The sequence below is a fragment of the Triturus cristatus genome, chromosome 2_2 (genome assembly GCF_964204655.1).
Source record: "Triturus cristatus chromosome 2_2, aTriCri1.1, whole genome shotgun sequence".
Lineage (NCBI taxonomy): Eukaryota > Metazoa > Chordata > Amphibia > Caudata > Salamandridae > Triturus > Triturus cristatus.
The window spans coordinates 389,957,763-390,029,851 of NC_140582.1; positions in this window are offsets into that span (position 1 = coordinate 389,957,763).

Sequence of the window (72,089 nt, forward strand, 5' to 3'; positions counted from 1 at the left end):
TGTACCTAGTCCAAACCAGTTCTGTGCAGTCCTGAAGCACTTTGTTTGCAGGACTCCTTCTTTCCTTTGACAGTGTGGGCCAGGGACATCAGACGCACCACAGGAGGTGGAGCCAGCATTGTGGAAGGCAGGCACAGCCCTATTCAGACCCAGGTGCAACTCCTCCCACCACTCTACATGCAGATAGGTCTATTCAGCCCTGTGCTGACTCACCCTGTCTCCTGGAATCCCCCAGCCCCTGTCACTCACAAACCAGACATGGAATACACAACCTAGCAGAGGCAGGCTTGGACAGTTAGGCAAGAAAATACCTACTTTCTAAAAGTGGTATTTTCAAAACACAGAATGTTAAAACCAACTTCACTAAAAGATGCATTTGATCATTCTGAGTTCAGACATACTAAATTCGAATTTCTACCATGTTCCCTGGGTCAGTTAGGATGATAAGATGTTATATCAAACTGCCCATGCTGGCCTATGGGGACTGGTAGCCTTGCAATAGTGAAAAATGAAAATGGCTTTAATTCACTATTAGAGCATCATGCCACACACACCAGGGCATGTCCTACCTTACACTTACAATGCACCCTGGCCTTGGACCTATCTTAGGGGTGTCTGATATGAAGAAAAGGGGAGGTTTAGGGACTGGCAAGTGGGTGCACTTGCAAGGTGGACATGACAGCCACAGACTGCACAGAGGCTCTGCAATGGCAGGCCTGAGACACACTTTACAAGCTTCTTCTGTGGGTGGCGCAACCAGTGCTGCAAGCCCACCAGCAGCATTTGATTTACATGCCCTGGGCACACATGGTGCACTGTACTAGGGTCTGGCAAGTAAATCAAATAAACCAATCATGGAGTCACTAATTCAATACAACACTTTACAATAGCGAGCACTTGCACTGTGGCACTGAATAGCAGTGGCACAGTGCCCAAAGCATCTAAAGCAGCTAAACACATAGCAAAAACACAGGAGGCAACGGCAAAAAAATGGAAGGGAGTCCCATACCAATGGTGCCAGGTCTAACACGTGTTCCCTCCAGCTGAAATGTGGGGAAAACTACCAACCCCTTGTGAGTTCTCTTCACTAAGGCGAAAACATCTGGAGAAACCATCAGCATTGCCGTGTTCTTTACCATGGCGGTGTTCCACCATGAAGTACATCCCCTGTAGGGAAATGGACCACCTCAACAGCTTTGGATTCTCACCCCTCATCTGCATCAACCATCTCAGGGGCCTGTGGTCTGTCTGATCCTGGAAGTGAGTCCCAAACAAATATGGTCTCAACTTCTTCAGTGCCCAGACCACAGCAAATGCCTCACGCTCAATTGCACTCCACCTTTGTTCTCGTGGAAGTAACCTCCTACTGATGAAGGCTATAGGTTGGTCTAGGCCCTCCTCATTTATCTGTGAAAGAACAGCCCCCACATCATGCTCTGAAGCGTCTGTCTGTACGATAAACTCTTTTGAGAAGTTGGGTGCCAGGAGCATGGGAGCATGGGCGCCGTGCACATGGCAGTCTTCAGGGCGTCAAAAGCTTTGTGACAGGTGTCAGTCCAGTTCACTTTCTTTCACTGCTTCCTGGAAGTCAGCTCTTTCAAGGGTGCAACAATGCTGCCATACCCCTTGACAAACCTCCTGTAATACCCAGTGAGTCCTAAAAAGGCTCTCACCTCTGTCTGGGTTTTAGTGGGTTCCCAAGCCAGGATGGTCTCAATCTTGTGCTGTAGGGGCGCCACCTGGCCGCTCCCAAACTGGTGTCCCAAGTACACCACAGAACCCTGCCCAATCTGGCACTTACTCGCCTTGATCGTGAGGCCTGCTCTCCGCAGCGCCATCAACACTTCCCAGAGGTGGTGCAGATGTTCTTCCCAACTGGCGCTGAACACTGCAATTTCACCCAAGTAGACGACACTGAAATCTTACATTCCAGCCAACACCTGACTGACCAACCTCTGAAAGGTGGCAGGGGCATTCTTCATCCCAAAGGGCATAACCGGGAGCTGGTAGTGCAAATCGGGTGTGGAGAATGCTGACCTCTCTCTTGCCCCATCAGTTAAGGCAATCTGCCAGTACCTAGATGTTAGATCAAACGTGCTGAGGTACCGGGGAGCCCCTAACCGATCAATGAGCTCATCAGCTCTGGGGATGGGGTGCGCATCAGTCCTGGTGACTAAATTGAGACCTCGGTTGTCCACACAGAACCGGAGTTCTGGCGTGGCACCTGGGGCGGCAGTCTTTTGGACAAAGACCACTGGGCTGGCCTAAGGACTGTTAAAGGACTCAATCACCCCCAATGCAAGCATCTTGGAGACATCCTCCTTGATGCAAGCTCTCACCCTGTCAGTCACTCTGTAAGTTTTGTGCTTAACAGGAGGAGTATCTCCAGTGTCTCTGTCTTGGACACACCAATCAGTGACACTTGGAATCATGGAGAACAAATCAGAAAACTGTCCCAACAACTGGCAACAGTCATTTTGCTGCTCAGGGGTCAGGGTGGAAGAGAGGTTCAAACCAACCACTGACGCATCTTGCTCTGTTGCAGACAGGAGGTCAGGAAGAGGCTCAGTCTTATCCTCTATTCCAGCATCTGTTGCTGGGAGCATGCCCAATTCAAACCTCTCTAAGTGGGGCTTCAGGTGGTTGACATGTAGGACCCACAAAGGGTTCCTTGGAGACTGCAAGTCCACCAAGTAAGTGACAGGTATTTTGCGCTCCACCACCTCAAATGGTCCGGTCCACTTATCCTGGAGCACACAGGGCTCCACTGGGGCCATGACCCACACTTTCTAACCAGGCTGAAGCTCAACCAGAGCGGCATTCTGGTTGTACCACCGTTTCATCTCCTTCTGGCTGGCTTCCAGATTCGCCTCAGCGAGTTGTCTGAATCGCCTAGACTGGTTCCTGAAGACCAGCATGTAGCTATATAGATCCTGGGGAGGTTTCCTAGGAGATTGCTCCCAGCCTTCCTTGACCAAACTCAGAGGTCCTCTTACAGGGTGACCATAGAGCAGTTCAAAGGGGCTGAACCCTAACGACTTCTGTGGCACCTCTCTGTAAACAAAGAGAAGGCATGGCAAGAGGATGTCCAACTTACGCCTCATGGGTTCCTCAAGACCTAAAATCATGCCTTTGAGGGTCCGGTTGAATCTCTCAACCAACCCATTACCTTGGGGGTGGTAAGGAGTGGTGAACTTATAAATTACCCCACACTCCTACCACAGGGACTTCATATACTGAGAAATCAATCAATATGAACTTTATTCGGATAAAAACAACATATCCATAAAAGTACAATTAAAAATATAATACAAAAAGGAAGTACAAATATTTCCAACACTTCGAATAATAAAAATTAATCTGGGTACATAGTATTGCGAATACGAACCGCCATTTCTAAGAGGGATCCAACTCGAAAACATAATTCATCATTGTTAATAGCTAGCACCATCCCATAGGCTACCTTATAATCCGTAACACATCGTTTTTTAAAATACGGGATCAGAAATTTTTTAGTGGGGGATAGGTAATAGGAGCAAAAGAATAGGAAGTGTAACATTGATTGTTTTTGAATATTATTACATGGACAGAAGGAAAGATCGAGGTTGGCAGAAAAACTAGTAGGGAATGACAACAGATATTTCATTGTGTCTGTCCTTAACCTGAAAAGTAAACCCCTTTCCCAGCAACCAACTGGTTTTAAAAGGTATTTGGGCATGGCTGGGGTTGCATGCTCAATTTGCATATATCTAGCGACCGAGGATTTATTACGCTCAGTGGCTAATCTTGTTTCTTTATAAGAAGCGTAAAGTGATTTTTCCAGGGTTTTAATACTGGTAGAGCTATGATCTAGAGGGTTTAAAAATAAATGTTCCAGATTCAAGCTATTTAAACTTTTACGAACTTCTGCCAACCACGGTATGTCCATCCCTCTGTCACATTTTAAACAATACAAAATTATCTCCCTAGTCAATTGTGCGGCCGAATTCTTCCAGATTCTTAGCCAGAACAATGTCGGGCGAGCCTTAATAAAATCCTCTCTGTAAGATAGATGAAGTACGCTTTGACTGGCATACGTAGAGGAAAAGAATGGAGCACCCAAAATATTACAACAAAACCTATTCTCTTCACACTGGATAGGTGTGCTGATGGTATTCCCCCATACCTCTGCCCCATATGTGGCGGTTGGTATACATTGCAGTCTGTAAATTTTAATAATGGAAGACACTACCTCTATGTTTTTTGGCTTAGGTAGCCTAAGAATTGTATTAATAGAGTTGATAAACTTCCTTTTACAGTGAACTACATGGTCATTCCATAATCCATTGGATGCGAATACCAGCCCAAGATACGGGAAGGTGCAAGTACTTAACAATTGATTAGAATTTATAACAATTGAGAGATTGGAGTATTTCTTGGACCCACACGACATTAAAAACGATTTATTAAAATTAGTACATAAGTCCAAAGTTGGCATAAACTCCACAAAACCGTGGACCAGAGCGCGTAAAGCTTTAGGGGTGCGCCCCATTAACACTGCGTCATCAGCGCATAACAATGCAGGAATCTTATTTCCACTGATGTTTGGGACATCTTCAGTTGAGATCAGAAGAGATTTGGTCAGATCATTAATATATAAAATAAATAGGAGGGGGGCCAGAACGCAGCCCTGTCTGACCTCCCTTCCAATTTCAATAGCCTTAGATGTCTCACCATTCCTACCGATGCGCACCCTAGCTTTTAGGTCTCTGCAAATATGCCAGGAAGGAGACTAGTGGATCTTCCAAACCAAGATTTAAAAGAGTTTGCCACAGCCGTGATCTATTTACAAAGTGAAAGGCTGACGTAAGATCCATGAATGCCAGGTACACTGGTGTTTTCTTAGCTATATTATATTTGCTAATAATCAGATGGAGATTAAGGCACTGTTCCACAGTGCCGACCTTACTCCTAAACCCCAGCTGAGATGGGTGCAAAACCTGACTTTCCTCAACCCATGAATTAATCCTGTTGAATATCACCCTGCCCAGAATTTTCAGAGTGTTGTCGATCAGTGAGATTGGCCTGTAGCAACTCGGGTTTGACCGGTCCCCCTTCTTGAAAATTGGGACTATGGTACTATAGGACCATGTGTCAGGAATGGATGAATTATTAAGATTGTTAAAAACATTTGTGAGGAGTGGTGCCCAAAAATCGGGTTTGCTTTTAATGAGATCGATCGGAAGACCATCCGGTCCGGGGGCTTTACCCCCCAGACTTTGAGTTATAGCTTCTTTGACCTCTGATAATTCAATCTGAATCCCAGTGGTGTATGTATATTCTTTTTTGGGTTCGTTAGAGACCGGGACAGCGTAAATCTTGCTAAAATGAGCCGCCCAAGATTCGCTAGAGATATTACAACTAATCGGTGAGGAAATATTTCCCACGGATTTCATGTCTTTAACAGCCCTCCAAAAATTCTTACCGTTTTTCAAAGCATTTGCCTGCACAAGGTTAGCCCAATGATCATTAATAAGCTCCTCCTTCCTACGTGTAATGGCTTTTTTGTAACTACTTCTGAGTAACGACACAAGAGAGCTGGCTCTTTGTTTACCTACAAGAGCCTTTCTTAATGCTCTCTTAACCGCAGAACAGTCAGCGTTAAACCAGCCAGGATCTGAATTTGTATTCCTAATCGGTTTAGATAGTATATTTTTGATGCAAGAGCATAACCCTGAAAAGGCGACAACTACCTCTGTGTTATATGTACTAAATGTCAGACAAGTGTTGACCAAATTCAAATGAGATTTTATCATTGTTTCAAATAATACTTTATTATCAATATTATGCCAAACAAGTCTGAGTTTATCGGTTGATGTCATTAGATCACATGCCCCATACGTACGATCATACACTGGGCGGCATGAGAAGCTTAAGATGGTGCTAATAGGGTTATGATCTCCTTGTATTGTTGGAATTACCTCAGCCCTTAGCACATGACTTTCTAAGGAAGCAGTTACAAAAATATAGTCTATAGTGGAGGTGGAACCTCGGCTTCTATAAGTTGGTATTATACGCCCATCAGTAAGAGGGACAGCTGCAATCTCCATAACATTTAGGAAGTTATGCGAACTTAAAAGATTCACTAACTGTTCCCCTCTTTTACTCAGTGGTGCATTGGTAACAGGCCGAATGGCAGAGTAAATATCCCTAGGGATTTTGACATTGAAGTCACCACCTAAACATATGCCCTTAATTTGGGAACCACAATTAGCTAATTGCAGTTTTAAAATGAAATTAAACAACAAAGGAAAGTTCATATTAGGGACATTTTTAAAATCATCGTTATAAAAATTAATCAAATAAATTGAATCCCCCCGAGTATAGAGGGTTACTTGGAATTTGTCACTGTTTGTAGACAGAGTTCTAGAACGGCCGCCTGCCTTAATTTTTATCCAGGTTGAGAGGCCGCCTGCATGTCTACCTAATGTAGGAATGGGGGACAAGATGTTAAAACATTCAAAACCCTCCATATACAACTCCTGAGTCGCCCAAGTCTCTTGAAGCATCACGATATCCTGACGACTAATTAGCTCTTTCCAGTCTGGTAAATTCAGCTTAGACGCCAGACCGGCAACATTCCAACTCAATATTTTAAGTGTCTGTTCATCATTCCTTATAATTAATATGTCAGGTTTAATGGCCTGAGAACTTTTTAGGATTGGGGCTGAAGCTGGTGCATCATTTCATGGTTCACTCATTGCCAGCGTAGGCAGTCAATCTTGACAGTCCAGACCAGATAGTGATATGATTTGGGAAAAAGGGGGTGGTGATGGACAGAGTTTCTGAATGATGCAGAATACTCTTACCAAGTCAAGAGATCATGGTTTTAATCCATCACCGTTTTTTAGCTCACTGCACCATCCCAGCTCAGAACCTGGCTACATGCAAATTAGTCTGTACCTGTCCCAGTGCATGATGGGAACAGGGCAAACCAAACTACCAAGCCAATTCTTATACTGGGAAGGAAACAAGCTTCAGGGGACTGGTTTCTGGCATCACAGCCTTCGTCGGCCCGGCTTGCCTGAATCCTGATGGTGCAATGAGCAAGGGACTCACGTCTGAGCATACCCTCCCACACTGAGTGTGGATAAAATCGATTTGGGAAAAAGGGGGTGGTGATGGACAGAGTTTCTGAATGATGCAGAATACTCTTACCAAGTCAAGAGATCATGGTTTTAATCCATCACCGTTTTTTAGCTCACTGCACCATCCCAGCTCAGAACCTGGCTACATGCAAATTAGTCTGTACCTGTCCCAGTGCATGATGGGAACAGGGCAAACCAAACTACCAAGCCAATTCTTACACTGGGAAGGAAACAAGCTTCAGGGGACCGGTTTCTGGCATCACAGCCTTCGTCGGCCCGGCTTGCCTGAATCCTGATGGTGCAATGAGCAAGGGACTCACGTCTGAGCATACCCTCCCACACTGAGTGTGGATAAAATCGATTTGGGAAAAAGGGGGTGGTGATGGACAGAGTTTCTGAATGATGCAGAATACTCTTACCAAGTCAAGAGATCATGGTTTTAATCCATCACCGTTTTTTAGCTCACTGCACCATCCCAGCTCAGAACCTGGCTACATGCAAATTAGTCTGTACCTGTCCCAGTGCATGATGGGAACAGGGCAAACCAAACTACCAAGCCAATTCTTATACTGGGAAGGAAACAAGCTTCAGGGGACCGGTTTCTGGCATCACAGCCTTCGTCGGCCCGGCTTGCCTGAATCCTGATGGTGCAATGAGCAAGGGACTCACGTCTGAGCATACCCTCCCACACTGAGTGTGGATAAAATCGATTTGGGAAAAAGGGGGTGGTGATGGACAGAGTTTCTGAATGATGCAGAATACTCTTACCAAGTCAAGAGATCATGGTTTTAATCCATCACCGTTTTTTAGCTCACTGCACCATCCCAGCTCAGAACCTGGCTACATGCAAATTAGTCTGTACCTGTCCCAGTGCATGATGGGAACAGGGCAAACCAAACTACCAAGCCAATTCTTATACTGGGAAGGAAACAAGCTTCAGGGGACCGGTTTCTGGCATCACAGCCTTCGTCGGCCCGGCTTGCCTGAATCCTGATGGTGCAATGAGCAAGGGACTCACGTCTGAGCATACCCTCCCACACTGAGTGTGGATAAAATCGATTTGGGAAAAAGGGGGTGGTGATGGACAGAGTTTCTGAATGATGCAGAATACTCTTACCAAGTCAAGAGATCATGGTTTTAATCCATCACCGTTTTTTAGCTCACTGCACCATCCCAGCTCAGAACCTGGCTACATGCAAATTAGTCTGTACCTGTCCCAGTGCATGATGGGAACAGGGCAAACCAAACTACCAAGCCAATTCTTATACTGGGAAGGAAACAAGCTTCAGGGGACCGGTTTCTGGCATCACAGCCTTCGTCGGCCCGGCTTGCCTGAATCCTGATGGTGCAATGAGCAAGGGACTCACGTCTGAGCATACCCTCCCACACTGAGTGTGGATAAAATCGATTTGGGAAAAAGGGGGTGGTGATGGACAGAGTTTCTGAATGATGCAGAATACTCTTGCCATAATTAATATGTCAGGTTTAATGGCCTGAGAACTTTTTAGGATTGGGGCTGAAGCTGGTGCATCATTTCATGGTTCACTCATTGCCAGCGTAGGCAGTCAATCTTGACAGTCCAGACCAGATAGTGATATGAATCTATTAGATGTTGAGATGTGATTATGCGAGTTACAGGGGAATGTCTCAAATATAGGTTTATAAAAATAACCTAAAGGTAGTGCCCATATATTAGTGTTATGGCCTGTCTGCTCCATCTGTAGTGATAAAATAGTTTTTACCACTGATTGCCTCCGAAAGTTAATGATTATACAGTCCCCCTTGATGGTTTTGGGGGATGTTCCTAACCAACCCACTCGTCGTACCATAATGATGTTCTCAATTAGCGATGGTCTAAATCTTCTATGTTTAGAGAGCCAATCAACGCACTTACAGCGTAGTTGCTCCCAAGACTCTATCTGGTCTTTCCTTAAGGAAGGGACACCTGCTAAGATCACAACATATGGGCACGCCTCAGGGGGGGGAAGGTTTAATACCACATTGTTGCCCTCAATGTGGTTTGTAGGGATTAGATCAATGTCAGCTTCTTTATGTATCTTATCCGTGCTGTCACAATGATATGTACTGGTAGGTACATTGGTAGCGAGTATCATATTATTTGTCACGTTACCTTCATTAGTTTTAGTAATAAGATACAGAGGCCTTTTTGCCCTCCTAATGCCCCTCATATCAAGGCATGTACGAATTCTATTACAAGTCACACAGTCATTAACTCCCTGAGATTATGTGGTGCATGAATATTTTGGTGAGAAGTGAACGTACTATTGGTAGATGCATTTTGAGTTTGCTTACTAGCGCTAATAGGATCTAGTACCTTAGCGTCAGCTTGGGGGACAACATTCGTAGTTTGCGGTACAGGGTGTGCTTGCTGGACAAACTGAGAATTAATAATACGATCTTTTAATGAGGAGAGGAAGTTGTCAAGAACAGGCTTAATGGAGTCAGTGATAGCAGTAATTAACTAGCTAATATCAACTGCCCTACCCTGATATACTTAGAAATGAAGTTTGTATCACGGCCAGACACCACCTCTCTGGGGAACCCCACGCGGGAGAAAATCCCCATCAGTGCACGTCCCACCACGGGGGCCATCACAGTCCGGAGAGGGATGGCTTCCGGGTACCCGATGGCATGGTCCACCAAGACCAGGATGAACCTGTTGCCCATGGCTGTCTTGGGATCCAGAGGCCCCACAATGTCAATGCCCACCCTTTCAAAGGGGGTGCTGACCACAGGGAACGGATGGAGAGGAGCCTTTTGCTTCCTCCCACTCTTTCCACTTGCCTGGCAAGTCTGACAGGTCCTGCAATGAGTATCTGAACTCTTGCACATTTGAGGCCAATAAAAGTGGGTGACAAGCCTTTCATAGGTCTTGTCCTGCCCCAAATGTCCTGCTAAAGGCACATCATTAGCCAGCTCTAGTAGGAAGGCTCTGAAGTGCTGGGGAACCACAAGCACACGGGCTGACCCAGGCTCAGGAACCTTGGGCTCACTATACAGGAGACCATTCTCCCAGTAGATCCAATGTGATCCAGACTGATCACCTGCTGCCTGGTTTGCAGCCTACTGCCACAAACCCACAAGAGAAGGGCACTTATTATGCTCCTCGCAGAACTCCTCCCTGAAGGGTCCTCCTTCCTGCTTCCAATGGGTCAGCTCAGGCAGGTCCCCCAGTTTAGCTGTCTGTTCCCCTGTAGGATTCAGGGCATCCAACTCAAGCTCTGCCTCCTCCTGGACCGTGGGAACTGTGGCGGCGGATTTCCCACGCCCCGGCCTCTTGTCTTTAAGGCAGTCACCTGGGCCACTCTTTCAGGCTCCAGGTCCTCTTGAACACCCTTACTGGCTGCCATGGACCGTATGGTCACACATGCCTACTCAGGTAGACCCAACGTCTCCAAATGAGCACTTCGCTCCACCTTAGCCCAAGGGGAGCTCTCCAAATCGTTACCCAACAGACAGTCATAAGGCATGGCTGGCCGCACAGCTACTTGAAGAGTACCAGAGATCCCCCCTCACTCGAAGGGAACCTGGGCCACCTTGCAGTGGCTCTCTGTGTTGTTTGCGGCAACAACTGGGTTAAATGCATTGGGGACCACCTGCTCTTCAGACACCAGGTGACACCTGACAGCTGGCACACTGGCTCTGGTGTCTCTAAGAGCCTCCACTCTATGGCCATTGATAGTCACCCACTGCCTGTACTTCTTAGTGTTATCAGGCAGCTGGGTCCTGGGGACCACCTCACAGTCTCCTAAAGAGACAAGGGACATCTCTGCGGGACCCCACTCACCTTGGACACCCATCTCCTCCCCAGGGCTATGCTCACCATCTGCCGGGGTGGTGCACCAGTAGGTGCTGTCTTGTCCCTCTGTGGGCACTGGGGATCATAAAACCTATGGCCCACTTCACCACACTTGAAGCACTTCAGAGGTCCCCTATGCACAGGTTTACCAGTTGGGGCCCCTTTGCTGCTTCTCAGGGGGAGGCTGGGAACCTCTCCCTTGGTTCCCTTGGGGATTACTTTGGGGCCCTTTCTGGAACCCCCTCTGTTTGCCCTTGTACCCCCCACTCTTCTTCTGGGGACCCTGCCTCCCTTTGGCGGAGTCTCCCTTATGACCCTTCTGGACCCCAGTGTTCACCCAGCGGTCCGCCTCCTCAGCAAGTTTATTAGGGTTAGTCAGCTTGCTATCAATAAGGTGCTGGCGTAGCTCTGGAAAACAATTATTTGACAAGTGCTCCCATGAAATCAAATTATAGAGTGCTTCAAAATCATTCACTTTGCTACCCTTCACCCAACCATCCAATGCTCTGCCAAAGAAAGAAACATATTCTACCCAAGTGCTAGACTCCAGTTTCTTACAATTCCTAAATCTTTGTCTATACAACTCAGGGGTCAACCCATACCTGGAAATTAAGGCCTCTTTCATGTGTTCATAAGAATTCTGCTCTTCAGAAGGCAAATCTAATAAAGTGTCCCGCCCATCACTGAGGAACCGCCCCCACAACCCTGCTCCCCAATCCTTCTCAGGGAGACAGTGGGAGGACATAGCTACCTCATAGGCCTTGAACCATTGCCCAATATCTTCATTCTTATTAAGCTCCGTAATAACATCCTTGGGAATAAACACTCTTGTTTCTACAGGTATGGATGGTGTGCTGCCACCAGAGGGAGTAATCTCTAAACTCTTGGCTTTCAATTCCAACTCCCTCAACATCCTTTCATGCTCTAAATGCATCCTCTTTTCCTCCAAGGCTAACTTCTTATTCTCCAACTCCATCTGTCCACCCATCTTGAGCTTGGCTAGCTCCAAACTATGCATCCTATCTCTCTCTCTGTCCTCCAGCACCCCTGGGGACAGGCACTTTGAAGAAACACTGCTGCCTCCCCGATAAGGCCCAATGGCCCATCCAGCTGCCCATCTGTATTCTCTGGCTCATCACTAGGCTCTTCAGGAGGCTCAATAGCATTTCTAGATTCCAACCAGGCCCTCAGCGCCTCTTGCAACTCTTCCTTCTTGGAAATGCCTTTCACAGGGATTTTACATTTCTTACTGAAGGCTTTAAGCTGTGGCACAGTCTAGGTATCAACCCTATCTTCTTCGAACTGTAGATCCATAGATGAGTTGGATGCTGCTTTGCTCATGGTGAAAAACAGTTGGTAGTTCTCAAAAAGCAAAAAGAAGTTCCAAGGAAAATTCTACCAAAAAGTATTTGCTCGCCTTATGGTCTGCACTCTCTAGTAGTGTACACAAATCACTGTATATGAGTCACAAATGCAAGTCCAAATCCTCACCGCTGACCACCAATGTTAGAACTGGGGGTCTCTAGTTGGCAGAGGTAGGTACCTTTGACCAAATATGGACCCTTGCTTCTAGTCAGGGTAAGGGGGTACACTTCTAAAATAACCCCTGCTCAACCCCTTGATAGCTTGGCAAGAGCAGACAGGCTTATCTCAGAGGCAGTGTGTAAAGCATTTGTGAACACATACAGTAATACAGTGAAAACACTACAAATGGACACCACACCAGTTTAGAAAAGTAAGTAATCTTTACTAGACTTAACACAAGACCAAAACAAAAAAAATCCACAATACTGTAATCAAAAATAGTCTCTAAAATGGTAGAAAATAGCTTAGTTCAATGTAGATGGTAAATGCGACACTTTACTCTCAAAGTACCTTGGATGCTTCACGCAATACAAACAAAAGGGTCGCAGGGAAGGTGATGAGTCGGTTCCTTGCTTCGGGGGAGGTGATGCGTCGGTTCCTTACTGCAGCGCAAGGGAGGTGATGCGTTGGTTCCTTACCGGAGACGAGGTGATGCATCAGTTTATTACTGTGATCCAGTGCGATGCGACAAGATGGCGCCTCGATGCGATGCAACGATTCTGTGCGATGCAAGAAAATGGCATCTTGATGCGATTCGACAATGTTGGATGCGATGCGTAACTTCTGAGCCGCGACAAGCCCTGCAACACGCTTCTGGTGCCGGTGACTTCTGCGGCGGTGACATGCTTCTCCAGTGATGCGACGCGCTTCGTCGATGATGCGACAACGAACAGCTGCAGCGGCGGCACGCTTCTTCGGCGATGCAACTGCTGCTGCCTCCCCGATCAGGCCCAATGGCCCATCCAGCTGCCCATCTGTATTCTCTGGCTCATCACTAGGCTCTTCAGGAGGCTCAATAGCATTTCTAGATTCCAACCAGGCCCTCAGAGCCTCTTGCAACTCTTCCTTCTTGGCAATGCCTTTCACAGGGATTTTACATTTCTTACTGAAGGCTTTACTTCTTCGAACTGTAGATCAATAGATGAGTTGGATGCTGCTTTGCTTATGGTGAAAAACAGTTGGTAGTTCTCAAAAAGCAAAAAGAAGTTCCAAGGAAAATTCTACCAAAAAGTATTTGGTCGCCTTATGGTCTGCACTCTCTAGTAGTGTACACCAATCACTGTATATGAGTCACAAATGCAAGTCCAAATCCTCACCGCTGACCACCAATGTTAGAACTGGGGGTCTCTAGTTGGCAGAGGTAGGTACCTTTGACCAAATATGGACCCTTGCTTCTAGTCAGGGTAAGGGGGTACACTTTTAAAATAACCCCTGCTACACCCCTTGATAGCTTGGCAAGAGCAGACAGGCTTATCTCAGAGGCAGTGTGTAAAGCATTTGTGAACACATACAGTAATACAGTGAAAACACTACAAATGGACACCACACCAGTTTAGAAAAGTAAGTAATCTTTATTAGACTTAAAACAAGACCAAAACAAAACAAATCCACAATACTGTAATCAAAAATAGTCTCTAAAATGGTAGGAAATAGCTTAGTTCAATGTAGATGGTAAATGCGACACTTTACTCTCAAAGTACCTTGGATGCGTCACGCAATACAAACAAAAGGGTCGCAGGGAAGGTGATGAGTCAGTTCCTTGCGTTCCTTACTGCAGCGCAAGGGAGGTGATGCGTTGGTTCCTTACCAGAGACGAGGTGATGCGTCAGTTTCTTACTGTGATCCAGTGCGATGCGACAAGATGGCGCCTCGATGCGATGCAACGATCCCGTGCGATGCAAGAAAATGGCATCCTGATGCGATTCGACAACGTTGTATGCGATGCGTAACTTCTGAGCTGCGACAAGCCCTGCAACACGCTTCTGGTGCTGGTGACTTCTGCGGCGGTGACACGCTTCTCCGGTGATGCGACGCGCTTCGTCGATGATGCGACAACAAACAGCTGCAGCGGCGGCACGCTTCTTCGGCGATGCAACTGCTGCGGTGACGACACGCTTCTTCACGTTGCATCACGCTTCCAGATCCCAGTGACTCGCAGTCTTATGAAGTCTTGTATCCCTAAAACTTCAGGCAGGAGGCAAGCTCAGTTCAAGCCCTTGGAGATTCTTCTTCAAGATTGCAAAAGTACACAAAAAGTTCCTTTTCTCCTTTCCTTGGCAATAAAGTAACCACTGCAGGCCAACCCCACCAGCACAGGGGCAGTCTCCTCCTTCAGCTTCCTTGGTTCTTCTCCTTGGCGAAGGGTCGTCTTGATTCCCAGAAGTGATCTAAAGTCTTGGGGTCTGGACCCCAGTATTTATACACCAAAATCCTTTGTCTCTGAAGGCAGAGAGTGTCTTTACCTAGTCCAAACCAGTTCTGTGCAGTCCTGGAGTACTTTGTTTACAGGACTCCTTCTTTCCTTTGACAGTGTGGGCCAGGGACATCAGACGCACCGAAGGAGGAGGAGCCAGCATTGTGGAAGGCAGGCACAGCCCTATTAAGACCCAGGTGCAACTCCTGCCACCACTCTACATGCAGATAGGTCTATTCAGCCCTGTGCTGACTCACCCTGTCTCCTGGACTCCCCCAGCCCCTGTCACTCACAAACCAGACACGGAATACACAACCTAGCAGAGGCAGGCTTGGAGAGTTAGGCAAGAAAATACCTACTTTCTAAAAGTGGTATTTTCAAACACTGAATGTTAAAACCGACTTAACTAAAAGATGCATTTTATAATTTTGAGTTCAGGCATACTGAACTCGAATTTCTACCATGTTCCCTTGGTCAGTTAGTATTATAAGATGTTATAATCAAACTGCCCATTCTGGCCTATGGGGACTGGTAGCCTTGCAATAGTGAAAAACTAAAATGGCTGTAATTCGCTATTAGAACATGCCACACACACCAGGGCATGTCTTACCTTATACTTACAATGCACCCTGCCCTTGGGTCTACATTAGGGGTGTCTGATATGAAGAAAAGGGGAGGTTTATTGACTGGCAAGTGGGTGCACTTGCCAAGCCGACATGGCAGGCACAGACTGCACACAGGCTCTGCAATGGCAGGCCTGAGACACACTTTACAAGCTGCTTCTGTGGGTCACACAAGTGCTGCAACCCACCAGCAGCATTTGATTTACATGCCCTGGGCACACATGCTGCACTGTACTAGCGTCTAACAAGTAAATCAAATAAACCACTCATGGAGTCACTAATTCAATACAACACCTTACAATAGGGAGCACTTGCACTTTGCCACTGAATAGCAGTGGCACAGTGCCCAAAGCATCTAAACCCGCAAAACACATAGCAAAAACACAGGAGACAACAGCAAAATATGGAAGGGAGACCCACGCCAATGGTGCCAGGTCTAACAGCACAGGACTCCTGAATGAAACTGGCAAATAAATAACATTATACATCGGTGTAATTTGTGCATGAGGAAATATGTGCACACAAGAAAATGCAGATTCTGTGTATCACTATCTATCTATCTATCTATCTATCTATCTATCTATCTATCTATCTATCTATCTATCTATCTATCTATCTATCTATCTATCTATCTATCTATCTATCTATCTATCTATCTATCTATCTATCTATCTATCTATCTATCTATCTATCTGTCTATCTGTCTGTCTGTCTGTCTGTCCATCTATCTATCTGTCTATCTGTCTATCTATCTGTCTAATTATCTATCTATCTATCTATCTATCTATCTATCTATCTATCTATCTATCTATCTATCTATCTATCTATCTATCTATCTATCTATCTAGCTTACTCACACTATCATATATATTTGCCAGCACCATTTCAAATCTAAAATATTAATTATAAAAACGATGATTAGAAGAAAAATCTCAATTGTAGCTGTGTTAATGGGCCGATATTCAGACTGCTAGCCTTCATTGAAACGTTGCAGTATCTGAGGAGTACACTGTGACAAGAGACAATGAGATTGCGTAAAGGTGTTAACGAATGGGATGAATGAGAAAGTGTTCAGATCTCACAGTTAGTCTGTTATTTTGCAAGCACATTTCCACGGTGGTGTTTGTAACACAGTAAATGAACATATTAATTAGGAGAGAGGTAATAGACAGTATCGAGTGTAGCCATATCATATTTTAAACTTCCAACACTGTCTTCAATAATGACAACAGATGGTCAAATGATCCCACGCCCCAAACTCTCAACACAGTAAGGCACTAAAGTGCTCATTATTTTACTGCATATGGTTTCCATCAGAAGGATCCGGAGTGCATTGTTTGCTAATTTCCTGATGGTGCCCATCAATAAAAATTAGCATTATGGTTCATGGAGGCTGATGCTGCTTGGCTAGGGAATCGCTGTAAAGGGAGCCAGGGAATTTCTAACACAAATTGATGATGCTTTTACTGTGCAACTCATTAAACCCATAAAGAGACTTAGAAAATATGTCAAGGGTAAATAACACTTTGGGATCTGGACAGCTCATTAAAACCCAGTGAAGGGCAGTGTAGAAAAAAAACAAACACGTAGGTGGAGAAACAGCTCTCTATAGAATCTCCTGTAACGTAAATGTAAATACAGTCTATTCTTACCGCAGTGAGCTCTCAATGCACTCATCAGCATGCTGAATGAGACACTTGAAACAATACGAACCATTATTGTGGCTGAATATGGCTTAGGAGAGTGCCTTTACTGAGTGATCTAAGACATATAATGCACGCTACATTCTGCAAAAGGCAGCCAAAAGCATAAACTGCGATGGAAAAATAACATTTTTGTATTCTGTTTGGCCCATATATCCATCACCATTTTTAGTTGCTCTAAATACTTCTCATCAGAGTAGGCATTATGTGAAGCCTCGCCCCTGGGTCAGTTTACAATAACACTGACAGGAGGGACAGAAACAAGAATATGACACTGCCCATCCTATTGAGGGCAGGTTGTGTCATTCCCTTCCTCCAACTGCCCCTATTCCCAGAGATGGTCAAAGGAGCCAAGTTGACTGAAAGCAGAATGTCTGACCGGTCCTAGAGAATGTAGGTCGACCATCAGTTTGGCAGACAGCCTACTGCAGCACAGTTGCAACTGTACTCTGCCTCCCAAAATATATAAGAGCCCGTAGTTTTGATTACTTTTTTAATCCACTTTATAATTATTTTAACACATTCGGGTCACTCCCATGGCACCTACTCACCTGTGAGTGACTTCAGATCAATCAAAACCTGTGTCGATAGTGAGTAGTTTTGATAGAAACAATTGGCATGAATTATAGTTTGGTGGATGGGTTATTTGTCACAAACATGTTGGATATCCCATCACCTTATTAAAAGTGCCATATGATATTATACATTTATTACAGGGTATACAAGACATTGAGTAAATAATTCACCATTTGAATCATTTACTTTGGAAAACAAAATGGAAACGAATGAATTTACATTTGAAATAAGGAAATAAACTAAAATATAGAGGCGTTTGCCCGATGTTTGTTTGGGAAAGATGTTTTTTAATTTGTTTGCTGGTTAGGAAAAAACAAGAAAGGAAATGCATGTTTTGATTTGCAACTATGTTTTTGATGGCTCTATTCTTTAACCTTTGTAAACAATTACTATTGCTAGAGTCAACTTTTGAACTTGAGCACACGTTTAGTCGACTTAGAATTTGCCCTTTTTACTTGCATATATCCAAAGTCTGTGGCGTAAGAAAGCCCCCCCCCCCAACCCGCAGCCCTCGCAGTGCAGGGAGGAGGCCCCGAGAACCATGTGGCCTCCTCAGTGCAGTACCCTGGTCTGAGAGATCCAGAGTAAGTCTGGAAGGGGGCCCTCCTTGTACTTTGCAGGGGGGGGGGGGGGGGGGGGCTCGAGTTTTGTTACGCCACTGTCCAAAGAAAGCAAACATCAGTGAACCAATTTAGCTCTGGGTTTCACCTGGGCATGTACAACTCGATGGCTTTCATGTATTTAAGGTCGGGCGGGACTGGAGAATGAAAAGCAGCCCTGACAAAAATGCTTAAACCATCCCAGCTTCCTTCCTTTGCTCGCTCTATCTCTCTCTTTCCACTATCCAATCTATATCTGCTTCCGTCCTCTGCCTCTCTTTTTCTCTCTTTTTCTTACTCTGATCTCTTTCTCTTCTGCCCCCCCCCCCTCTTTCTCACTCTCATGGAGCCCCTGTGTTTGCAGGAAGTAGCTTTGGAGAGATAGCTTTAACAGAGGCAGGGCCCTTGGCTTTCAAAACTGGCCTCCTATTGCTATAGCTCACCAGAGAAATGGCCAAAGGACTGAAAGAACGGCCGATCCTGCCCGGTATAAGATTGTGTTGGAAATGCATTAAGCGGTTTACAGCACATTAGATATGATATTTGCAGGTAAATTATTTTATCGTTTAACAAGTTCGCCAATGCCACTACACATAATGGGAAAAACTGTAAATTAGCACCAATAAAAAGCTGGTGCTAAATAAGGGTGGGCGACAATTTCCGTTCTGCTCGCGGAAATTGCGAAAATTCGACATTTTCGCGAGGGAACGGAAATTGTCGCCTAGGCAGGTGTGCTGCTGTCTCCCCATATCTACCGTCAACAATTTGCTGTCATCCTTGATGGAGCTCTGTGCATCCATGAGTTTTTCGAGCACAATCCCTGTGTAGTTCCTGACACCAGGAGGTTCTGTCTCCTCATCTGCTGCTCTGGTCCGTCTCTGGCCCTTTATAAACAAGAGGCATGTGAACTGCATGGAAGCCTTGCCCGTTTGGCCCCGCCCCACACACCAGTGGTGTGCAACGTCTTCCCGCCCTTTCCCCCACTATGATGGACAACTCACTCGAGGGACCCCGGCGCCCGTCGGCGCGGTGGCAATGTTACAGACACACATGGTCGCTGGAGACAACTCTTCTGGCCCTTTATGCAGCTGTAGTGTAGGAAAAGCACATACATTTACTCAACGAGGTAGCACTTACTGATTAGCCAGTAGAAAGTACTCCAGTTGAGTAGAGGTATTGCACAAAATGGTGGCATCTTCTTGGGCGCCCGTTGGCTCGGTGGCAACGTTACAGACACACATGGTCGCTGTAGACAACTCTTCTGGCCCTTTACGCAGATGTAGTGTAGGAAAAGCACATACATTTAGTCAACGAGGTAGCACTTACTGATTAGCCAGTAGAAAGTACTCCAGTTGAGTAGAGGTATTGCACAAAACGGTGGCATCTTCTTGGGTAAATATGCAGGGCAGGATTCATTCTGGCACGATGCTCCTGTCACAAAAATTAAACCCCAACAGGAAGCACTTTTATTTGACCTTCAACTCGGGCACCTGCTTTATTTATTTCTGTAAGTCTTACAGATATAATTATAAATAAAGCAGGTGCTCGAGTTGAACGTCAAATTCAGTAACGCATTAATCAGCACACCAAAATCTCAGCGATCACGCAAACTTTCACGTGATCGCGGCGATTTTTTGCCATTTCGCGATATTTTGCGAAAGGCACTTTCGCTAATTCCGCCCACCCTTAGTGCTAAATGCCAAAAAACACAAAGAAAACTTTTTTCACCAGCATTCCCCATGTAAAGCTACATTTGTAGTAAGAGCACGAAAACATGGTGCTGTAATTCAATTCCCTTGTATTATTGAAAATGTATTGACCTTATCTAAGTGAATGTTTACCTGCTAATAACAAATTTGCAGTACTAATAGTACTGGCAACATTTTCAACTGTACACAAGTAAGGCATGCTCTCTTTACAAAATTTCTTTATTAAAAATGTGATGCCTCCGAGCAAGCACATTATTAGTTTTGTTTTTCAAATAAAATATGTCGAAAGATCTAACTTAAATAGTGTGGGTCTTCCAAAGCACAGAGGGCCTCATTTACAAGAAAGTGCTGCAGCACGGTACCGTAAGCCCTTAGGCTGTGCCCCTCTGCGGCACTTTCAAAGCACAGGGATGCAACATATTTACAATAAGATGTTGCATCCCTGTGCGTTCCCCTGCGTTGGCTGCCGCTGATGCAGACACCCTTGCACCCGTGCAAGGATGCCTGCGTCATGGGGATGATTGCTTTTGTGCAGGAAGGGAGCCCTTCCTGGGCATAAACAATCATAAGTGGTGACTTCTTCTTTCTATATGTGCTGCAGAATGCAGCATGTATAGAAAGAGAAAACCAAGCATTTGCAATGCAATAGGTCTCGCATTTGCAAGAGTTTGCAGTATTGGCATTGCAAATGACAATGCCTTTTATGTATCTGTTTTAAAAACCTGAAAGTGGTGCTTAAACACACACCTTGTACTTAAAGTCCTTGCTCACGAAAAGCAGGGCTGGCAGTAACTGCGCCACTTTTACTGGCAGCCTTGCTTTCCTTAAGCAAATACCATAAGTACAAAGTGCGTGATTACGCACCATTTGCATGTTTTCAAAACACATAAATAAAATGCATTGTCATTTACAATGCCAATAGTTCAAACTCTTGCAAATGTGAGACCTTTTGCATTGCAAATGCTAGTTACCTGTCAGGTCTCTGTGTTAGCGCACACTAACAAGCCGATTCTTGTCAGGTGGTGGGTGGGAAGGGCTTTTGGTGGAAGGCCGTTTTTGGAACCAAACTTGATCAGGGTGGTAATAATGTGGTGAAGTTACTTGGTGAATGCACCCACAAACCATTGTGAGCGAATTGTGCACTCAGTACTGGGATCTGTTGGTATTATGCACTCTACAGTGGGGTGTGTGTGTGTTATGCACTATGCAGCAGGCTTTGTGTGTATTATACATGAGGTACTGGGCTGTGTGTGTATTCTGCTGTATGTGCAGTAGTCGGCATTCTGTACTGGGCCGTGGGCTCAGCCTGCACTTTGAGGCAGGCTAGACAAGAGCGGCTCAGGAGTAACTCGCACCCCAGAAGGTGTGGTAAGGTATTCTTAGAAAGAACAGCCAGTTTGTGACCCATGGAGTGAAGTGTAAACGGAAGGGGTCCTGGGTGCCTTTGTCTGTGCTGCTGAGGGGGGGACCTCCTAATGGGCTGGAGACAGGGAAGTTTATAATCCCTGGAAACAAGTAGCGCATTTGAGGGAAGGGACGCTTCCATAACAATTTACTTCAGTGTGCTACTAAGGGCGCATCTTTGCAAACAGTGACTAGGGTTTGTATGGTGGTCTTCTATGGTATCGACAGCCTTCAGTGTTTTTACCAGAGGTGCACGATGTGTGGTGTGGGTATGTTTGTCAGTTTGTAGCTGACGAACGCCACAAAACACTGTTTGTAAAATAATCTGAGGGAATTCAGCGGCCTAAAATGCCTAATATTCGTTATTTCCAGGATGTGACATTTTTCGTACGTGCGCGGGATCCCCTCACGCCAAGTGGTTTAATATTCAGGTTGAACATCGTTCCATGCATCCTTTTGTTTTGTTAAAGCTACGACCCTTCCTGCACTCAGTGCCCTGGGGCCGGTGCTCTGTTTGCCGCACAGTGGCCTGTGCCTGCTGCCAGGATACCAGCCCCCAGATCTTAAGAGATTGGCACTGAGATGTGAGGTGATAATTTAGCAACCTACGCTTGGGGCTCAGCGGCAGGGGGCCGTGGGAGTACGGGGCTGTTCTACACTAAAGGAAAAAAATCTCTGGGACTTGTTATATAGAAGATAATGCATTTGTGATGTAGGAAGACACCGGAACGCTCTAATCAGTGGATGGCTGAAGTGTGGTGTGACGTATAAAAAAAACCAAAAACATTGTTTAAAGTTAAAGCGCGACATCGCGGCATGCGCTATTTCTGTAAATATGAAGCGGGCGCACAATTCATAAACAATAACAATATTGAAAGTTAAAGCGCGATGGCACGGCATGCAGCGAGTGCTTTGTGTTCAAACAGTGGGCAGCAAGAGCACAATCTGCTTACTTCGCCGGAGCCTGCAACCGTTTACAGCCACTTTCCGTAGCCGAGCCTCTGCTAAATGCTTAGGGGCAGATTTACAACTTCTGGCGCATCTCTGCAAATCAGCAGGGATGCGCCAGAACAGACGCTTCACGTAATCCCCCCCTTGCACCACCAAGGATGCGTCGCATTTACAATGCGGCGCTCCATGGTGCAAGGAGGGGAAGAGGGGTGGCGCATTGCTGGAGTCGCGTCGCAAGCGCAACGTAACTCCTGCAATGCACAGGGGCTGCCCATACTTAACGTGGTGCATCACTCCTCACGCCTGCTTCAAGCAGGCATAAGGATTTGATGCAGCAGCGTCGTAAAACTGACTCAGTGAAATCTTGTAGATTTCACTGCGTCAGTTTTACAGGACTTTCCTGCGAGGAAACGCCCACCCTGCGACAGAACGCCCACATGAAACCTGACGCAGGTTTCATGTGGTGCAGGGCTTTACAACGTGACGCATCAGCCTAGATGCGTCACGTTGTAAATAAGTCGCCACGTGGCGCATGGTTTACGCCGCAGCTGCGTCACAAAAGTGATGCAACCGCGGTGTAAAAGTGTCGCAAGTGGCTTGTAAATCTGCCCCTTAATATGTCCGTGGTGCTGCTACCTATACGGCATGGAAAGTGTCCGGCCTCATGCACATGTCACCCAGCGAGAAGCTCAGCCTGGAGACCAGCAACTAAAACAAGCATTTGAGGCGGCTGTCCGGGAGTAGCACGGGGTCTGGAAAAGCGGTGGTCTCGGGTACAGAGCAGTGGAGCAAGGCGTCGGGTGAGGACAGGAAGTTGGCAGATGTGCAAACTTCAGGAGCAGCGAAGAAAACAAGTAGTCCCTAAATGAATAGATAACAGCCAGCAGCGGAACTAAACTGTAGTTGGTCGGTGCTGCTTCCAGCAAAACGGAAGCAAAACGGAAATGATGTATGGGATCAAAAGCCAACCCTCAGCCAGATAAGAAGACCAATGGCAGAATCAACCAATGGCAAATGACAGGAGAAATTACCCTCCATATTTGTGTTTACTATAAGTCTTGCGACAGCGCATGCGCTGTCTAGGCAAGACCTAAAAACGAGGAGGAATGAATACATTTCTCCGCATTGCGCCTCCCTACGCCTCCCTTTGGGAGGCACAGCATTCAGAAGCATTTCCAGGCTGACAATTTCACTTAAATCTGGAAATGTGTCAGGTTCCATAGGTGTTGCGTGGAAACACCCACAGAAGTGCTGCATGTAAAAGGGCTGTATTTACAAGGACAGATAAAGCCACGCAGGATGGCTTTTCTTCTCCTTGTAAATTTGGGGCAGAAAAATGCACCGCTTTGCGTCACAAAGAGTGACTCACCAGTGGCGCAGGGGCTTGTAAATAATCCCCATAAGATAGTGACCTCGTGGCAGGAGCAAAGCCAGCTTAGGCTTCACTTTTGAAAACAAAGTGATTCCCCTTCTCTAAATGACAGGGACACCATGGGTGTAACATATGTGCTAGTTTACAGTGGCTATTCCACTACTGCAAAATTGTAAAAGATCCCTATATTTTCGTATTACAATGGAATAGTACAGACATCGAAAGCTTTGTACAATGTTTGTTTCGGCACCAGACGATACAGGGGTTTAGTGCACTATTTATTCAATGTAGATCTATCTATGGGCATTAAATGCCTACAACAGTTTTGCTTAATTGTTATAATCATGAGTATATTAAATTACAACACACTCTTTGAGAAGATTAGTTCTTACTATCTGATGCTTTTTGGGGCCTTATTATACAAAGTTCCCCTTCGTGCGTGACCCCTTTTTGCCCCCCCCCCCCGGGACACCATGGTATTGAAATAAAGGGCCACATATACTTGTGCAGCCCCTTCCGTAATATAGATAGTATTGGCACAAATATAGCGCCAGCGCTAGCTTGAGAGAAAATTCCCACCCCCCTGGAGCATGGCCACATGCAAATAATGGAATCACTCTGCCTGTGGCCCTTTCCCTATTACAGACTCGGCAGCAGAGGCAAACAGGTTCTCGGGAAGCACACTGACAGTACACTACAAAGAGGTGGAAACCTGTCAGTGCTTCCCCTGAGGGCAGTCTACTGAAGGGAGACAGGGAAGTCCAAAATGTACCTCTCATGACCGGTGCAGTCACTCACTGGTTCCCTCAGTAAAGAGGACCCTGTTCCCTTATTAATGAGTGGGCAGCTACTGCCTGCACTTTGGAACACAGAGCACCTTGTATGTAGCCACTCCACCTTTCACTGAATTCGCTGACCCCAGAGCGGGCATGAATTTGCAGCTGACCTTGGGGCAGCACATTTATGATAATAGGCTGAAATATCTGGCTTACACCATGTGCACCTTTTTAAATGTGCACTGTGGTGCAAACTGGCACAATGTACCCAGAACCTTTTTGCTTCTTTTCATATGTGATATACATTTGGGTATGTGTGCATATGTGTGTGTATGGCAGTCTGTGAGTGTGTGTTTATGTCAGAGAGTTGTATTGACTGATAATTGAGAATCGGCATGTTGTTATGTTTGTAGCATGTATGTGATGTGAAAGTAGTGAAAATGTAAGTGACATGTAATTTTGTGTTTTCATGAAAGAGTCTGTATTTAACCATACCTTTGACAGTATGACTCTGTGTGGGGGGTAGAATGTGCTTAGCGGATTAAAACAGAATAACTGTCTGTAACTTACAAATACGATCTAATTGCAAAAGGGCAGTAATTCCCCACCGTTATAAGCCTCACTAGTGGTCCTGTTACAGTCCCTGTTAGAGTTGACAACCTTAGGGTGATCTTCCCACAAACTGTTGGAGTTCATCCTCATATTTTGCTGAACTTGTAATTTTTGGCCTTAGGACTCCATGCACTTAACCACTGTTAAACAGTGCTACATTGCTTGTGCTCATTCCCTAAAACATGGTCAAAATGGATTACACCTGATTTCCCTATTTAATTTGCTTACAGCCCCTAATAATGTGGTATACCATTTACGCAGGGCCTGTAAATTAAATGCTACTAGTGGGCCTGCAACTCCTATTGTGCCACCCACTTAAGTAGCCCTTTAAAACAAGTCCCAGGCCTGCTATTGCAGCCTGAATGAATTTCTAAACTGTCAATTTGACTTATCAATATAACCCCATTGCCTACTCAAACTTCCTTTTTATTGCGTATAAGTCAACCCTTTGGAAGGCACTATGTAGCCCATATGGCAAGGTGCACTGTAATTAACAGGCTGGGCAGGTAATTTTATGTTTCACATGTGCTGGTAGTGAAGAACATCTAATATCATTTTTCATTACTATGATGCCTACCTCTCCCACACGATAACAGCGGATTGCCTTATTACATTTAATCAGTGATAACTTTTCATTAGGAGCAGGTAAAGATTTCATATTTGGTGTCTATGACATTGTTACTTAAAATGCTCTTAAATGACAACGTTGGACTTTAAGTTACAATTTTGAGAATCACACTTCCTGAAACTTAATTTTCCTGTCCTATTTCATTCCTGCAGCTTGTGCCTGGGTCACACATGTGAGTGTAGTTGGCAGTTGAACTTTGTATAGTCCTTTCAGCCAGACACACAAATGGATGGGACATCACTGGTAGGATGGGGGTAGGGGTGTAGAGCTGGGCACAATCCCACTTGCAACACAAAGGACTTGACATCAATGCATTGCTGGGTAGGCAGGAATCTACAAGCACATCATAAGGAATTCTCTAGAAACTGTGTGTACTTAAAACAAGGTGCCAGTTGTACAAATAGGACACTCAGATCCACTCTTCAGTTCCCTTTCTGGACCTGTGGAAGGACTGTGTACTTCAGAAGACTGCTTTGCTACACCTGGAAGTACTACTCTGCTACCTGAAGCCTGCCTTGAACCCTAGGAGGTCTGGCCGCCTGCTTGAGTTATGTTCCATCTCTTTAACTCAGGACTACCAAAGTGACTTCAAAGGCTATTTGGCTGGCTTATTGATCTGGGACAAAAAAAGGTTCTAATCATGTTGAACCTCCAGTCCTGAAGCCTCGGAAGTTGTGCTAAGTGTGCAAAGAAAACCAAAATCCAAACTATAACTTTTTGGCTAAAATCTGAATTGAGAGAAGAGTGGGTCCAACCTGCTCGCATATATGCACAAGGTGCATCGCTATTCAGCCAGACTTCACAGGAGCTCCTTCTACATTCTTCTCCACAGCAGCAAATCCTGGTTGCAGACCTTAACAGAAGGGGTAACCAGGCTTACGGAGCCCTCTTTGGCAACAACCTTCAGCCTTGTCCCGCTGGAGTTTTTTTTACTTCAAATAAAGAGAATAACACTGCACCTTTGTCCATTAGCTCCCTGATGACAACGTCTCCTTCTCAGACACTGCCTGCATCGATGAACTTTACTTTCTCAGAATATGTTTGCTGAAATTTCTTCTAAGTCTGAAGGTAAGAGTCAAGCGAGCACAATCCACTTCTTATATCTGACTCATGCTCCATCATGGTTAACCATATTTTGCTACATCGATCTTGTTTTGTGGGACTAGATGGCTGTCTTTGTCTCTTTATGTCATTTTGATGTCAAATCACTTATTAAAATATACTCTAAATTGGTGTAGGATTATTCTTGTGTTGTGTGTTTGTGCAGCATGAAAAATGTACACGCTGCCTCTAAATTTAACCTGACTGCTTTTGTGCCAAGCTACCAAGCTTTAAATACATGTTAATATTGTAACTTTTTGTTGTTCACACTGACAGGAATTGCAGCTGTTGCTTTAGAAGGGTTAACACCCCACTCAACTAACAACACAATTTCTCACGGCCATCATTAAGAATTATAAGTAGGGCTCACAGTTTTATGGTATTTATTTTCTTGACATTTCTGTCTGTATTTATCCATATTTATTTTTTACGAACAATATCTGTATTTATCCATTTTCATTTTGGGTTTTGTAATACAAATAAAGCAAAAATAGTAAATGTCCACATTTATTTAAACTATAAATGTAAACTTTTATGTGATTGTATGCCTGATTTCAATAATATGAAGTCCTACAGATAATATATCAATGCACATATATGAAAATATGAACATTTTAGTATCAAACATTGCATATATACTGGAGTTAAAGCCTCATAACAATCATTTCTTTATTTTTTAACAGCTTACCTGTAAATCTACACAGTTTATGGCCTGACAGACATGATTGACAGGTTTTAGAATCACTCCAAAAAAGAGACTAATTTCAGTTTTTATCCACATTTAGATATAAATACATACAGGAAAAAAATGCTTTTCTGTCTGTATTTATTTGTAAAAATCAGTAAAAACGGAAAATAGGGAGCCTTGATTATAAGTTCTGTGAAGTTAACACATAAAGCTCATGGTTTCCTCGTTATTCAACCTACTAAAATCAACTGAAATCTCCAGTGGGTACTGTGGGGAGAATTTGTAGGTACTGGGGGGAATTAGCCCTAGAATTACTGATTCTCAAAACAGTTCCACATTCACCATTAGATTTAAAGTATTAAGCCCAAAATCCACATTAAATCTGTACTCCAGAAGTGCATAAAACTGTATGGGACTCAATACTGTTAACCCTGTGGGTGAGGAATCAATAGTTTGTCATGAAGGAACCTCATAATGATGAGGTCCTTAGTGATGCAGTAATCAAACTTCAAGGTATGTAACATCAAACTATTATTGTGTCCCTTGTTTTCTTTTAGATATCGTCACTGGTTCCACCCATCAAATCTCAATAAAATCTCTTTTGTGTCATTCTAGAATGTGCTTATCCGTATCATACTGTTTAATATTAAATTGATGAATTGAATGTTATATCACGCTAAGGATTATACCATGTACCCACGTGAAGTGCAGACATGAGATTTTGAAATTCATAATACACAACACATTTATAGGTAGAGAATACGAAAAAGTTGAAATTGTACATTACACACGATAGATAGAGATACATGAAATAGAGACAAGTTTAGTAGAAGCGCCATAAAAGTGAGAATTAAAATTGTGAGATGAAGAAAACATATGTAGAATAAAAGTAATACATATAAATGAAGTTGCACTAATGAAACTTATGCTTATTAATGAAGAGGCCTAGGAACAGGAGGCCTGAATCACAAAGGTAAACTGAGACAAAGTCTAACTTTACGACTTTCAGTATTCACCAAGGGCATTTACTAGTAGTAAAAATAGACTTTTGGCTCAGTTAGACTTAAGACCACAACTTAAGTTAAACTGAGACAAAGTCTAACTTTACGACTTTTGGAAGTCCCAAAGTGCATTTGCTAATAGTAAAGTTAGACTTTTGTCGCAGATTTACTTTATTTTTTGTCTCATTTAGTCTTAAGACCAAAACCTAAGTTAAACTGAGACAAAAGGCTTACTTTGCGACTTTCGGTAATCACAAAGTGCACTTACTAGTAGTAAAATTAGACTTTGTCTCAGATTTACTTAAGTTTAGTCTCAATTAGACTTAAGACAAAAACTTAAGTTAAACTGAGACAAAAGTCTAACTTTACTACTCAAAAATGTGCTTTGTGAATACCGAAAGTCATAAAGTTAGACTTTAGTCTCAGTTTACCTTTGTTTATCTGGCCCATGGTGCCTACAGCTAATATGCATCATTTGGACAAATCGGTGCACAAATATGTAAACAATGAAATATAAACTTGATATTGGACAGAATATTAGAGCTGTTATAGAATATGAAAACTTTCAAACGAGATCAGTAACATTTATGAGGTTAATGCAACGTTAGACATTTTCTGTAATAATACTTGTGAAAGTTTATTCAATGTGAATTTATTTAAATTCATTACGATCAAGGAAAAGTTAAAACTTATTTCATTTAACTATGCAATGCTAACTTAATGACCTTCTTTTCAAGATGCTTTTTCATTGGTATTGACCTTTCCCCTGAATGAATGAAAAGGATCATTCTTTAAGATGTAATGTAACTTATTCTGTACACTATAGTCCCTTGACAAATTTTATTTCTTTTTCAAATGTTCACAGCAAAATTTCCTGTGGGGACAGAATTTTAGCTATGTCAGTTAACTGCAACTTCCTTTTCATTAACATTAGGCCTATGTGGACTCGTAAAGTTTTGTTTCTCATAAGAAGCGTGGGAGAATAGCTCGATGTTTCAATCATTTCAGGTAAACACAAGGAGATGATGGAAGAAGTGCTAAACATTTTCAGACATTTATCCCCAGTCACAGATCTGGGTTGAATCAATCATCGTTCTTTAGCAACCAACTTACCTCCCTTCCCATCCAGTGTCTCTTTTAACTTCCATTCTCATGCCCCGCAGACATCCAATTAGAATGCCACTTCTGCGCACCCAACAGAATAAAGAAATAAATATAACACTCACCAAATCCCAGCACTAGGCTCAGGGTACCCAGTGAGGCGCGAGCTCACAACGCCAACCGACATGTTAGAACTCGGAAGGCAATCAAGCCATAGGCTCTGTTGGTTCCAGAGTGATAGCCAGCTGCACATGCCACTAGGGAAGCCATGTTGTGCAGGCCCCAGACCAACTTACAGCTCCCACTGCAGCAGCGAGAACAGTAAATAATGGGAATTCCCTTGCCCGGCCCAAACCCTTCAAGTCCTTCAAGCTATCTGCTGCCTTTCCCCATCCCTCTCTCCCTTCTTCACCTCCCTTCCCATCCAGTGTCTCTTTTACCTTCCATTGTCACGCCCCACAGATGTCCATGTAGAATGCAACTCCTGCGCACCCAGGAGAATAAAGAAATAAATCTAACAGTCACCAAACCCCAGCGCAAGGCACACGGTACCCAGCGAAGCACAAGCTCACAAAGCCAACCGCATCATCACCAAGCCAATCCCTACTAGCTGCAAAACCACAGAGTCCCACCCTCCATCTCCTCACATTGATGGACATTGAAAAAAGCGAACAACATTGGCTTTGCACAGGGATTGGAAAGACCCGCATGTATGTCTTCAATGTCTATTGTTCCTCCCTCATTGGTTGGGAAGGTTGCTCTATGCTCTCTCCATATCCAGCACCACCCGTCGGAACTATCTAGGAAGCCCAATTATTAAATAATGTGTATCTTTTGGGCGAGTTCGTCAGCAAACTCAGCTCCACTGGCAGTTGCAAATGTTTGCTGAACTCCGTGCTCCGCTCGGCGCACAGAGTTGTGAAAATCAAGCACCGTTGGCAGAGCAGAGCCTGCCTTCCACCCATATCTGCGAATTATCCTTCTGCCTATTCAGCAGTCGGACTCTGTAATTTCTGTAGCTAAATTTTGATTTGAAACACCTGCTTAAATGCTTAGCATTGTTATTAAAGCTGTTATATTTCTAACTTAGCTTCTTAAGCAATTGCTGATTATAGTGAACTTTGCATTGCTAATGCAATAATCAATTGTTGCCAAATTTGTCTGAGTCTATGATTAAGTCTTGTTGATTCATAATTTGATTGTATTTATGGTTTACATGCATTGTTGAAAGAATCAGCAAGTGCTGACAGAACATCAGGTGTTGCTTTTCTTATTTTGTGCAGCGACAGCAGAGTTACTAGTAAGTATAATACTTACTTATCTTAACTTCTTCAGGAGGTTGGGACTTCTAGTTGCTATGTTTCATATTTACAGTATGCTTTTGAGGGTGGTGTATCCAAATTTGATTTGATTTCTAATCGGTGAGTTAGCTGTCAATGAATAGTCCTCATTGAACAGCTAATAGTGAGTTTATACATCCTAATTTTCACTCATCCTGTTGGTGAAGAAATATTCACCAGAGGATCATTGCCTCTGTGGTAAATGAAATTGACTTGATTATCTAATTGCAAGTTGCCCAGCACTGTTGGAGGAATAGAATAAATGAGTGTAGAATAATTAGCAAAAATAATCAAAATTGTATAAGTAATGCTTCAGCTGGATCACATGTAATATATGTAGTTTTTTAATTATCCCTACAGCATCCATTAGGGTTGTGGTAGTTTTGATAATATATGTTTTCAGCATATTGTCTGTTAGGCAAATTTCAATCTGGTTCCATGATCTTGGGCTCAGTATTTCACATCACCACCTACCCAACCCCCCCCCCCCGATTACAAACACACACGTTTTAGTAGGTTTTGTAACCTGAGTTGTATGTCCTTCAGGAAAATAAATGGCGCTCCAGGCAAACATGATGGTATCATAGATTTCTTCTGTGACCTCCTTTGTCCTTCTTTGTTAGGTCTGGCTTTATAGTGCAGCTTTCTGCAGATCTGTCAGACCTATCATTCTTAGGGTGGTCTTCCCCCAAATGTTTTGCTTGCTAACCTCCTCTTTTTGCTGTATCTTGTTGTAGGCCTTATGACTATGATCACTTTAGCACTGCTAACCAGTGCTAAAGTGCATGTGCTTCTCCCCTAAACATGGTGAGATTGGTGTCTGCATGACTGGCACATCTAGTTTACTCATAAGACCTTTGTTAAGTGATATACTATATTCCCAGGGCCTGTAATCTAAAAGCTACTAGTGGGTCTGCAGCACTGTTTGTGACACCCATACAAGTAGCTTTTCAAACCTGTCTTAGGCCTGCCATTGCAAAACCCGTGTCTGCAGTTTACTGCCACTTCGATTTGGCATTTAAAACCGCTTGCCAAGCCTTCAAATCACCTTTTATTAAACATAAGCCAAGCCTAAGGTAGACCCTAAGTAGCCCTAAGGGCAGAGTGCTGTGTAAGTAAAATGTAGGACATGTACTTTTTATTTTTGCTTATCCAAGTACTGACAAACAGCCAAATTAGTTTTTCACTATTTCGAGACCTACTCCTCCCATAGGTTAACATTGGGCATTCCTTAATATACTTTTAAGCTATAATTCCTGATTAGAAAGGAGTCGCTGTTCATGTTCGATATCTTTGGAATAGTAATGGGAAATCCTCTTTAGTGGGAAAGATGGCTTTAATATTACTATTTTAGAAACTGCACTTTTAGAAAGTGGAAACTTCTCTGCTCTTAACTTTGCTTTGTATGCCTGCAACATGTCTCCAATACACATCTGTGGTGGATGACAGCTATATTTTGTGCATTTCCTCTAGACAGCTAAAGCACAAAAATGATGGTTGCGACAAAGAACTAATCTGCATTCTGATAGCTCTTCCCAGGCAGGAAGTGAGATGGGCAGCTGACACTTGCATGGGCACAGGCAGTGTCCTGTTTCGTTTCTGACACAAAGGATTGACTCCGCTTTCCCCAGAGGTAGCCTGGCAGACAGGGCTGGGATAAAAGATGAGACTTGTGCACCTTAAGGACCTGCTTTGAAGTCACCGCCACTTTAAAGGCACGTTTTGGTATAAGTACTGGGGCTCTGATCCTACCAAGATAGTAAACTACTGGACTTGTGAAGAACTCTGACAGGAGCAAAGACTGCTGTGCTTCAAAGATTGCCACACTGCTTGACTGCTGCTCTGGAAGAACTACTTTTCTGCTTTGCTATGCTGCCCGGCTGCCTGCTGATCTCTGCCCTGTCACAGACAAAGACTGGACCCATCACACTTGAACCAAGAGTGACTTCAAAGGCTTGCTGGCTTGCCCCCTATTCTGAGTCTCAGGGACACCAAAGACTTCCTTCAACTCTGCAACAGCACCTGGACTCTGCAGTGGTGCTCATTCAGTCCTGGACCCTTGAAAGGTGATTTCTCCTGTCCAGAACCATCAAATTGACACAGCGATGTCTTTGGCCGATCAGAACTGATGCATTGCCCCTCCCAAACAGGAGCCGATCGACGGTATCATTTCGATGGACTGCACGGCTTGATGACAACAGACAGCATGGCTTGATGATGACGTAGCGCCTGCATTGTAAAAAGGTTTGCCGATGAGTGAGTTCACTGCGTGGCTTGACACTGACGCATCTACCCAACTGCGTGAATCAGAACTTCGCTGCCATTCAAGGTACTTTTTCTCTTGAGTAGAAAAGGCTGGCCTCGAAGAAAGAAAAGTGGTTCAGAGTCTTCATCAGAAGAAGGAGGGGGGAGATAAAAAGATAGAGTTCTCTATAGGCCCCCAAAACATCTCACAGGGGCAAGGGTCTGGTTCTCTTTTCCAATCTGGCCAACAGTAGAAAAACTACCCTGACAAAGGTCAGTAGCCTACGGTCCCGGATGCTATAGGTGCTTTGAGTATGGACACTACAAAGGGGATCCCAAATGTCCAAAAAGAGCACCACCTTCCACTAGAGGAAAGATTCCAGGGCTCGCTAGTATACTGCTGGGGGAGGAGTTTGTCCCAGTTAATGTAGGAGTTTGGTGGGGTAACGCTAAGGTCCCTGGGTGATGATGAGATGGTTCCTCAGATCCATGAGCCCTCAAATACAACAAACTATAGGCAATAGGTCACCATCAATGGGCATGGTGATGAGGCTCTGAGGGATACAGGTGCCAGCATGAATATCGTATGGAGTCAGCTGGTGTTCAGAGAGCAGTTGATTCATAAGCATTCCATCAAGTTGTGGTGGCTGCTAACATAGAGGGTCACTTTCCAGTAGCCCTTGTTCCTTTTGAGTGGGGGGGTTCAAGTCTTCTGAAGGTTGCGGTGAGCCCTGTCATGCCTGTGAATTGTTTGTTGGCTAATGACCTTCAGCACACTACCTGAAAGGAAGTGAAGCTCAAGGCTCATGTGGAGATGTTGGGTGTACCTGTCTGGATCTGTGCAACCACATGGCCCATGGCTGCCCAGGATAGGAGTCAAAATGGGCTGAAGCCTGAGACAATGGCCCAGCCAGCTGCTAAGAAGGGGAAATGTGGTGGGTGTGGAAAACCAGCCCCATAATTTACTCCTCATGAGATAGTTAGCGCACCTGTGGGGGCTGCCACAAAGTCCACTGTAGAAGAGGGACTTAACAAGGAGGAGTTCTGTAGGGCATACAGGGAGTGGCCAACCCTTGTGGTACTGAGGTTACATGCTGAAGCCCGAGCAGCAGGTGATGACTCTGGTAGTCATCACATTTACTTGGAAGATAACCTCCTATACATTGAGCCTAAGGCATGGGACCCTGGGACAACATGCATGCTCCAGTGATTTCTTACTGGAGCTAGCTGCTGAAATTCCCCTGGCAGGACACCTGGGCCAAGATAATGACTATACAAGTCTTGTCCCTCACCTTTAGTGGATCAGGATCAAGAATTCTTCAGATGCATTCTGTAGGAATTGTGTAACATGTGAGACCAATGATAAGACAGGGTGGTATAAGAACAGTGGTCGTGCTACCTCAACACTTATTTCTTTTGTTTAGTACTGTCACAATCTATCACCTCTGTATATTATTAATGTAGATTATCACCTATATTTGTTGTGTATGTCGGATATTTGTTTCGTTTAATAGAGTGTTCAAACATATGATTTTTTCAATATACCAATATATTTTGCAAAACAATTGCCTTCTTGTTTCAGTGGGTCCCATCTCAAGGGGACTAAACAAAAGAAATAAGTGTTGAGGTAGCAGAACCACCGTTCTTATACCGTACTAGTCCCCAGATTATGTGCATTACTGGGTTACCCCATTGAGATTATTTGTTTTCAATGATATGACAGGGCAGAGGCTGAAAGCCTCCTTTAATCCCTTGTGAAACGTTGACACACGCTTTGAGCGGGCGGAAATCAACATTGTTGGGCCTATGGATCCCCAGACTGCATTAGCCAACATGTTTATCCTGGTTCTGGTAGATCATGCAATAATGGGCTTCTCCAAAGAAGTTGTGTCCGACAGGGTCACAAACGTCATGTGGAAGGAGTATGGGATAACCCACAAGTTCTCCACTCCTTACCACCCACAAAGAATTGGGCTTGTTGAGAGATTAAACAATACCCTGAATGGCATGATTAGAGGCCTTCCTGAGGCCCTGAGTAATAAGAAGAACATTCTCTTGCCATGCCTGTTGTTTGCATACAGAGAGGTGCCACAGATGGGAGTGGGATTCAGCCACTTCGAGCTTCTGTTTGGACACCCAGTCAGAGGACTTTTGAATGTGATCAAGGAAGACTGGGAGCAAGCTCCCAGGACAATTCACCAGGATGTAGTGAGCTATAAGCTGGCCTCCAGCAGCCAAATGGCTAAGCTGTGGAAGAAAGCTTCCGACAACTTAGAAGCCAGTCAGGCTGTGATGAAAGAGTGGCTTGACCAAAATTCTACCACTGTGGATTTGTAGCCGGGCAGAACATGTGGGCTATGGAACCTGTGGAACCAAGGGACCTCCAGGACCATTAGACTAGACCCTATGAGGTGATTGAGAGGAAGGTTCAGGCCACCTACCTGATGGACCTCAAGACCCTCAGGCAACCCAATATCCATCTCCTCAAGACCCACTTTGAGAGGTCTGAGCTCACCATGCTGTTGGTGACATATGTAGAAGAGGAGAGCGGATTCCTCCCTGACCTCTTAGACTCCAATGAGAAAGATGAGTCTGTGGAGGGAGGAATACTTTCCCCTAGTATAACTCGTGACCAGCTGAGAGACTGCCTCCAAGTGTTGGGACAGTACTCATCTCTCGTCTCCCTTATTCCTGGGACTAGCCACCTGTGTACCCATTCTGTGGACACAGGGGTCAATTTCCCTGTTAAGAATAGATCTTACAGGTTGTAGAATATGGTTTTGGGCCTACATTCATTAAGAGTGAAGTCTCTGCTGAAATTGGGGTGATAGAACCCTCCAGTAGCTCCCAGTCCAGTCCCATGGTCTTGCACCAAAAGCTGCCCCACCGGGATTCACACCTGAATTGAGGTTGTGTTGGGATTATAGAGGGCTAAACTCAGTGACAAAGACAGATGCTCATCCAATCCCCCGGGCTGATGAGCTTATTGGCAGGTTAGGGGCTGCCCTGTACTTAAGTACCTTTGATCTTACATGAGGGTACTGGCGGATCGCCCTAACAACAGGTGCTAAGGAGAGGTCAGCCATCTCTAGTTCAGAGAGCTACAACCAATATTGTGTAATGCCCTTTAGACTAAAAAATGTCCCTGCCACCTTCCAGAGGCTGGTTAACCAGGTCCTTTCTGGTATGGAGGCCTTCTCAGCTACCTATCTGGTTGAAATGGCTGTCTTCATTAGCAGCTGGAAGGACCACCTTTTTCACCTCCAGAAAGTGCTTCAGGCTCTGCAACAAGCAGGCCTGACTATCAACGCCAGTAAATGAGTATCAGATAGGGCAGGGGTCTGTGGTATACTTAGGACACCTCATGGTCAGGGGTAAGGTGCAGCCCCTCCAAGCCAAGATAGAGACTATCATGGCCTGGAAACCCCCCAAAACCCAGACTGAGTTCACATCATCCATTAGCCTTAGGTCAAAGTGGCCTGAAGTTGGATTTGTAAATAGTGTCACCTCTGCTTCGGTCATTCAATTCCTACACAAAAGATGTTTGAGGGAGGGTTACCCAGCTGAAATCATGACAGACACTGGCATGCAATTACTGTCAGCAGAAATAAAGTTATTTTTAGATTCGTAGGGCATCAAGCATGTGAAGACCTCCTTGTACCATCCCAGAAGCAATGGTCTGGTCGAACCCTTCAACCACATGTTGACGGACCAGTCCACAATTTAAATAGGTAATCAATTATGGATTAATTTTTGTGGGCTTACAGGACAACCATCAATTGCTCTACGGGGTCTCTCTTTTTGTCCTATTGTGGGGTATTGCTTCCATTTCTAAACTCAAGCGGGAGTACATGGTTCATAATCATAATCATGAGGCAAGTTTGGCTGAGGGGGTGGATGTGAGGAAAAAAGCACTAAAGAGGCATGGAGATGTTGGTGTGAAACCTGGTTGCAGTGATGTGAGAGTGGGATACTAGGTAAGAATCAAGAAGCTAGGACATGTTCTCAAATATGATTTCAGGTTTTCTTCTCTTAAACAAGTGGTAAATGTGTCTCAAAGTGTAGGCCACACTAGTGATGGCAAGGTGTGGAGCAGAGACTGGATATCTTTCATTCTTGGGAGCAAGGTGATGTGGTGCGTACTCACTTGGGAGTGTCATCAGTGCAGGAGTGTTTAAGGGAATGGTGTATAATCAGGGCAAGTAGTGAAAGGCATAAACTGTTTTGGCACAAGGATGACATTGTTGGATGTCTCTCAACCAAACATGTGTTGTGAACTTTTCATTTCTTCACGTATCTCTCCACAACCTTGGACCCAGACACCTCAATGAAAGAGTTTTTTTTCCACGTACCTAAAAGAAAATTCTGCTCAGCCGACCCCACCCTAGCAGAAACTCTTCGCATCAGCAGGACCAGAGCAGGTGGAAGAGCTTTCGCCTACATCACTGCCAAGGCCTGGAATGAGCTCCCAGACAACATCAGAAGCACCCCTACTCTTCACACTTTCAGGAGGAGCCTCAAGACCTGGCTTTTCGGATAACCTGGAGCTGCACCCCTTCACCTTCAGCGCCTTGAGACCCTCACAGGTGAGTAGAGTGCTTTAAAATTCCCTAATTGATTGATTTATTGATTGATTGATATTTAAATGTAGTGGATCAAGTGTCTTATCCATTATTGTACTGTGTAGGGGGTATTACTGTGTGTGTTGTTTTATCATCCATTATGTGAACATATGTTTATTTTTAAGTTCCATTCATTTTCTTGTATATTATTTTATCCTCTTTAAAGGGGAAGGATGTGTTGGGTTGGCATGGTACCTGGGCATACCCAGATCATTTTGTTGAATGTTGGGATTGAGGCGGTTCGGGGCAGGGCGGTTGGGAGAGAGTGTGAAGATAGCTTGGCGGTGTGATGTGATGGTGGCATTAATGAAGAAACAAACTTCAACTCACATTTTATGCATTCACCCTCTCTATTCACCCTCAAAATCATGAAAGGTAATAACTTACTGTATCAGAAATAGTGGAGTGAGTTAATCAATGAAGAAAAAATTGTCAGCCAAAAAACTGAGACAATTGTTCTGCTGTGTGTAACTTTGAAAAACGTGTCTACTGTAACTATTATTACACCATGTCATTTGAAGGTGGAATATCTGTTATAAGTTCTGTAAAGGTTCAGGAGCCACTTGTAATGGCTGTAAATTTATAAAAGGCTTACAAAGTGAGGCTGATTTATGTTGGAAATAAATCAAGTGAGGAAGAATATTTTCTTGGTTATATGAATAAACAGATGGGCATTGTTGGACTGGGCCCTCTCTGCATGGTCACCCAGATTTTTCTCCCTATGCTTTTCTTTACTGAACCCACTGTTGTTGCCTTTTGGGACTCTGTGCACTTTTCCCCGCTATCAGTAGTATTGTGCACATGCTCTTACTCCCTTGAAAACACTGTCAAATTGGCCCACACCAGATTGGTAACAATAATTTACTTGTACATCTCAAGTGTATGGTACTGCATGTACCCAGGGACTGTCAATTCAATGCAACTATGGGCTGCAGCATGCATTTTGCCACCTTCTAAGGTGGAACTTTAAGCATGTATGACGTCTGCCACTTCAGCTTTTAGTGAAGTTTTAAACTTCCATTTCACCCAGGCAAAATAAATCTAGGGACTGGCCTAAATCTTCCTTTATAATACTTATAATTCACCCCCGAGGTAGGCCCTGACCTCTCACAGGGTAGGGTGTATGTTATTTAAAAGGTAGGCCATGTGCACTTAAGATATACATGCCCTGACTGTGAAAAACTCCTAAAGTCATTATTCACTGTTGTAAGGCTACCTCTTCTATTGACTAACACTGGTTTACCAGATTAAACCTAGCAAGGGATAACTTCAACTAGGAAGCAGAGAGACAAATTCATCTTACACTCAAATGATTTATAATTTAAAATCCTGTTTAATGGCAAAGTTGGATTTTAAGTTACTATCCTCAAATGCTACTATTAGAAAGTTGCAATTTTTCTGCTTAAACCAAATGTGGATTTCTTCCAATGTCCAGGCTCACATGACTGTGAATGGCTCTCCTGTGGTGTTTTGTGTAATCTTTCCAGGCATGGAGACAAAAGGGCCTTGGGTGTGGGTGAAGGTGTTGCTCTCCTGGGCAGGATGTCCTGAGGGGTGGTACTCAGTCCTTCCTGAGCTTCAAAGGGTATGCTCAGGGCTTGACCATCCCATTCCTGACTTCTAAGGGCTGCCTTTCCTGCACAAACAAATCTAGCGCACACCTAAGCCTCTCTCCCCCTTTTTTCCCTAGAAAGTTTGGATCCAAACCAGGAAAGGGGATGGTTAGACAAAGGGGGCAGCACCACTGGGTATTAAAATGGCCCCTTAAGAACCTCTCAAAATAACACTTCTAAACCTGTGGAAGATTCAGAAAAACATTGTCCTGTTGTTTGTAGAAGGAAAAGCAGACCTGACTGCTTTAAACCCAGGCTCCCTAGAAATGAATCCTGTTCGACTACAGGGACACAACAACCTTCCAGAGGCCTACCTGCAATGGTCCAGCTGACCAACACCAACTGGACCTTTCTGGACGTGCCTGATCCCTGGTGCTGCTGCTGCAATAGGTCTCCATCCCTTAGAGGTACCCCTTAGCCATTGACTTCCATCAAAGTCTACTCCTCAGAGCTTCAAGGTGAAGATAAGGACATTTTGGGCACCTTGTACCTGCAAAGTGATCTCTTCATGCTGAGAAATGGCTGCTCATAATGATGGCAACCTTATGCTTTAGTGAGATATGCACTTCACGCCGACAGTGACAGCAGTGACATCCACCACTGTGAAGCTCCAATGATGGCTGGCTCTTCAGGCTACAACAGCTGCTGTCCACAACACCCTACCTGCTCCACGTGCAACAACGCTGTCCATATGCCTCCTGCCAATGTGAACAGCAGCTCCTCATGTGGACTAGAGAAGACAACCCTTCAGCGGGACGAACCTGGTTCCCGTATTCGACCCAAGGTCCATACGGTAGGTCTAAACTTGGGACTTTACCCCAGTCTAGCTTGACTTGATAACCACATGTGGCGCTTTGTGGTGCTAACCTCTCAACTGACCTTCTGATTCATTCTTTAATCTGCATCCCTGTCTCCCTTTATTTTTACCTCTATTCTTGCCTTCTTGCTACCTCAACTCTCTGACTACCTTTCTCCGTTCATGCTACTTTTTTCTCTACCTTTCCCTTCTTATTCATACTTCTCTGTATCTTGCATTCTGGCTCTATCATATCCTAACCTTATTAATGTACCTACCTCACCAATCTATCTCATTTCTTTCTGTATCTCATTTCCCCCTCTTCATCACCTCTCTTGCTATACTGATCTCTTTCCTTCTCTGTTTTTATTTAGTCTCCTGGTTATTCCAATATCCCCTACTCATTTGAGCTAGAGGACACTGGCTTGCCAGAGAAGAGTACATGTATAAAGAGAAGAGGAGAGGCAAGGCTGCGGTAGAACATTAAGGAGAAAATGAATAGATTTCACTCAATTCACAGGTGAAAATCCTCAGAGATCTGTTACAGAGGGAATGCCAATTGAGAAACGGAGGGGGGATTTACAAGCCCCTTGCGCTGCCAGTGCGGCACCAGCAGCACATTTGTTTGCCCCACATTTACAAGGACAGGAAAAGACACCCTGCGTAAATGTAGCCCCTTTACATGCAGGACTTTGCATGAAAGAGGCATTCCATGGGTGTTGCTGTGGGTGTTCTCACACAACACCCATGGAACCAGACACATTTCCAGATTTACAAGAAATTGTAAATCTAGAAATGCTACTGAATGTATTCATTTCTCCTAGTTTCTTTCCTCTTTATATGCATTCTGCATTTCTGCAGCAAACATAGAACGATTGTTTATGCACAGGAAGGTGTCCCTTCCTGTACATAAACAATCGTTTAAATCAATGACCATTTACAAGTTCTATGTGTGCCAATGCAGCACACATAGAAGTTGTAAAACGCCATTTCTGATTGTTTATGTGCAGGAAGGGAACACTTCCTGCACACAAACAATCATCCCCGTGACGCAGGCATCCTTGCACCATGGTGCAAGTGTGCCTGCTTCGGCACATGGAAGCAGTTTGTGCGCCAGTGCAGGGGGAAGCACAGAGATATGACAGATTGTTGCAAATATGTTGCATCACTGTGCTTCAAAACTAATGCATCGCAGAAAAATTACTTGCTGCACCGCGCTGCATTAGTTTATTGTAAATCTGCCCTGGGATTTATTTGTACCTAAGATTATCTGGCCATTAAAACACTATCTAAGAGAATCTGCCTTACTTTAAATATATGCAGTAGTCCACTAAATATCGACCTCATCACTCTTACAGTGTATTTACTATATTGGGACGAACATGGTGGTTAAACACTGATTTCAATGTAAAACTTCCCTGTAAAAATAAATTACAAACCTAGATGCTAGTTTTTCAAAGAAATGGCTTCATCAATGCTTGTTGTCCTTTGGTGGTATTTGCCTGTCTACTGAATGCTTGCCTGCCTACTGCATAATTTCGTACATGCGCCTCAAAATGTGTTGTACTAAAAGCCCCCAAAAAACCTCAATATGGCACTTTGTCAAAAGTGATGATAGATGCATCGAAATGTATCTCAATGGAAGTGGTTTGAAAACATTGCTAAGCACGAGGACAGCATGTGGGGACAGATTTACCAGCTTTGAAACCATTTTAAGGGAATGTTGGTAAAAGCTCACCTAGAAGCGGGCATTCATTGTCACAAAGTATGTTGCTGAATTATGCTCACGGTCAATGGTGGAAAACTCGGTTTGGAGTAAAAGCTTTAATGAGGTGCTTTGTGGTGTTTTATTTCAAGAATTCGGTCGGAAAACACGGAATGACCTGAAACAAATGCAGCCTAAAATGTACTGGTTAGAAATGCAATTGTCACTTAATGCATACATGATAGAGAAAACATTTGAAAAGCACACAAAGCAGGCGAGCAGCCCATATTTTCTCTAACTACAATCAATTAAGAGCGCATTAATTGATCGCCCATTAAGTGACATATTTGGAAAACTTATTGGGGTAGAATGAAGCGTTAGGGATAAAAAACAGGAAGATAAAACAAATACAATACAACGCGAGTGATGAAACAGCCAACATCTGCTTTACGGGTGATTTAGCAAAATCTATCTTGCAAGCAATATGTCCGTGAGCATCAGGGCCGGACTGGGAACCAAAACCGGCCCTGGCAAAGTGCTCGGCCAGCCCCCCGGGGCTTGGGGGTACCGCCCAGCTCTTTGCGAGGGCCGGTTTTCGGCCGATTTTGTTACAGGGTCGATTTTGCAGCTATGCTGCAAAAACGGCCCTGTAACAAAATCGGGGATTACCCGTCCGCTACGGCCAGTCCGGCCCTGGTGAGCATTAATCTATATTCAAGTGATAATTCTACAGCCAGAACATAATGTACCAAAATGGAGTCGTATCAGATCAGTGGCTATAGATGAACTATGCCTTTATTTATCTGGTGGTGGACACTGTGCAGTTTAATATGTACATAACGGAAGTTCAAATTACGTTTTAATACTATATTGATTGTTTTTTTCTTAATTATTTTCCATAATTAATATCAAAATAGGAATTCGGCACTCATACTTGTGCGAGTTTTATACATATAACCAGTGGCTGCTGCTCCCGATGCGACTAGGTAGGGCGGCAAGGGGCGGGGAGAATATAAATACATTAAACAAAATATAACTTTTTTTTTAATTTACTTACCTGACGCTGCGTCCGCTCTGTCTTCCTCCTCGACTGGCGCACACTGCGCAGGCTCCCAGATGCCAATCCCAGTGGTGCTCCCATGGTAGCAATGCAACTCCCCGCATGAGACAAAGGATTAGTTGAAGCAGCCTGCTTTGCTGCTCAGACAGTGCCTGGGAGCCTGTGGCTTTTCTGCACCCTGCTGTACAGCACAGCCGGGTGGAGAAATGGTAAGTGTGCATGCCGATTTGGCCGGCTTAAGAAAGCCGGCCAAACAGTCACGCACACTTTGTAGTGCCCACAACTCCTCCTCTGGAAGCTCAGGAGGATGGCCCGGCCTGCTCTGCGACTTGGCTCCACAGCAGAGACAATAGTGAAAAAGAAAATGATAATTACATTATTTTATTATCATTTTGTTTTTCATCGTTTCCACTGCTGTGTAGCAGCAGTGGTGCGGCGCTGTTTCGCAATGGCGGAGGAGCCGCCCCTGCATATAAATCATAATTTCTCCCAATTAATACTTGAAATACAGAAAGCACAAGTCAGAAACAATGAATAGGGATTGCCTCTCTGCTTCCGACTTGTGCTGTCTAACAACCATACATTAGCTTGGAGAAATGCACAGAAATGGTTGGAGAAATTGCAGAATGCAGCACACATAGAAAGAGGATGAAATGAGAAGAAATAAAAATATATCTCCTCGTTATGCCTCCCCTGGAAAGGAGTAGCGTTTTGGCACATTCCCGGGTCTACCTGTAATGGTCAATCTAGGAATGCGTCAAAATCCAGACTGTTGCATGGGAGCACCCACACAACATCATTGGAACACATCCCTGGGGCAGAATAACACAGCACATCGATTTGCCCTGCATTGCATTACTCTGGATTCATCAAGCCACACAAAGTGACCTTGCGTAGCTTGATAAATCCCATTTTAGGGTTGCATCGTGCATGCACCACGTTGTATGGTGCAAAAGCAGTGCAAACCCTCTATAAATATGACCCTCATTTTCTACTTAATTTTGTAAATCAGATTTAAAAAACATTTTTGTTATTGTTTCGCAACAACAAGTGAAGCCTGGTAAGTAGTGTACATCAAATGACCATAGGAGTATTGTACATACTCATCACAATGACCCCAATTATAGTGCATACATCACCATAGCAGCATTTCACATAATATTTCTGTTACAGTGGTTCTTCTGGGGGAGGGGAGGGATGGAGTCGCCATTGGACAACACAGGAGGCCCAAGATATAGTAAACAGAAAAAAACCAGGAGCACAGAGGTAAGCATCAATGTTCGTGAGTTGCAAGGTCTGGTGCTTGTAAATCAGATTTAAAGGTAACATCAGATTTTCAACCACCTAAATGAAAAATAACTTTAGAAAAGCATACTTTAGGCTGCCCTAGTCAAATCTGGATTAAAACTCATTCTGTCACTCGTCACATCTCCAGAGCTGGAAAAAGCATTATTGTCTGGGTCAGGTAACAACCCTGTCTCTGGAGACAATGGCATGCCACTCTAAGCTCAAGAATGAGAGGGAGGAGCTAACTGCTAACCATATAGTAACAATTAGCTGTCTGGGAGAGAAAAGGAACAGCTAGTAGACCACAACACATGCTTTAGCACTACATCTTTTGACTAGGCTTGGGAGAAAATGTAATTATGGCACAGTAAGCTGAGTAATATTGTGCTACTCTTGTAATGTAAAATTACTGAACATTATGTGATTATGCTCCTTTGCATAACTTGCCTACCGCAGGAGCACAGGAACATAGTGAGAGCGGCTCTTGGCTGCTGCTGCTCATGTTCTGTTGCATTTAGTGCTATTTTCGTAGTGCATCCTCCGGTCCATTTTGGACACAATGGTGAATTTTGTGCTGAAAAAATAGAGCTAAATGCAGGGTTATGCTCCTCAAATAATTCTGTATAAACTCTCCTAATTTTGCTGTAATTTTGCAAAATTGTGTTGCATCAAATTAGCCTATTTATGCCCGCTCTTGCTTTTAACTTAGACCCTCTTATAAGCCAGACTAAAGTTTCCATACTATCAGATGAGAGCTCATTTTAATAGGGCAGTGGACAAGGAGCTGAAAACAGGCCTTCCTTCTGGCAGAGGAGTTACAATGTCTAAGCCGCAGGTCCAGGTTAATTTTGCAGTAAGGCAAAAAGGAGGTACTGTAAAAGGAAGTGGGGGAATGCATCAGAATAATTTGGATTAAGTGGCCGAATTTCTGCATTCACTGGTTAGTGCACAGGATACACCTGGCACCTCAAATGCCAGCTCCTCAGAACATTCCTGAGTCTAGGATAACTCCACCTAATGAAGAAGTCTCTGTTGGAAGGAGACTCTACTGGAATATGATGACTCACTCAAGGATTCCTAATTCCTACTTGCATATAAGGACTGGAACTGCTCTTCATGGGTCAAATGGTTGGTCTGCTGTTTGCCTGCTACGGAGACACAAAAGCAGAAGCACTCTTGACTTCAAGAGGGTAAGCTGACCACATAGGACTGGAACCAGAAGAATACCTTGTTGGAGCTAGGCCTAAAAGCGTGCACTGAGAAGCTAGGGCATGCAAGACTGACCAGAAAAAACGTCTCCAGCGGCTAAAGAAAATTTGGAGAAAAATATTTTTTTCTACTTCTGGAGTGTTATGTGTCTGAAGTAGGCCCATGTAAAAAGGCTGCCATCTTTTCTTACATTGACATCCATTTGACACAATAACCTTTTACAAACATTTGCGTGTTTGACAATGTTGGATCAGTTTCTCTGAAACTTCTTCGATTACAGATTCTGCTTCACTTAACATTATCATGACTCCTTCAACACAACATATAAGGCCTCGATCCACATTGTGCAAATGTTGTTCTATTTTTCATCGACAGGGAGACATGGCTGTCTATAGACCATGATAATGCTGGCTTCCACAGGACTCTCAGGGATGTTTTTCATTATAAATAAAACGCATTTCCAGGTTTAGTCAGAAGAGCGCTTTGCTGACATTGGTGAGGCCCCTACACTCTGAAGCTTTGGCCCAGCAGCTTTCTGAAATCTCAACAACAGTGTCCACCTCATGACCAAGACGAGGACTTACATTTTTCCCCTTCAGGTAACAGGCGTTGGATCTTCCAGTATGGATATTCTTGGCAGAACAATACATGCATGCTCTAGACACTTAAGTTAGGGACTGCATATTAGGGGTATGTCAGATTTCTAGATTGTTTTATATGTCTTCATATATTCATTGAATAAGCACGATAGTGGAACTTTTTATTCTGTTCACGGTCTTGGTGCTTGTAATAACTTACATCTGCTTCCGTCTATTGATCATGGCAGCCGATTTATTTTATACAAGAGTCACAGTGGTTCAATAAACATTGAAAACATCCCACTGTGTATTCTTTGTATATTTCTCTGAGTATAAGAGAGCACGAGTGACTGTGCAAAAGGGTTCTAGATCTGTTATTACAATTTCTGGAGAATCAGTGTTGCCATGTTCAGTGGTTGCCCGCACCATTTGCTACCTGTCTAGGTTTAGGGGTGCTTACGTTGGCACTGTGAGCTAGCTGGCCTATAGGTTAACATATCCTGAGGAGGTGCATAGAAACAGTCTGGCACCATCCCACAGGTTATGTCATCCACAAATGCGCAGTTCCTACCATAGAGTGGAAACTGCACGACATGGCACAGCCAGCATTGGTTAGGTTCTTATTCTATGGATCGCCCGAATAGATCAATTGTGCCTTCTCAGAGGCATCTACTTACCTCCAAACCTTGAGATGTCTGTTGATCAGAGCCTCTTTTTAACTCATGTGGCTCCATTCCATCTATCTTGACAGTGTGGCATGAGGCCAACGTTGCTATCTCATGTGACTGTATGGCGCTATTAGTAATTCAGTTCATTTGTAAACCACAAAATCATATTTGTATTTAATTACTAGAGTTTAAGGACAAATGCTATCAGCAGAAGTGTGTGTGGAAACCATATATCATATACAAACAATAACCATACCAATATGATTTTGCTGGAAGTGTAAACTTTGGAAAATGCAAAGTGTTCCTTGCCAAAGATAGTTTTAACATAATTAAGATGGTTGTATGAAAATATGAAAAGGGAAAATTAAAGAGGTTAATTTTTTCCACAGTCTGTAAGAAGGAAAATACTTCATTTTCTGTATGTCATATTTTTCAAATGTATATCTGATCTCACAATTCTTTGCGTTCAATATTAGGTGTTCTAAATTTCTCACATATGTCATAGAATTGATTTTACATCAAAGTACATCAGGAAAAGGTGAACAAATTAATTCTGCTACAGCAGAAAAATGTGTGAGATAGTTCAGCATCTGTGTTCTAGATAGCAATGTACAAAATAGAGAGACTACCTATTGAAAGCATTCACACCAGTCTCCTGGGATACAATCAGAAGCCGTCACTTCAAATTTAGTTTGCTTCAGTGTATTTGTTTCATTTATTTTTAGTTTCAGCTGAAAAGTTTTATACACACTACTTTCATCCTCCCAAGTATTCCATAGGACTGCTTTTTAGACTTCATACATTACATTTCTAACACTGAGAGCCTTGTAGTAGTAGATGCTGTAGCATACTGAGACTATACGTACTAGGATCCTCTTGGTCCTGGGGCAGACTCTAGACTAGAACTGTGTAATAGACATGGAGGTGTCAGGCTATGGTCAATAAAAATTATTATTTAATGTTCAGTGTGTGAGTGTATGCTGCAAAATAAAGTAAGGTTTGACCGCAGCTCCAGTGTGTCATATTTCATCTGCATGCTTCAGGGCTGGGGAAGATGCTAGTTCTGGCAACGAGTAGGGAATACCTGCCCAGAGAAAACAAGACTGCTCTCCCTGAGAGTTTGCAATGATGCAGCAAACTGCTGGTGCATGCCACATGTGCCCGAAATTGATGCAAAGCAGTCTGTGACGGGCACATGTGTCCTCAAACCCCGCTCCAGTCCATACACTGCAAAAGAAGAAAGTGAAGGCCCTATAGAGGAGAACACTCAAAACACCTGCCAAAATCGCAGATGAGGTTGCCGGCAAACATCCTACGCTGCGACTTGAACACAGAGCAATATTCAGACAAAGCAGAGCCAGCAGCAGGGACAACCAAGCACAAAAAATCAGAAATCCACTCACTGTCAAGGACAAGTGAACTGCTTTAAAACCTCTGATCAAATGTAGAGACCCAGACTGAGGCAACAGGGGTGTTGCATGGAGAGTTTACAAGTCCAGCTTGGTACGACAAACGCTGTCTGAACAGCATGTGATCTCAATGGCGGCAGAAAGGAGCACAAAATACCCTGCAGCTGCATTCCTGAAACCAACACCACCTTTTGGGAAGCAGAAAATCAGTGCCGGGTTGGCTGCGTGGATGGAAACATTCAGCGACTTCATAGAGGTGCTACAAAAAGAAGATCATCAAATACTTGAAAAACCTTGCAGGTGACGGGGTAAAAGAAGTGCTAGAGAAGATTTCACAAACTGAAGCAAAATCATACCAAAAGGTAAAGGAAACATTGGAGACCAACTTCAACCAATCGTGAATGTCGACTATGAAAGATACATCTTCAACTAACCATGACAATAAGTTGGTGAAACAATGGATGCGTTTGGTGAAAGCCTTGATACACTCATTAAGCATTGCAAGTTCTGTTACTTCACTAATGAAGAAGCCATGTGTCTCAGAATCATTCATGGCTGCCTTTCCGATTTGTTTAGAAAGCGCATGTTGAGAGAAAGACACAGTTTAGAAATAATGCTGATGGTTTCGAGAGCAGAAGAAGGAGCAGACCAACAAGCTGCTGATATAGAAGCAGGAACGGCCCACAGTGATTTGGACCTGATGTGAAAAGCAAGCACAATCAAATACAAGACACAAGTAAGCCGATATCTTTAAAGAAATAAGGATTTTCATTCCCCCATCAAGGTTAATGTCCAGCAATTGGACAGATCTGCAAAGGTTGTGGGAAAAAGAATATTTCATAACTATATGCCAAGCTAAGTAAAAGTCAAGTGCCTCACAATTGAAACAAGATAGATATGAGAAAGTTCCAGAAGCATCTTGCCGCGCCCATTAAACCAAAAAGCAATATCGGCTACGACAAGAGGAAACAGGGCCAGATCAATCGTCATCAAGCTCATCGTACAAAAGCTCTTCCACATCACTATTGAGTACCGATAAAGATGGGTGTGCACTGATGGTATCTACCAAAGTGCAGCATGCACATGAAGAGTTAGCTGCTTGTAAAGAAGACCAAGTTCAAAGGAAATTCACCAAACAATAGACAAACATTTTGGACATTGTCTCAAAATCACATTAAAGTAAAAGAACACCCAAAAACGTTCACCAAAGAAAGTGGTGCATTGATTACTGCCACGGCAGTGGAAAAGTCTAACAGCCTGTCTCCCGTGCCTCACCTCACTCCATAAGGCATAAAGGTAGACACCTGGACTGCAGCCGAATCACTGCAAAGCCAAGGGCCGTTTACAAGGACAATGCAATGCAAAAATACATCAGTTCAAGCAACCATTCATGTTCTCCATGGGACTTCATCGAGTGCCTGTTTAATCAGTTTGCCACCACTGCTGACATGGGATTGATATCCCTTAGCTACAGCCTCTGTGCTCAGTCAGAGATCATGAGCTGATTCCTATTGTTGTACCATGACTTGTTAAAACTTAAGAAAATAAAACAGATTCATATCAATGAGGACATTTGCCCTGTTGCTCAGTGGCATCATAGAGTTGCTTTCCATCTGCAAGAAGCTGTAGAGAAAGAACTGGAAGCACTTTTAAAGCATGACATCATTGAATGCTCTACAGGTCCCACACCATGGGTATCGCCCATAGTAGTAGTGCCAAAAAAGGACAGTGGCAGGTCAGTGTGCATCTGCATTGATATGCACCAAGCAAACAAAGACATTGAGAGGGATAGACACGCAGGTACTTAAATAGCAGATGTGATCATGCAATTGAACGGAGCCAAGGTATTTACCCATCTTGACCTGAATAAAGAATACCATTAACTCAAACTGGAGGAAAACTGCAGGTACAATTTTACTTTTTCAACTCACGTTGATTTTTTCAGATATAAGCAACTGAGTTTTCGAGTACCTTTGGCTGGTGAAATATTTCAGAATGTTATTCATAGCATAATTCAACCTGTTACATATCCACTTGCCCCTGCCCCAGGATGTTACCATGCTGCGATCCTCTTAAGGCATGGCCAGTTATTGCTCAAAATACATTTGCAATTTTGCTTCAATGAGTGCCCCATTAAGAGACTTGACAAAGTGGAATGTATAGTTCCAATGGTCTCTGCATTGTGACAGGAGTTTCAGAGACATTAAGCATGCAATTGAGAAAGCAACTTAAATGGCCTCAACTAAAAATTACATACTGAAATAACAGTTCATGTGAGCCCAGTGGGGCTGAGGGCAATCTTTCATCAACACAATGGCCATCCAAATTCTCTGGAACATATTGGGCCTATGCTAGTCAGAGTCTGTTTGAGACAGAACGTGCCTACTCTCACCCGGAGAAGGAGAGTCTTGCTTTAGTGTGGGCCTGCAGACATTTTCATGTATTCCTCTACAGAAAACGATTTATTGTTGTCACAGACCACCCCGCGTTACAATTTTGGAAACCCATACCTGAAAGTCTAAGACAGTAGATCATCATACTCACACACGAAGGAAACCATGGCATTGTGGCCACCAAAAGAGCCCTGTGAGATTGAGTGTGGTTCCCTTGGCTAGATGAGCAAGTCGAGAAGTAGCTGAAGGTGTGCCACATTTGCAATTGCTTATCTCCTAAAATGATACAGCACCCAGTGATAGTGTCTGATCTTCCTGACTATGCTTGGGACAGGGTTGCTATTGACTTATTTGAGCCTTTAGGAAATGGACATCATCTCATGGTAAACATGAGGAGATGATGGACGAAGTGCTGAATCTTTTCAGACACTTACACCCAGTCATAGATCTGGGTTGAATCCATCACCGTTCTTTAGCTCAATTTGCCACCCCAGTTCAGACCCAGCCATATGCAAATCAGTCTTAACCCTGTCCCTCATGGGAACAGTCCAGCCCAAACTGCCAAGCCAGGTTTACCCTGGACTGGAGACAAGCATCCTTGGACTGGTTTCGGGGTAACACCCCTCATCAGTCAGGCTAGCTTCAATCCAGTGGCAAAGTGAGCAAGGGATCCAAGTCTGGGCATACCCTGCCAACTTAAGGCGAACATAGTAAACTCAAGGAGATGATGGACAGAGCACTGAAACTTTTCAGACCTTCACCCCCAGTCACAGATCTGTGCTGAATCAAACAACTTTCTTTAGCTCACTTTGTCAATCCAGTTCAGACCCAGCCATATGCAAATCAGTCTTGACCCTGTTTCTCAAGGGAACAGTCCAGCCCGAACTGCCAAGGTATTTATCGCATTTTCCTTTTGTGGAAGACCTATCTTTAACAACTCATTACAAAGTCATAGAACAACTTGATGACCTCTTTGCAGTCTTGGGCATCCCCAAAATTTGCATATATGACAACTACCCACCCTTTAATAGTAGAGAGTTCAGGGAATTCCTTGTCTGAATCAATATAAAGCACCAAAGAAATACCCACCTCTGGCCACAAGCCAAGGGTGTAGTTGAACGATTCATGGGCACCCTCAAGCGAGTCATTCAATGAATATCCATGGAAGGAACCAAACTGAACCAAGACTTTTGTCAGGACCTTTGGCCCAATCGATCAACTCCTCACCCCAAAACTGGTGAGAATCCAGCCACCTAGCTATTGGGAAGAACGATCAGAACAAAACTATTTCAATGGACATCGGATCGATCAGTGAGCACTGACGAGGCTCGAGACACTGACTCAACTTGGAAAAGGAAAATTAAAACCTATGCAGACCAGCATTGCCATGCCCAGGAAACAGTCTTTGATGAAGGAGACTGGGTACTGGTTAAACACAGATGAAAAAAGAAAACTGACATTCTTTTTGCCACTGATCCTCTACAATGTGTGCTATGTAAAGGACATGTGGAGAGGTAGCCCCTCCAGTAGGTCTGGCTCAAGTCCCTGAGCCTAAGTCACCATTGCCCAATCAGGGTGGACCTCGATCATCTAGGCTCTCCCAGGCTGGCAGACAAGTGAGAGCCCCTCACTGACTAATTGAAGAGATGCGATTTTCAATGCTGATTGCCACTTTTTTATTTAGCAAAGTGGGAGATGTACAGTGTTGAGACTATACGCACTAGGGCCCTCGTGGTTCTGAGGCGGACTCTAGACAGGAATCAGGGTGTGGTCAATAAAAAGTATAGTATAATGTTCAGTGTCAGAGTGTATGCTGAGGAATAACGCAAAATTTGACCAAAGTTCCTGTGTGGCGTATTTCATTTGCAAGCTCCAGGGCTGGGGAAGACGCTACAGATGCCTTAGTCAAGAGTTGGGAATATCTATTGCTAAGAACAATACTGCTAACATTTAAATTCATCGTAAGAACTAGCCATCTTGAGAAGAAGTATAGTTAAACTAGATTTCACCACACTACGACCTAGATAGATCAGACACTACTATAAAGCAGTCTTTTTTACATTCACCATGATGCTCATTTTGTGGTAATCATATAAGTTCTAGGCCTATCTTTAGAAATAGTGAAACCCTCTATTTAAGCTGCTATGAATAAGGCTGTAGACATATCAGATTCTGTAAGTTTTAGATTCTTCCTGGAAGACATATAGTTCATGTCAGGCAGGGGCTCAGAACATTTGCACAGCTGGGCCCTGCGATCCTTGCCTCCTGCCACTGTATTTCATTGTCAGAAAGACTTGCAAATTCATCAGATTTGAAGTTACCAACTGCAGGATTTTGTTAGGTGACTGGATGGTTTTCACTTTCCGCATGGATCCTTGATCTTCAGTCCAGAAGGTAGTATGAAGGTAGAAGGCAGTATGTATGTGAGAAGTAGATCAGGTGGAAATCCTTCAAGAATGTCTTCATGTGGTGGTTGCATTTACTTCAGCTTATCCACATTCTTGTCACCTAAATGTGAAGTCTTTCCATCCTATTTTAGAGACTTAAGTACATGATTCTTCAAAAGTCTAAATGCTCATTCTATGTTGTAATATTCTTAAATGTGTCAGCTACACCTAGTTTTGAGAGTGTTCTTATGCTGTGTTTTGAATGTATTACTGTTTGAGAACTGCACAAGTACTTTATACTTTGCCTCTAAATTAAGCCTGTCTGCTCTGTGCCATCACTGCAAGTGGGATAGGCTCAGGTTAATTTAGTGACTATAAGGTTTCACGCTGACAAGGGTTGTGGGTATGAAGTGGGTACTCACCTCGTCTTTAACTAATACCCCAACTCCTCACATAAGTCAAATAAAAAACCTGGCCAGGCATTCCAGAGCAAGCAATCTTCCCATTTGGGAGCCAGAGCTTATTACCTTTCCCTAGTAAAATGGATTGATGGCCTTGTAGGATGCTGTACGCATTCTTGGAGCTGCCTCGTGAAACCCTTTTCGTGATCATGCTGGAGTAAAGTGAGCTTGACTGGCAGTTAGAAAAGACCCCTGACAGTTCTTTGTGTTCTTTAAGAAGAGGTGACTTGTTGTCATGTGTCAGAGAATAAGTTACAACTCTTTTTCAATTGGTTGTCATGAGTGATGAATACGAGTTATTCTTCTAGTGAGAGTAGGAATCGTTTCATATACACCAATGGACAAAACTAAAAGGCATGCTAAACATTTGATTTTTTTTGTGTCAGACTGAATCAGCACTTCTTGTTCATTGGATGAATGGCAGAAGCCTCCAAAAGAAAAAAATATCAAACAATAGCTAAGTGTTGAGGTTTCACTTTCAAAAACATCAAAAAACCAGTTTGGTCTACTTGAGCTACTTTACTGATTGGCCATTGATGGATATTTTAGTGCACAGAAGTAGCGTCACTTTTCAGTTTGCAGATCGCAGCAGTGTGACAATACTGGTCGGAATGCATCACTAAGCGGTGGGAGGCAGGCTGATGGAAAAATGAATGGGCCACTACAGAGGTTAGCCACTACAGAGACGAGCCACTAGATGTGGAGAAGACCATACAGGGGATCACAAGTGACTGGGGTCTGCATGACTGTGAGGAACCACATTCTTTTTTGGTAAAATGAATGATGCAGAAATGAAACATGGAACTGGAGTGGAAACAGTCATAGATAGACGCTCGCTGTGCAGTTACTCAAAGTTAATCAAAATTCCAGATACAGCCAGGGAAACAGGAACACTGCAGCAGCACAGTTCCAGCACAGGATAAGATGGGTGCACTGCATCTAGCACAAAAATTAGAAATAAAATATGCAAATTAGGCAGGGGACCTCTCCTATTAGTCACCATTGCCATTTAGGTTTTAGACAAGTGAGTATGACAATTTATACTCAGAGCACTATGCACCCAGGACCCATAAAACGTTTGGTTCACATATACCCAAGCCTTTTTTTTTTTTATTACTTATGGACTTATGCCTTGATGCCTCGATCCAGAAGGCAGAGGTAGGAGTGAGGTAGAGTCTGAGAAGGCAGATCTGGATACCATTGTAGGGGTTCAAGAGAAGTGTTCAGGAGAAAGGTTTCTTCTCTCATCTTGAGGGTGATTCCCAGCTACCATCATCCCCCGCTCATATTTCACCATGTGCCTCCCCACTCCAGCCTTTGGAGCCTTTCTCGGAGCTCTTTGCTTGAAAATGGATGTTTACTCGTGCTGTAGGCTATGCACAGGAGTTAGAAGGAAGCAACGTTTATGCAAAGGTCTATAGAGTCAGCGAAATGGTTTATATTAATGTGTATGCCATCTGTCAGTGTTAGGTCACAACCATTCAGACCCTAAGCACAGTGGCAAAATGAGGCAAGAGCAAACTTTCTTGTAGAACTAGCATGCACCCCTACATGCACAGCTTCTGACATCAAACTTTACATTACTGATGACATGACATAAAAAAAATTCAGGCCAATTTACAGCTTGATCTTTTTTTTTTTAATCAATTTGTAGATTCCTACTATCATGCACTGGGACTTTTAAAAGTGTCTTAGGTATTCAGCACAGCTACATTGTATGATAAAAAAGTTTTACTGTGAATGTACAAGTTAAAACTTCGCCTCAGGTCCCGCGTTGTGTCTTCTCTCTCTGCTCCTCACATGAAGCAGGCAGCCTCCCTCTCCTCCCCTATGCGAATCACAACACTGTAATGGCAGTGTTGTGATTGGCTGGGACGCCCACTGCACAGGCGTCTATGGGGAGGCTGTTTTCTTCATGCAGGCTGCATGCAGCCTACATAAAAAACGGGAGTGTGCCTATGACTGGTTTGGTCGGCCCTGGTGCTGACCAAACAGTCAGTGCCCACAACAGTCAGTCTTTTGTTCAGCTGACATTTAATCTTTTTCATCCACCTCACATATATTATTCACCAAATATTCTTTCCATTCCGACCCCTTCATTGATGGCTCTATTCCTGAAACCCAAAAGGCCTGTGGTGTACTTGCAGAGCCATTGTAAATACTCAAAATAAATTGTTAAAGATTGTGAAAGCCGGAAGCGGGGCAGCCATAAAAGGTCAGGAAAAAGTTAAAAGTAAGTTACTCTTCAAATGTGAGGAGATGGGGAATGCTGCCTGACCTCATGTAAGCTTGATTAATGACACTAATGATGGTAATATAAACACTAATGACGGTAATATAAACAAAAGGAGTAGTGAAAAGGAAAGCGAGGCTAGTATCATTGTAATTAAAAGGTAGATATCATAAACCCACCCTTCTCTAGATGATGGTCCCAGCCGAAAAGAATATTGCAATACTTCGACCCTCTCACAGGCATACTGTTGTGAGAGGGGCTCTGGCCTTTGATCAATTGGCAATTTGTTACCATTTTTGGATTAAGAAGCCAGCCAGAGGTTGTCACCCCCATTCACACAACAACCTTCATTGCTTTATCCATAACTTAGGTGGTCCCTTTCTATCAATCACATTTAAGACTTCCTCCAAAATACAAAGAAAATATCCAGCAACAGTAGTAGCATTATCAAAAGACATCTTCAGTGTAGAAAATGCTTTCTGAATAAAAAAGGAGTATAATTTTTTATCAAGGTTGCCACCTCTGTTAAGTGACAACAGAGTGCAATTAATGTCTAATATTGCTAGAGCATATTTTGGAAGAGTAGGGGTGAAACAAAATACTATGTCCCGTTATAATCCTTGCAGGAATTGCACAGTGGAGAGATTTAATAGGGTTATTAAGGAAGTTATTCAATGTGCTGTGGGTAAACAATGTGACTGGCATAATGCTGTACAGAAGGCTGTGTCGGCATATAGACTAATTGCCAGACACTACGGGTTTATCTCCATTTGTAATATTGAGAGGAGGGAAGCCCTAGATGCAAGTTTACTCCATTGTGGTCCTGGGATTGTGCTGTTGAGCCGTGGTCACTAGAAAAGGGAAGAGAAAGATTGGAAGAGACACAAAAGCAAAATAAGTCTTATTATGACTGCATTCATGGTATTAAACCTGTATGTGTTAATGTGGGAGATTGGGTACGTGTTCAGAAACTCACTAGAGTTCCTAAGGGGGAAAGTGAATTCTTTGAACCAGAAGAGGTTGCAGAGATTTTGCAGAATGAGGTTAGATTTAGGAGTGGCAAAGTGTGGTTTCTTAAGCGTGTTGCTTTGGGTGCAAAGGATCACTGGAATCTTGGCAGAGAAGTAGTGGTGAATGAAGAGGTAGACTCGGCTTGGTTCAATGATACTGTGGCGTTGGATGGTGTAGAGTCGAAGGACATTATGGATATAAACCCTGACGTCTTGTAACCCTGGTACATCTTGTGATGCTTTGGAGGATGCTACTGGTGAGGAAGGTAGCAGTTTAGCTTCTGAGGAAGGTGAAGAAGGTGGAATGGATGAGTTAAGTAGCGTGAAAAGGAAAAGGGAAAATCCAGGATGGTGAAGGATTATGTTGTTGGTTGACTCAATCTATTTGAGTGTATTTTTGGGGGGGTTTGTTATCATTTTCTTGCTTCTTTTTTAAGGGGGAAGGGGTTAGGGTATTAACTATTGCATGCATGAGGGTACAGTTAATGTTGTAAAATATAGAGTGTAAAAGTGCATTATTTATAATTTATCTTATTCATGTAAGTTATATATTCCTGCTTGTATTTAGCATTTGTAATGTGTTCTTTTGTGTTAAAGAAGGGGATGTGTTGTGTTGCTATCTCTTTAGGTGCTCTACAGCACAGAATATACTTATGTCATGCTGACATAGTTGTGTTCTATTGGCCAGTAATCTGCAATGGTCAGTTGGCAGGGGCAGCGTTATGGTGAAGACCTATTTACTGAATGCATTACTTGTAACACACTACCTGCCTGTTTGTGTATTACTGGAGAGGAGCACATACTACAAGCTCACTGCACTATGTGAGTAAACTAATCCATTCTTCCCACCTGCTGCATTTCTCATCCTTAAAGTAGGACATATGCCTAATCCTTTAATGGTAAACGTTAGACTGTAATAGAAGTAATTCAAAAGTAGTCTTAAAAGTTCTGCTGATTGCTTGTTTTTTTGCCTCTCAGTCTATATGCTCACCAAAATTCGTATGAACTGCAAAATAAATGTTTAAAGCATTCCCGTTGTGCATTACGAGCCCATTTGCAAGAGTGGACACTTCATACAAGACAGGAGATTTCACCATTATGCATATTCAGACATTTAAAACTAAAATATTTGCCTTAATTGCATTAGGGGGGTAATTAGGTTTCCACTAAGAATGCTTATTCCAATTTCTACTCTGCCCATAACATTTACACAAGACCACTGGGGGATGTTTGACAGCTGTAAACATGAAATATGACAGCCTCGAGAAATACTGGCAGCATGTATTGCTAAGGTTAAGGTCATACAACAAATAACTAACGCCTTCCCCTGCTCACTCAGTTAAAAACAAGCTCAACACTTAGCTAAGATATTTACTGTCGAGACTACTGAGAGAGCTTTTTAATTATAATTCTCTGTTCATAAGCTGCATATGACTTTTGCAGCTTATATTCTCCATGTTTGACTAAATGGCGATGGCCGTTTGCATTGTCACTATTGCATATCTGCTCGTTGAAATAACAGTGAGGGCTGACTACACATAATTGCTAATTTCCATGAAAATGATTGCATACTATCTGCAAACGACATTTGGGTGTACTAAAAGTCTTCTAATTAGTAACCACAGCAAACATCTTATGTTACTGTAAAGACCAGATAATGGGCACTGTTAAGTACAATTGTGGCAGCAGAGAACACATTTGTGCGAGGGTTGGTCCTGCAGATAAAAAGGGTGCAATTTATGAGTCGCCAGAGAAGACGTGCACGTGCTCACCAGCATTGAGCACCTCTGCTCAGCTCCATATTTACATATGTGAGGAGCAGGGGTCGAGGTGCCCGCGCATGCGCATTTCTTGTGAGAAATGCGCATGCGCGGGCGTCCGCGCATGCGCATTTGTCAGAAAAGTTGAAACCAGGAAGAGGGAGCCCCGGAGACGCCGCGCTTCAGTTAAGTGCCTTTTAATTTGCTTTATTATAAATTTATGTTATCTTTTAAAAGTAGGGCGGGCAGGAGGCAGGTGGTGGGCGGCAGGCAGCTACGCTTCGCCCTCGCGTGTGCGTACGCGCTGCCTGCTTCACCTACTTCGAAAACTGCAAAGCAGGCAGCGCTACGAACACTACGTGGGCAAAGCGTAGTGTCGCGCCCAGGGTTAATCATGGTTAGAAATTTGGATGTAAAGCCGAATACCTTGAGAGTGTGAAACAGAAACGCCCAGTTAACCCGATTGAAGGCTTTCTCAGCGTCTAGACCCACTAAGACAGCAGGTATCTGACATCTGTTGGCCTTCTCCATGAGATGAATAATTCTACGGGTGTTATCATGAGTTTGACGGCCTTTAATGAATACAGACTGGTCAGGGTGTATGAGGTCAGGCATGAGGTCATTCAGTCGTTTAGCTATGATGGAGGAATACAATTTGGCCTCCAGGTTTAGAAGTGCAATAGGGCGATAAGAGGCACTTTGTTGGGGATCTTTTCTGGGTTTCGGTATCACTGAGATCATGGCCTCAGTCATGGATGTAGTGGATTCACCTTCTTCAGCCATCCTGTTGTAGAACTGCGTGAGGTAGGGGCAGATATCAGGAGCAAAGGTTTTGTAGAAAAGGGTGGTATATCCATCCGGGCCTGGGGCTTTATGGTGTTTAAGGGCTTTAATTGCTAGAGTGACTTCTTCATGCGTAATGGGAGCGGAGAGTAACTCATTCCATTCATTGGAAACCTGAGGTAGGGGCATTGGCCGGAGATAGTCCTGTTGGGCGTCAGTTTCTAGGTCATCTCCAGAGTAAAGGGTGTCATAAAATGAGCCAAAGATTTCGGCTTTGTCTTCATCCCAGTGCATAACCTCCCCGGAGGGACCCACAATGCCACCTATGTACTCCCTCTCCCATTTATCTCTTAGTTGCCTGGCTAGGTGTTTTCCGATTTTATTGCCTTCCTTGAGAGTAAGATAAGTGGCGGAGTTTAAGGAGGGTGAACTCAGCTCTGTTATTATAAATGGCACGAAGCTTGCCGCGGAGTGCTGTAAAATTGCGAAGAGTTTGCCGAGTGGGATTCAGTTTGTGGGCATTTTCGACAGAGGTCAGCTCCTGCTCTAGTTGCTCCCTTTCTCTAGCTCGCTGCGCATTTAGTGCCGAGTTAAGGGCAATACACTTCCCCCGGAAGACTGCATTGAATGCGTCCCAAGTGGTAAACTCCGAAGTATCCTCTGGTTTGTTAACATCAAAAAAGTCCACAATAGTGTCTCTGAGCTTAGCACAAGATTCCTTATCTCGCACCAGCGAGGCCGGGAAGTACCACCTGGGCGCTGTTGGTGCATCCCCATATCAGGACATGCAGATGGAGAACAAGCTATGATCGGACACTGAGAGAGGGAATATTTTGGCTTCCTGGAGGGAACCCAACAGGGATTGACTAATAAAAATATAGTCCAGCCTGGAGTATGTACGGTGAACATGGGAATAGAAAGTATAGTCTCGGGTGTATGGGTAGAGAGTACGCCATGAATCTAGCAGGCCCAGGTCTTGGATTCTTGTTGTATGTCAATGGAAAAAGAGCCCAATTCTGAGCGTTTTGAGTGTGTGCTGTCCATATCCCTTTGCCAGGTCAAATTAAAGTCACCCATGAGGACTCTCTGTCCCTCCACAAAATCCAGCAGTTTCCCCAGTAGTGTGTATAGAAACGGCATCTGCCCAGAATTGGGTGCGTATATCGCTACAAAGGTGCAAGTTTTCCCTCTCAGACGGCCCTTGACCATGATCCGTAGGTCTTCTTTATCGCTAAGGACATCTAGGGGCTGGAATTGTATGGTAGAGCGGAACAGAAGGGCCACTCCTCTATGCTTCATAAGGGCCGAAGATCTATAGATTAAGGGGTATTGTTTGTGTCTGAGACGTGTGTCTTCGGCTCTGGCTAGGTGTGTCTCCTGGAGCGCCACTACATAAAAATGATGGTCAATAATATATTTTCAAACCTTTTGGCGTTTTTGAGGGGAATTAAGACCTTTGACATTCCAAGTTCCAATGGTAAGCGTCATATTGTCAGTGGGAGATGTGGCTGCTCTTTAGAAGCCCCTCTAGTCCAGGTGTGTACCATGTCTCCGCCAATCATGTGGGGAGTCTGAGTTGCCCCTGCACTTCATCCGTAGGTGCAAAAATAACAAAGGGCCCGCTAGAGGTACATGATAAAAAACACCACCATGTCCACCCATCCCACCCCAAACCCCCAACAGAAGAAGAACAAACATAAATAAAAATTTGGATCCAATATTTGCTAACAGAGCTCCGTTGGGACCGTAAAGCCCCCACGGAGACCAGGGGGGACAATGGGTCTGAGGTCCCCGTCCACGCCCAGCCCGGCGACAAACTTAAGAGAAAAAACGTAACATCTTCTAGATGCGACTGAAAAACAATTACAAGCACAGGACCCTCCCATACTAGAGGCACATACAGATCGCCGGCACAGGAGGATAAGGCAGGTTAAGGCATGATGCAAACCCTGGTGCTGTATACCCTGATGCATATACAAGATCAGCGCACACTGATGGTGCCAGCATACAACTTTGAACAGGTGGAAAATACAAGATAGAGGCACTGTTCTTACTTATGGAGAGAAGGCAGTCCATGATCGCTCCTTTCCTTCCCCGAACAACCAGGGCCCCAAGAGTCAAGGCCTAGGCAGATCTTGTTGATGACAATCCTGGACAGTGGCCGGAGAACAACAGTTGACCTTGTGCTCTGCCCCAGCCGTCAACTATCACAGGAGGAAGAGAATAGAAAAATAAATATCGTGGAGTTCCAGGACCCCTTTCAGGTGCAGAGGATAGACGATCCATTGTCTCAGCAGGTCAGCGGCGGCCTCTGCGTGTATTTGCTGACCATCCAGAGGTCGTTGGGGTTCCTCGAGATTGTTCTCCATTTTTGTCTCATGTAGGGTTCGTGTCGTCCATCGGGATGCCCAAAAGGTCCAGAGAGGTCGGTGATGTGGCGGCGTTTGTTCCTAAAATCAAAGCTAAGTCCGAATGGATATGTCCATCTGTACCGAATGTTATCCTCCCGCAGTTTGGTAGTAATGTCTCTAAACAGCTGTCTCTGCGCCAGAGTTGTCAGCGCTAGATCTTGGTAGATGGAGCATGGGTGATTTTGGAACGAGATGGAGCTCTTTGTCCTGGACGCCTGCAACACCACCTCCTTCACTTTGAAAGAATGGAACTTTGCCAGGATATCACGTGGCTTTTTCTTCTTACCAGGTTGCAAGTTGCCCACGCAGTGAACTCTGTCCAGCGTAATTTTAAGGGTTTGTGGAGCCAGAACCTCCGCAAACAGTCCCTCCATGAAGGCCGCCAGGTTGGGCCCCTCTGCGCCCTCTTCAAGGTCTCTGATATGTATGTTCTCCCTCCGTGACCTATTTCAAGGTCCTCCGTCTTGAGTAGAGACTGGTGTAGCTGACCCTGAAGGAGGCGTACATCTTCCCGCAGTTCCGTAGATATTCGCTCTTGCTCCTGGGAGTGTGTCTCCAGGTCAAGGGCTCTGGTGCCCACGGAATCTACGTCTTGCTGGAGGGAGGTCAAGCGTTCTGTTAGATCTGTCTGCAGCCGATCTATAGAGGATTTAATGTTCTGGCTCAGGTCGTTTAAAGTTCAGTTTTAAAATCCTTGAACATAGCCTCTAAATCTGCTTTCGTGATCGCCATGGCTGTGACTCCCGTGTCACCTCGCAACGTCGGGCGTTTGTCTGGGGGGACGAAGAAATCTGAGACTTTACCCGACTGCTTGCTCGTCATCTTCTTTGACGGTATATGGCGCGGACCAGGCTGGCCCCTGGGATGCTACCACAGAAGGCGAAGCTGTCTGTGCCCCAGGCTGCAGGCGGCCGAGTGGGGTGATGAAGGTAGATAGAGGGCTGTCGGGCCCCCAGGCACGGCCACTGCAAAAGATAGGCAATCTCCTAGCTAGAGATGGGATTGTTGGAGACGTATCATGTCCAGTCGGTGCCCACATCACCCTGCAGAAGTGTAATCAGTAAACAAAAAATCGATGGAAGGTGGTATAGTCTGTGGCCCATCTGGCCAAGGTGGACGGGAGAGGTAGGTCACCCAGTGTCAGTGGTGTGGGCCGGGTCTTGGCATTTAAGCATTGGTGTCTTCTAGAGGCGTAGTGTATAGAGGCCAGGGCTCCCCCAGGGCACGATCACTACCTCGCGGCCGGTGTCTCCACAATTGGGCAGGCCCGGGGGGAAACCAGAACTGGTCTGTGAGGCCTCAGGGCAGTCCAGTGATGTCAGTAGTCCCACAGCGTTAACTGGTGAAGTAGAAGAGGCTGAGGAGTCAGGGGCAACCCGCAGGACGTGGAGGCAGTTGGTAAGTTGGGCTAAGGTGATCCAGGGGAAGTGTCGATCACCCTCCATATGTCGCAAAAGGCCGCCATCTTAGTGTCAGGCAGGCGCTGAAGGGGTTATCTCGGCAGGGGCCACCTCCCAATTATAGGCGTTAACGAGGCCCCTGTAACGTGGACAGGCCAGGAGCAGCTTCCACAGGTCAGCAGGACGCAGGCATTAGACGTACCTCCGGGAGGTGAGCTCGATCAGTGGTGTCCTCGGTGAGGTGTTGACCGCCATTTTGTGCGCTGCCATCTCTTCTCTCACATCGTGGATTGCAGCCGCTCACACGGCACTAAGAATGATCAGGGCTGCTCTGCAGGTGCCCCACAAACTCCGCCTCAGGAAAAGAACATGGGTGTCACAGAGGGAGCTCTACAGTTGTCCAGAGCCGAGACGGTCTACGTCCGATCGGCCATCTTGCCCGGCCACGCCCGCTCTGTAACTTTATTGTTGGTCTTTCACCTTCAGACAACTGCATATGAATTAACACACAACTTACATGAAAAATAAATGCAAGTTAAACTATTCAGCTAGAAATGCACTATTTCATATTACGAAACCTCAGCTGGTTGATGTGATTGGTTATTTTTAGGGCTATGAAGTCCCAGCTTCTTACAGAAAGCACTGCGAGTATGCAAGTCATTATTCTAAACGCGCATTACAGACAGTATAAGATCAACTGCGAAGAAATGCACAAAATATTTTGATACAAGATAGAAAAGTGTTTTCTAAATACAAATTTTACTAATAAGTAATTAAACTGTACCTAGTGCAAACACATTTATAAGATACCATTAAAAGCAGGCCCACTGCTGTATTATCTTTCATAAAGATTAAAACTTGGTCATCAGAAAGCCTAAAATGACTGCATCAATTAAAGCCCATGCCATCTTCCAAGCAGCCATATATACAAAAATTATCTTGCATATGATTAACTTGGTTGGTTCTTGAGAACAATGTACTTCTACACGGGATATTGTGATGGGTGATACATTTTAACCCTCCTAAGCCAGTTTGTATATGGTCATTTTGAGTCACACCATCTCTAGTAGAAATGTCCACCACAGGTGATGAATCACATTTTCTACTGGGGTAGATATATGGAAGATAGCTTTATGATTTAGACAGGTAGTGAAATGACTTTATTAAAATTATTAACACATTTGTTCCACAATGACTACAATCTCAAATGCACTTCTCGATACAAATGTTTATCAATAGAATTTCTTGGCTTAACCACCCATAGACAAGAAGACCATCTGACTACCAAGATATTTAAGAAGCCAACAGCTTGTAATGCCATTTTACACTCTTGTGTGCACATCCAACTTCCCAAAAGAATTCCATCCCTTTTGGGGAAATGGTAAGATTACGCCACAATTGTAGTGATGATTTTGTCTTTGACAGCGAGCGTGCCTACTTATACTAGCAGGCTATGAAGGGGCTATGAAAAATATATATAAGGGGCTCTGAAAAATCCACACTCTAGAATGCCCTACATAAGATTTCTAAAACGTAAACTCCTCACATCATTCAATATTTTAACTTCATTACATCATGCAATATTATAAGCAGTAATTTTTTGTAGTGAGGAAAAGGGGTTAACAGCAGACATTGCTAAGTTAGCATGAGTAGTATAAGCTTGGCTGCCATTCTGCTGCTTTTGGCACGACACTACATGGCTCTGTTCTCGTGAAATACTTTGCTGGCGCTGCTTCACATGAGAACTGTATATCTTTCACATATCCAGCAAGGCACCGCGATCTCTGTCTGTACAGCCTGTTTACGGTTGAATAACAATGTATGCTGTTGATTCACTTTGGTCAGTCCCACGCACATAGACATTACATGAAGCACAGCGGGCCAACTGAAACTCGGGTGCTTTTAATTACATGCATGAGAAGGCACTTGGAGAAAAGCTTCCCAACATAGAAGAGCTGTGCTGAACCTGAGATGTAAATCACTGCATCTGTTCTCGTAGGTATGGGGTCTCGCTGACAAAGCCCAGAGGTCTTCTATAATTATTCAAAACTAGCACATGAGCACGGGGAGGGTGGTAAAGGTAGCTATAGTCCTGTTTCCACTGTCATTATAATATGATTTCCTCTATTGTGCTTTATGGAATTGTAACAATGCAAATTATATTGTTTTTATGCATTATGCTGCTCGTATTGGCTAGAGTACTGCATCTTAGAGCACGTTAGTTAAAAATAAACATTTTAAACTATACAGTGTCTCTGATTACTCACGTTGTGGACAAGTATGAGTGTGAACGAAAGAGTGTTTTTGTTTCCCACTATTCCTGAGAGTTTACTAAGTCGCATGTTCTAAGTTGTCTAATCATTGGTAGCTTTGCTGTAGTACGGAGAACGAATGAGACACTAATGCTAGTCGGATTGGGGTTCTGGTCACTGAGGTGGCTTTTTTGGTACACAACAATATACTGAGGTCCTGGTTTCCTGCGCATAGTTCTGTGCATAAGCAGAATCCCTGCAACATGGCACCCATAACGTTTGGTCTGGTACTTATTTACGAGACGCTTTAGTAGTGCTTCTACTTGTCCACAATACCCTCACTCATGTTTTCCAGTAAACAGTGGTGACGGCATAACCTACCTGTATTAATACTTTATAGGTCCTTTCAAGCTTGATAATATAAAAAGGTTTCCCATTCATATGAATTACAAACCTATTGCGCTGCCACGCTTTTAGGTTGTTTTCCTTTTCTTAGTCCTTATGGCAGATGACGATATTGTGGTGCATAGCCGCACCTCAGTCCGTCAACATTTGGCGGCATATGGAGTGCCAGGCGCTGTTATCGCACTAATCTTTGTGGTTGGAGCCGATCCGGCTTTCCACTTTGAGGTGTTTTACTCTTGGGTAAAGTTTCCGGCAGTGAACGGTGGTGATAATTTGTTCCATACATACACTCCCACTGCAGTACCTGTAGCATATCAGCCATATACGACTCTTGAGGTTCCGATTTCGGCATGGAAACACTGTATTTGGTTTAATGGCACCCTCTCCCACACCGTGACTCCGGTCCGGTTAGTCCCTTTGCCCATTCCAGGGGCCACTTGGCCAGTTTTGGCCAGGTACCCACCACATCCACGTTATTTAGCAGCCACAGTAGCCGAATTGCTTGTCTTTCACACCTGGCTGATTGTGGTGCATAGGGCTCTAGTACAATATGTATTCCGCAGTCTCCAGATGGGAGCACCTGGGGTTGTGGTGCAACCAACTGGCCCGGCCGGGATGTCTATTAGTCCCGTCATGGTTAATTCGGTTATGGGCAAGCGACCACAGAATAAGGATGATTTACCTTACTGGCTTGCCGAGAAATTTGACCAGCTGGAAGCGGTATTTCCTAATACCAATCATGTGGAGAAACACAGGATTTAAACGATAAGATTGCAGAAAGTCTTAGTTCCAGAGGTAACCGATTGTGAGAGTTGGGGTAAGGTGTTTGCGGCAGTATATGCGAAGTGCTTTGGCACACCTTCTATGACTGTGCCACCCTCCGTGATTAAGCGTGTTCAGGATGAGCATGGCCCGGAGGCTGCAGTTGAACTGGGAATGAGGCTTGTCGGAGTGTTTGACGTACTTGCCGATCTCATACTTGTGAACATCAATGGGGATGCGGTTAACTTTCAAGTGTCTAATGCTTTGCGTCTTGTCCCGGAAGAAGAGAAACCCCGAGAGTTACAAAAAATTATTGCTGATGCCTATAAGACCATTGGATGCAATAGTCTGGGTTTTAAGCCTTTTGCTAAAATACCAGCACAAAAGCAAACTCAGACGGCACAGTCTAATAAAGACACCCGTCCAATATTTCCTAAAAATAATTGGAAAAATAAAAAACTGTGGAAGCAACAACAGAAAAAAGGATCACGTGCAGCGTCACCGGCACCAGAACCCTCTGAGTGCACTTATGATTTGCACGACCGTGCGAGAATTAGGTCTACTGACAGGTTTCAGGTCCCTGACCAGCGTTCTCCTCGTTCTTTACAGGAAACATCAGGCTCACAAGCCTGTGGAGGTGATCACCAGGATCGTGGCAGAGGTCGAGGTGCCCCGCAGGGACACGAGCAACCTCGTCAAACGGACGGTAAAGGGAAGCAGGACAAATTTCCTCGTCAATGCCCTCCGTTTCAGAAAAATAAAGTTGCTGCATTAACAGCGAGATATGCCATGGACAGCGAGAACCCGCCTTCGGAATCTAACTTGGGCAGTAACGCTGCTAGACAGCACAGCAGAGCTTACCATAGTGCTGCAAGCACTGCGTCCATTTCTGGAGGCGACAGCAACTGAGACTTTCATCACAGTAGAAACTGCTGACACCCGAGTGGCTCTCCATGATAGATTATATTAAATTGTACTTTTAATTGAAGGTGATATACAATTTATTTAAAGGGATTTTTTTTGAAAATCTGACTTCTTCAAATGACATCTTGTTAGCTGAGGCAGACTGGCCCCCGCTTTTTGTTTTAGGGGGGAGGAGGTAATCCTCCCTAGTATTTCACACAACATAGCCAAGGAGCAAGCAATGGCTTTTGCACCATACTCAGGTGGGCTGGGATAAAACCTCTCCACCTCATGAGATGCCATTGCGGTCTATGCCACAGCCACAACCCCAATATCTTCTCCGGTGGGAAGCTAAAGCTCCTGTTTCTGATATACATGAACAATTAGAGTATCAAAGAGTCATTAAGACATGTGTGTCACCAATGAATAACCCTCTTTTTACAGTAACCAAACCAGATGGGTCGCACCGCTTAGTTTTGGATTACCGACATTTGAACTCTCATTGTCGTAACTGTGTGCTTCAGAATACCCATGGCTCAGGACTTGTAGACAGTCTTGTGTTTAAGAAATATAGAACGCCACTTGACATTTCCAATGGCTTTTTTATCCACAATCTGTCCTCAATAAGTAGTCAATGGACAGCCTTCACCATGGGCGGTGAACAAAAACAATTTGCAAGATTGGCCATGGCAACAAAAACAGCCCGGGCGTTTTTGCTGCACATGTTGTCTCCCTGTTAGACGACATAGAGCCTGATGCGTACTCGTGCGTTGATGATATTTATCTCACAGTCGAAGAATTATGGCCGCATCTTTGTCGCGTGGACCGCATCATAGTTTTGTTTGCGGACTACGGTTACAAATTTAACTTTGCAAAATCACACATTGCAGAGCACACAGTGTTGTTCCTGGGCTACAAGCTCAATAATGAAGGTAGAGGCCTGGCGCCTCACTTCTTGGAGAAATGCGCACATTTGCGCTCTCCTACAACCCTGAAAAAATTACAGTCTTTGCTGGGATTTTTAAACTTCGGACGAACTTACATTCCGGATTATGCCCAGCGTATCAAGCCATTTTATGCCTTGATACAACCTACCTTTTCAAAATCCTGCTGGTTCCCGGAACATTCAGCTACTCTGCAATCCTTGCAGTCTGATCTTATTGAATCTAAATACTTGTTAACATCTGATAACCACACAAACCTGGTGATAAGAATTGTCCAGAGGCAGTGGGTTTCACCTACTTGACATTTAATGAAGGAGACACAGTACCTATTGCTTACAAGTTACTTCAGCTGAACTGCATTTTTCGACAGTTGAAAAAGTATTGACCGCAGTGCGGATGGTGATCCTAAAGGAACATAAAGTGTCGCAAGGAAAACGCATGTTTGAAGCTTTAACGAAAGGCTGTGTACCAAACTCAAAAGCTTTACATCCGCATTGGACACAATGGGCTACTTAGTTGACTTCATATGATGTCACCTATATCTTTTACTCCTCATTGCAAACTCAGGAGTTCTTACAGTATGAATTTGTTCATCCTGCCCCTCTGCCTATGCGTCCGCTCGAGGACTACCATTGTATCATTTATACCGACAGTTCAGCGCAACCGGCTACCGGATCAAAACATTTTTACTCTGCAGCTTGTGCTATAGTGGCAGGTACCATGGTGAACGGTGAGTTCAAGTCCACACACAGGCACTAGGGGACTGTACCGCCCAGTTAGCGGAGCTATGAGCTCTGGTGCTAGCACTGAAGTTTGCTGATCCTAATGTGACAACCTTGATTGTAAGTGTCTCTTACTACTGTGTTCAGTCTTTTAATGACAACTTATTCTTTTGGTCTCAAAATGACTATCGTGATTCTAAAGGCAGCACAATTAAGCATAAAATAGTTTGGTTTATAGTCGCAGAGCTTATAGAACAACTGCCTCTCACACAAGTAATTCATACTCTTGGCCACCAGCGCGTAGGAGTACACACGGTTGGTAACAGTTTGGCTGACGAAGCAGCTAAAACAGCAGTAGCCACTTATTCAGTAGCAGCAGTTACAAGATCCATGACTAAGATTGATGATGACATCTTGACAGCTATAGCTGCTTCAGAGAAGGGAAGTAAGTACCCACAGGGTTTCCCTTCAAAATATTCTTATCATTTATATCCCGATAAAATTCCCTATGTGAGAATTAATGACGTTGGTGACAGGTTGATTCCCAACCAGGACCGCAGACAGGCTTTGATAACAGCCGCACACGAAGGCATGGCCTTGGCTCATACAGGCGTTTCGGCGACTGTCTCTATCTTACAGCAACGTTACTGGTGGTGTGGGTTATATAAACAAACCTGTAATTATGTGCTTTCTTGTGACATTTGTCAGCAGATTAAACCTTCAATGGCAGCATGCCCGCCACAACCACAGCTGTACATTTCTAATAAACCATTCAATTGTGTTTATTTAGATCACTGCGGTCCATTTTCTTCTGATACTGCGTATAAGTTTATCTTAGTTGCAGTTGATTCCTGCACATGTTTTCCATGGGTTTGGCCACAACGCAGTGCTGATGCACGAACTGTCATCAGGGATTTGCGTGTCTTTGTGGGAATTTTTGCATGTGGCACCTTTCATTCTGACCAGGGTCTCTCGTTCGCCTCTAAGGTGTGCAAGGATGCCATGAGGTCTTTGGGGGTGCAAGTCAAATTTTTGTCTCCATACAGGCCTGAGTGCAACTCAGTTGTGGAGTGAATGAACAGTGACTTAGAGCAATCCTTGACAGCTAGAGTTATAGGTACTGGCAGGAATTGGTTTGCCCATTTGTATAGCATACAACGTGCACTAAATAATCTCCCTAAAAGATCTCTGGGTGGACGGACCCCATACGAAATGCACTTTGGCATGAAAATGTTTGTTCCGGACCTTGATGGTCTAGACATGACGGCTACAGCTGCGTCCTTTGACGTAGATAATCATTCTGATGTGTTACAGAATCTACAAGAGGCTTGAGACAGTCTTGCAAAGGAACATTTATCCTCCGCCACTTAAGTGGCGCTGCAGATTCCGGTAGTCGGCTGGCTACCTAAGGTCGGAGACCTGGTCCGTGAGAAGGTGGAGAACAAGAAGGAGTTTGGCCCCTCTTATTGTGCACCTGTCCCAGTGCTGGCCATGAAGGGTACTCGTACAGTCATTTTACCACCACTTCCTGGTCTCAAAGATAACAGATACATCTCAGTGGGCAATGTCAAACTACAATGCCTGGCTGATTCTACATGTATGACACCTGCTGTTTCCTGTCCAACAATATCCAGGAATACAGTCTTGGCCAATTCCAGCAACATCAGGCCTGACACTGCTATAGAGATGACCGCTGTTACTGATCCTTTGGTAAACCCTCCGGCTTGCAGTCTTCATGAAGAAACTGAATATACGTATCCCGCTACAGAGTCATTGCCTGGTTTGAAAGACAACACACTGAAATAGTCGTGTTTTTCCTTTGACTCTAACTCCACATCGAGTCCCCTCTCCAAATTTTCTATTTTTGTCACCTGGTTTAGAAGAAATTATTTTGTTCCTCCTTGGACATACATTTGGTTGGTGCTCATCGCCATTTTTTTGTTCATGTCGATTGCATTTGTGTCATTTTTCTTCCTTTTAATAAATGGTCACTACCTCACTGAACGCCCTGCAGTTCAAATAATTGATGGAACTTTGGCACCACACTCCTCATCGTACATCATGAAAAGGGACCAGACTTTTGTCAACATCTCTGCCCGGCCTGTTGCGGATGGAATAGTGTGGGATGCAGTGAACTTCCAAATCCATGGTCCCACAGAGGTGGTTAATGTTCCCAATGTACTTCGTGTTTCTATGGGGGATGTAGTGAAACAGAATATACGCTCTGATGATTGGGACGTACAAGCCGTTGAATCTTTGTTTTCTGATTTAAAGTATTATGCTGCATTTGATGCTGAGGATTTGTACTTAAATACTGCAAATGATGCTGATTTATGTTGTTACCACCATTTTGGCCATGGTTACCTGCATAAAGCTAGTACATTTAGAAATGTTTTTATTTACACACAAAGGGAACATTGCCCAGCTCCCATTGAAGGCAGTTCGAAAACTCTTTTGAAAAGATTTGTATATTTCACTGATTTCAATATTTCCAACCCGGATTCATTTTATTTTAAATTGAATACTACATCCACTTCTAAGGTCATTCTCACCCACACTAAATTAGTGTATTCCAAATTCTTTATTGATCAACTGGCAGTGGGTGGCTATGAGCGAAGGAAGGATACTGTACATCTTAAGTCTGTTTGGGGTTCTAAATTCTGGCAGGTGCAAGGCGCTGAAGCTTTGTATTGTGCATGCCTTATCCCAAAACAAATCCTATTTTTTAAATGTTCGATTTATCAAACAACCTGTTTAGGTTTGGCCACTGCAAAACAAAGAAATGCACCTAAAATACTTACACTGGCTCCTTATGACACCTGGGATAATCATGCTGATTTGGCCATTGAGGATTTGCAATTGTTGCTTCCCAATAATACTTTTAATATCTCTAGTCTGGACCCCCAGGATTGGTTGGTTTGGCAAACAAGTTCAGATTCTTGCCAATGCGGTTTTCTAGGCAAGGCCCCAGGATACATTCAGGATCGACCGGATACACGTTTTCTAACTCCCATTCAGTTACTACCTATTCAGTAGGAAAATTATGTCAAAATTGGTTGCAACACTCGAATCTTAAGTCAGTTAAACATCATGTGTCGTTGTTGTCAGGTGACATTGACGTGACTGATTTTATAAAAGGGCCTGCTGGTCCTAGATCAAAAAG